Consider the following 54,949-nt stretch of genomic DNA (forward strand, 5'->3'; position numbering starts at 1 on the left):
AAAGTTATATTATACTGTTTAATCTCTGTGTCTTAAGTTTATATACATGAATGTGTTCTGTGGATCTCATCTTTTCTGTTTCTATTCTTTCAGGTTTTGCTTGTTTGTTTTTGAGTCAGGGCCTCAAGATGGCCCCATATGAGCCATTAACAGATGTTGACCATGTTCTGGGTTACAAGGAACCTCAGTAAATTACAAAAAATTTGCCTGACAGAAATTATGGTTTTTCATTATCATAAACATTAAAAATCAATAGCAGGCCAGGCATGGTGGCTCACACCTGTAATTCCAGCACTTTGGGAAGCCGAGGCCGGCAGTTCACTTGAGGTCAGGAGTTCAAGACCAGCCTGGTCAACATGGTAAAACCCCATCTCTACTAAAAAAAGAGAAAAAAAATTAACCAGGCTTGGTGGTGAGTGCCTGTAGTCCCAGCTACTTGGGAGGCTGAGGCAGGAGAATCGCTTGATCCCGGGAGGCAGAGGCTGCAGTGAGCTGAGATGACACGATTGCACTCCAGCCTGGGCAACAAGAACAAAACTCTGTCTCAAAAAAAAAAAAAAAATTAGCCGGGTGTGGTGGTGAGCATCTGTAATCCCGGCTACCGGGGAGGCTGAGGCAGGAGAATCACTTGAACCCGGGAGGCAGAGGTTGCAATGAGCTGAGATCACGCCACTGCACTCCAGCCTGGGTGACAGAGCAGGACTCCATCTCAAACACAAACAAACAAAAATCAATAGCAAAAGACTAACAAACCCATCACAGAGGTGAACTCCCAAAAGGCTCAGACCTAAATGTGAAACAGAAAAGTACAAAACTAACAGCCGAAAATGTAGGAGAATCCCTTTGAGACTTTTGTATAGGGAAAGACTTTTTGAGCTGGATCCCCCAAACACAAACCATATGGAAAAATAAGTTTTCTGTTCAACAAAGAGCACTGCAGAAACAGTTAAGATACGAACATCTCCCTGGGAAAAGACCCGTGCAATGTCTGACATTGACAAGTGATGAATATCCAAGAAACTCCCATAAATCAATAAGAAAATGACAAGCAACCCAGCCGGGCGTGGTGGCTCACGCCTGTAATCCCAGAACTTTGGGAGGCCGAGGTGGGTGGATCACTTGAGGGCAGGAGTTTGAGACCAGCCTGGGCAACACGGCAAGACCCTGTCTCTACAAAAATAAAAACAAACAAACAAACAAAAAGTAGCCAGGTGTGGTGGCATATGCCTGTATTCCCAGCTGCTTAGGAGGCTGAGGTGAGAGAATCACTTGAGCCCAGGAGGTTGAGGTTCAGATCGCACCACCGCATTCCAGCCTAGGTAACAGGGCAAGAACCTGGAAAGAAAGAAAAGAAAAAAAGAAAAGAAAAGAAGAGAGGGGAAGGAAGGAAGGAAGGAAAGGAGGGAAGGAAGGAAGGGGAACAACTCAAAGAAAAATAAGAAAAGATAATTATTTCTTTTTTTTTTTTTTTTACTTTTCTTTTAGATGATATTATTATTCTACTCACTAGACCACCAGGGAAGGCAAAGATTATGAAACCTAAATGGCTAACAAACATGTTAGAAGGTATTCAGTCTCACCGGTAATTGGTAATTTTATACCCATCTGATGGCAGGGCGACTCTGGAGACAGGGGAACTGGCGGGAGCACAGGTGGGCACAGTCATCCGGACAGCATCTGGCTCAGTAGTAAAAACTAAGTTATACGTAAACCAAATGACCCAGCAATGCACCTCCTAGAGAAACTCGCCTGTGGATAGGTCTTAAAAACCTGAAAGAAGACTGCCTGGCAAGGGGGCTCACCACCATAAGCCCAGAGCTTTCTGTGGCCAAGGCAGGAGAATCGTTCAAGCACAGGAGTTTGAGACCAGCCTGGGTAACCTAAAGAGATTCTGTCTCTACAAAAAATCTAAAAATGAACTGGGCATGGCGGCAGGTGCCTGTAGTCCCAGCTACTCAGGAGGCTGGGGTGAGAGGATTGCTTGAGCCTGGGAGGTAGGGGCCTCAGTGAGCCATGATGGTACCACTGCACTCAAACCTGGATAACAGAGCAAGACCCTGTTTCAAAAAATGTATGTATAAATAATTGTCATTAGTTCATGTTTATCAATAGTTTATTCAAATACTCCATTTCTTGGCAGGGTGTGGTGGCTCATGCCTGTAATCCCAGCACTTTGGGAGGCCGAGGCGGGCGGATCACGAGGTCAGGAGATCGAGACCATCCTGGCTAACACAGTGAAACCCCATCTCTACTAAAAAATACAAAAAATTAGCTGGGCATGGTGGCAGGTGCCTGTAGTCCCAGCTACTCGGGAGGCTGAGGCAGGAGAATGGCATGAACCCGGGAGGCGGAGCTTGCAGTGAGCCGAGATCACGCCACTGGACTCCAGCCTGGGTGACAGAGTGAGACTCTATCTCAAAAAAAAAAAAAAATTAAAAATTAGCTGGGCATGGTGCCACACACCTGTAGTCACAGCAACTTGGGAGGCTAAGGAAGGAGGATGGCTTGAGCCAAGGAGGCTGAGGCTGCAGTGAGCTATGATTGCACCACTGCACTCCAGCCTGAGTGACAGAGCGAGACCCTGTCTCAAGAAGAAGAAGAAGAAGAAGAAGAAGAAGAAGAAGAAGAAGAAGAAGAAATAATAGAGAGGAATTAAAAGTTATAAAGTTGATTTAATGATTATATATATTCATTATATACACACACACACACACACACACATATATATATACACACACACAATTCTGGTCCCAGAAATTGAAAGAAGATACATTTTTCTCAAGCACGCATGAGATGTTTATAAGTCCATAATTAGTCCAATAAAATATATCTCAGTAAATATCAAAGGAAAGCAAGAACAAAAACACTCAAAGTCCAATGAGGAGGTTACTGCAGTGGTTCAAGCCAGAGGTGACAGTAGCTCTTCTCTGTGTAAGGTTGGTGGAGGAGGGGAGGAGAGGTTGGATGCTGGATGCATTTTGAAGGCAGAGCTGACAAGTTCGCTAATGGTCTGGGTACACACTGCAATGGAAAAAAGAGCAGTCAAGGATGACAACGAGAGATCTGGCCTGAGTACCTGGAAAGATGGATTTGCATTTCAGAGATGGTGATGTCTGGGAGAGGGGGGAGGGAGCAGGTTGGGGTGGAAGAGACTAGAGATCCATTTGGGGGCATATTAAGAATGGGATGCCTGTTAGACCTACAAGTAGATAAGTCCAGTGGGGCCATCCGTGGGACATGAATCTGGAAGTCGGGGGGAGGTCTGGTCTGGAGATGAAAATTGAGAAATACCATTCTAGGCCAGGCACAGTGGCTCACACCTGTAATCCCAATACTTTGGGAGGCCAAGGCAGGCGGATCACCTGAGGTCAGGAATTCGAGACCAGCCTGGCCAATATGGTGAAACCTCATCTCTACTAAAAATACAAAAATTAGCCAGGTGTGGTGGCATATGCTTGTAATCCCAGCTACTCGGGAGGCTGAGACAGGAGAATCACTTGAACCCAAGAGGCGGAGGTTGCAATATGCCAAGAATTCACTATTGCACTCCAGCCTGGATGACAAGAGCAAGACTCCATCTCAAAAAAAAAAGAAATTGCCATTCTATAAAGGATGGATATAATATCATTGCTATGGTTTGGGTGTTTGACGCCTCCAAACCTCATGTTGAAATTTGCTTTTTTTTTTTTTCTTTTAATAGGGTCTTGCTCTGTTGCCCAGGCTGGTGTGCAGTGGCATGATCATGGCTCAGTGCAGCCTCAAACTCCTGGGCTCGAGTGATCCTCCCACCTCAGCCTCCCAAGTAGCTAGGACTACAGGCATGCACCACCACACTCAGCTAATTTTTGTATTTTTTGTAGAGATGAGGTCTCATTGTGTTGCCTAGGCTGGTGTGCAGTGGCATGATCATGGCTCAGTGCAGCCTCAAACTCCTGGGCTCGAGTGATCCTCCCACCTCAGCCTCCCAAGTAGCTAGGACTACAGGCACGCACCACCACACTCAGCTAATTTTTGTATTTTTTGTAGAGATGAGGTCTCACTGTGTTGCCTAGGCTGGTCTCAAACTCCTAGGCTCAAGCTATCCATCCACCTTGGCCTCCCAAAGTGCTGGGATTACAGGCGTGAGCCACCACATCTGACATCATGTTGAAATTTGATCCTAGTGTTGGAGGTGGGGCCTAATGGGTGGTGTCTGGGTCTTGGGTCAGATCCCTCATGAATAGATTAATGTCTTCCCTGAATGGGAGGTGAGTGAGTTCTTACTCTATTAGCTCCCTCAAGAGCAGGGTTGTTAAACAGAGCCTGGCACCTCTCCCCCGTTGCTCTTGCTTTCTCTCTCATGATGTGATTTCTGCACACGCCAGCTCTCTTTCACCTTCCTCCATAATTGGAAGCAACACTTTGGGAGGCCAAGGTGGATGGATAGTTTGAGCCCAGCAGTCTGAGACCAGCCTAGGCAACACAGTGAGACCTCATCTCTACAAAAGAGGCCCTCAACAGATACAACTGCCCAGTTTTGAACCTCCTAGCCATCGGAATCATGAGCCAAATAAAACTTTTTTCTTTATAAATTACCCGGCCTCTGACCAAGCAAGGTGACTCACGCCTGTAATCCCAGCACTTTGGGAGGCCGAAGGGGGTGGATCACCTGCGGTCAGGAGTTCAAGACTAGCCTGGCCAACATGGTGAAACTCCGTCTCTACTAAAAATACAAAAATTAGCTGGACATGGTGGCACGTGCCTGTAATCCCAGCTACTCAGGAGGCTGAGGCAGGAGAATCACTTGAACCTGGGAGGTGGAGGTTGCAGTGAGCTGAGATCACGCCACTGCACTCCAGCCTGGGCTACAGAGTGAGACTCCATCTCAATCAATCAATCAATCACCCAGCCTCAGGTATTTTTTTTTATAGCAACACAAAATGGACTACGGCAGTCATTTAAAGCCGTAAGACCAGATGGGATCCCTCAAGGAGGGAGTGTGGACAGAGAGGAGGTCTAAACGCATGCTGATGTTTAGGGTCAGGATGGTAGAAGAACCCAGAGAAGGAATAGCCAGGGGGTAGGAAGAGAACCAACGGAGATGAGAGGCCAAGATACCAAGAGAAGAGAGTTTCAAGGAGGAAGCGACTTCCTCTGTCAAATACTACAGTTGAGTAAGAGGAGCACAGACAATGGGGAGGTGATTGATGACCTTGTCCAGAACAGCTTCCCTGGAGTGTTGAAAACAAGAGCCTGTCTGGAGTGGGTCCCAGAGAAAAAGGAGAACAAAGGCAGACATTGTTCACTGGTAGGGGCATGCAAGGTCAAGCAGGGAACTGGCTTTCTTGTGTTGTTGTTGTTGTTTTTTTAATTTTTATTTATTTTTGAGATGGAGTCTCACTCTGTCGCCCAGGCTGGAGTGCAGTGGAGCGATCTCGGCTCACTGCAATCTCTATCTCCCCGGCTCAAGCGATTCTCCTGCCTCAGCCTCCTGAGTAGCTGGGATTACAGGTGCCTGCCACCACGCCCAGCTAATTTTTGTATTTTTAGTAGAGATGGGGTTTCACCATTTTGGCCAGGCTGGTCTCGAACTCCTGACCTTGTGATCCCCTCACCTCGGCCTCCCAAAGTGCTGGGATTACAGGCGTGAGCCACTGCACCCGGCCTCTTGTGTTTTTAAGATGGGAAATAGGCTAGGCACTGTGTCTCTACTGTGACCCCAGCACTTTGAGAGGCCAAGGCGGGAGGATCACTTGAGGCCAGGAGTTTGAGACCAGCCTGGGCAACACAGTGAGACCCCCCCATCTCTACAAAAGATAAAATAGCCGGGCGCAGTGGCTCACTCCTGTAATCCCAGCACTTTGGACTTTGGGAGGCTGAGGCGAGTGGATTGCCTGAGCTCAGGAGTTTGAGATCAGCCTGGGGAACACGGTGAAACCCCGTCTTTACTAAAAATACAAAAAATTAGCTAGCTGTGGCAGCATGTGCCTGTAATCCCAGCTACTCGGGAGGCTGAAGTGAGAAAATCGCTTGAGCCTGGGAGTTCAAGTCTGCAGTGAGCTATGGTCACAGCACTGCACTGCAGCCTGGGTGACAGAGCAAGACCCTGTCTCTAAAAACAAAAACAAAAACAAGAACAAAAGATGGAAAATATGCTAAAAGGATCTAGTGGCAAAAGGAAATCTCAGTAACACTGACTCTGTCTTTACTTAAAATTGTGATATTATGTTTATTATGGATGTTTTGTAATTTTATTTTTTAAATATTGCATTAAAATATTAATTATTAACATATCCACAAAAAATGTATGCTGATTAGTAACATTTTTGGTGCTTCTTTAGATGTTATATCTGAGACCCTGGTGGAAGGAGTAGTAAAAGGAGAAAATGGAATCTTTGAGGGAGTTTTCCTGGTATAAACAGGAACTGGAGGCCGGGCACTGTGGCTCATGCCTGTAATCCCAGCACTTTGGGAGGCTGAGACGGGCAGATCACCTGAGGTCAGGAGTTCAAGACCAGCCTGGCCAACATGGTGAAACCCCATCTCTGCTAAAAAATACAACAATTAGCCAAGTGTGGTGGCGGGTAATCCCAGCTACTCAGGAGGCTGAGGCAGGAGATGCATGAACCCAGGAGGCAGAAGTTGCAGTGAGCCGAGATCACGCCACTGCACTCCAGCCTGGGCGACAGAGCAAGACTCCGTCTCACAAAACAAAACAAACAGGAACTGAGGATGGGCCCCCGGGTCTGGCAGCCTAGAAGGGACACATAGGGCCTATGATGATTGGCAGGAGCAACCACAGGCTGACAGGGACCTCCCCAGGCTCTGCCCGCTGGTCTATGCACCGTCCCTGCCCTTCTCCAGCTGCCTGGCACAGCTGAACATGCAGGGACATGGTATTGTCATGGGGTCTTATAAGAGCTGCTATGGACACTGATGGGGAGAGTGACCACGCAAGAACAGTCATTCTAGAATTAGTCCACAGAATTGGCTAAGGAGGAAAAGACAAGGAAGGCAGTAGTTGCCGTGGCAACATTATGGTTTACTGGATGAAGGAAAGGTGGTTTTTATGGGTGACTGGGTAATTGACTACCGCCCGGAGCCAGCAGCGTTAGCAGGGGACAGAGCTCCCTCTAGTGGGCCTGGATGGCAAAGATGGTTCAGAGTGGATGGTGCTGCGGGCACTGGGAGCACAGGTATGCCTAGCAATTGGGGAACAGGCAGAGGAAGAGAAGCCAGCAGGGCAGAGGGGAGGGGGCAGAGGAGGAGGGGGAAGAGGGGGCGTCGACCTAGAGAGGCGTGCGTTTTGAGAAGGAAGTGATCACAGCTTCAAATGTCAGAGAGGTTTATAGGATAAAAGGTAAAAAGAGGCTACCTGGGCTGCCACACATGTTTCGCTATCACTAGACATCTGATCCTGAGGCCTTGGCACTGGGAGAAGAGGGATGGGCCTAGGATTACAATTTTACTTTTTTTTCTTCTTTTCTTTTTTTTTCTTTTTTCTTTTTCTTTTCTTTTTTTGATGTAGAATCTCACTCTGTCACCCAGGATGGAGTGCAATGGGCGTGATCTTGGCTCACTGCAACCTCTGGCTCCAGGGTTCAAGCAATTCTCGGGCCTCAGCCTCCAGAGTAACAGACTACAGGCAGGCACCACCATGCCCAGCTAATTTTTGTATTTTTATTTATTTTATTTTATTTGTTTTTTGAGGTGGAGTCTCGCTCTGTCGCCCAGGCTAGAGTGCAGTGGCACGATCTCAGCTCACTGCAACCTCCACCTCCCAGGTTCAAGCGATTTTCCTGCCTCAGCCTTCCAAGCAGCTGGATTACAGGCGCCCGCCACCAGGCCTGACTAATTTTTGTATTTTTGTAGAGACAGTGTTTCACCATCTTGGCCAGGCTGGTCTCAAACTCCTGACCTCAAGTAATCCACCTGCCTTGGCCTCTCAAAGTGCAGGATTACAGGCATGAGCCACCACGCCTGGCCTAGTATTTTATATTTTAAAATTTGCTTCATTGGGCTATAATTTATATAAACTAAAAACCATCCATTTAAGTATATAGTTCAATGAGTTTTGACAAGTGTACATAGTCGAGTAATTGCCAACACAATCCTGATACAGTACATTATAAAAATAAAGAAATTGACATTGGTCCAATACCATTAACTAGACTACAGATCTTACTCAGATTGCAGTAGTTTTTACAAGCACTCGTGTGTGTGTGCATGTATGTGTGTGTGTGTGTCTGCATAGTTCTATGCAATTTTTAAAAAATATTTTTTATTTTTTTGGCTGGGTGCAGTGGCTCACGCCTGTAATCCCTGAACTTTGGGAGGCCAAGGCTGAGGTCAGGAGTTCAAGACCAGCCTGGCCAACATGGTGAAACTCCATCTCCACTAAAAATACAAAAATTAGCCAGGTGGGTGCCTGTAGTCCCAGCTACTCAAGAGGCTGAGGAAGGAGAATCTCTTGAACCCGGGAGGTGGAGGTTCCAGTGAGCCTAGATCGTGCCACTGTACTCCTATTTCTTTCTTTCTTTCTTTTTTTTTTTCCTGCTTTCTGGATGATTTCCTTAATTAAAACCTTCCAATTACTATGGCTTCAGGCCAGGTGCAGTGGCTCACACCTGTAATCTCAGCACTTTGGGAGGCCGAGGTGGGCGGATCATGAGGTCAGGAAATCAAGACCAGCCTTGCCAATATGGTGAAACCCCATCTCTACTAAAAATACAAAAATTTGCCAGGCGTGGTGGCACGCGCCTGTATTCCCAGCTACTCGGGAGGCTGGGGCCGAAGAATCGCTTGAACCCAGGACGCAGAGGTTGCAGTGAGCTAAGATCGAGCCACTGCATTCCAGCCTAGGCGACAGAGCGAGACCCTCTCAAACAAACAAAAAACAGTGATGGCAGATTTGAAAGACACAATAGAAGGGTTGGAAGGTTTTAATCAAGGAAGTCATCCAGAAAGCAGAAAAAAAAAAAAAAAAAAAAAGCCGGGCGCGGTGGCTCATGCCTATAATCCCAGCACTTTGGAAGGTCGAGGCGGGCGGGTCACCTGAGGTCGGGAGTTCGAGACCAGCCTGACCAACATGGAGAAACCCCGTCTCTACTAAAAATACAAAATCAGCTGGGCATGGTGGCACATACCTGTAATCCCAGCTACTCGGGAGGCTGAGGCAGGAGAATTGCTTGAACCTGGGAGGCGGAGGTTGCGGTGAGCCGAGATCACGCCATTGCACTCCAGCCTGGGTAACAAGAGCGAAACTCCATCTCAAAAAAAAAAAAAAAAAAAAAAAAAAAGAAACAGGAAAAAGAAAAGAGAAGAGAAAATATAAAATTAGAGGAATCACTCAGGAGGCGCAACTCTGAATGGTGAGAGCTCAGAGGAAGAAGCAGAGAAAATGGAGGGGAGAGAATTTCCACAAAATCCTTGAGAGAATTTCCCACACCTCAAGGCACCTGTTGGCAGATTTTTTTTTTTTTTGAGATGGAGTCTTACTGTGTTGCCCAGGCTAGAGTGCGATGAATGCAATGGCACAATCTCACCTCACAGAAACCTCCGCCTTCCCCACTCAAGGGATTCTCCTGCCTCAGCCTCCAGAGTAGCTGGGATTACAGACCCCACCACCACACCCGGCTAATTTTGTATTTTAATAGAGATGAGGTTTCACCATGTTGGCCAGGCTGGTCTCGAACTCCTGACCTCAGGTGATCCACCTACCTCAGCCTCCCAAAGTGCTGAGATTACAGGCGTGAGCCACTGTGCCCAGCCATGTTGGCAGATTTAAAAGAGCCACTACATGCCCAGCAGGACGTACTCACTGTGAAATTCTGAACACTGGGATCAAAGAACATTCTGAAAGCTTCCAAAGGGTACTGGATCCTTGAGAGTTCATTGCTTAGCACTTTGGGAGGCTGACAGGGGAGGACCACCTGAAGCCAGGAGTTCAAGACCACACTGCCCAACATAGCGAGACCCTGTTTCAATAAGAAATAATAAATAAAAATTATTTAAAAAAGAATTCTATGGGCTGGTTGTTAAATAGTGGTGGTGTGCATGATTTTTGTTTGTTTGTTTTTTGAGACGGAGTCTCGCTCTGTCGCCCAGGCTGGAGTGCAGTGGCGCGATCTCGGCTCACTGCAAGCTCCGCCTCCTGGGTTCATGCCATTCTCCTGCCTCAGCCTCCTGAGTGGCTGTGACTACAGGCATCCGCCACCACGCCCAGCTAATTTTTTCGTCTTTTTTAGTAGAGACGGGGTTTCACTGTGTTAGCCAGGATGGTCTTGATCCCCTGACCTCGTGATCCACCCGCCTTGGCCTCCCAAAGTGCTGGGATTACAGCCGTGAGCCACTGCGCCCGGCCCAGGGTTTTTTTTTTTTTTAAGAGGAGGTGACAGTTTACTAGCATATTACTAAATCGTTAAGTAAATTACGGCAGATAATTTATGAAGCCATTAATTCTAAAAACTACAAAGAATATGTAAAATCCTAGAAAATATCTTGTCAGCTAGGCGTGGTGGCTCATGCCTGTAATCCTAGTACTTTGGGAGGATGAGGCAGGCAGATCACCAGAGCTCAGCAGTTTGAGACCAGCCTGGCCAACACAGTGAAAAAAAAATTTTAATATCTCTACAAAAAAATACAAAAATTAGCTGGGCATGGTGGCATGTGCCTGTAGTCCCAGCTACCCGGGAGGCTGAGGCAGGAGAATTGTTTGAGTCTGGGAGGAGGAGGTTGCAGTGAGCTGAGATCGAGCCACTGCACTCCAGTTTGGGCAACAGGGCAAGACCTTGTCAAAAAAAAAAAAAAAAGAAAGAAAAAGAAAAAGAAAAAAAAGAAAAGAAAATATTTTGTCAAATGACAACATTACAACAATTCTAGTTATAGATCTAGTGGGCTTTTGCCATTCATGAAGGGAGCCACCTGCCATTCTACGAAATATGCTGAGATCTCACACTGTAACTGCAGAACAGTGAGTTTGTAAGGAAGGAACAAGGAAACAGAAGAGTAGAAAAACAAGCTAATTGGTTAACCTTAGGTTACTTCATGTTGCTTTTTTGGAAGGTTAAAGCAGTGGGGACTTCCTTATTATGTTCACTCAAGTAGATTGGAATCCCTTGTTTTCAAGAAAAACTGGTCTGTCTGGGAATCTGTCTGCTTCCTCAAACTCTCGGTTTGATGATGTGGCATTTAGCATGAGTGACTCCATTTTGGTTTGGTCTGGTTGGCAGGAGTCTAATGTAGGAGTTCAGTCCACACAATAGCCTCCCATAATTTTGTTTGTTTGTTGTTGTTGTTGTTGTTATTATTTAAGACAGAGTCTCACTCTGTTGCCCAGGCTGGAGTGCAGTGGTGCGATCTTGACTCACTGCAACCTCTGCCTCCTGGGTTCAAGTGATTCTCCTGTCTCAACCTCCCAAGTAGCTGGGATTACAGGAGCATGCTCCCACGCCTGGCTAATTTTTGTATTTCTAGCAGAGACGAGGTTTTGCCATGTTGGCCAGGGTGGTCTTGAACTCCTGACCTCAGGTGATCTGCCCACCTCGGCCTCCCAAAGTACTGGAATTACAGGTGTGAGCCACTGCCTGGCCTGTTTGTTTTTAGAGATGAGATCTCTGTATGTTGCTGTGGGATGCAGAGGACTAGAGAGACCAGTATGGGTGAATACAGGAGGATATTTATTTTAAGGTGTGTGCTGGCTCAGTGGATTCACATCCAAAAAGCTGAGCCTTAAACAAAGACTGAGCGGGATTATTATAAGCAAACTTATAGAAGCAAAACAAAGACAGTTAATCATATAATAACAGGTCATATAATCTATAGCATAACTGATGGCTTGGCATAACTCATGGCCTTGCATAGCTGGTGGCCGTATAGCTGCATTGAAAGAAAAAACAAGAACTGGCTAAATACAGACATTTGTTCTTCTTTTTTTTCTTTTTTTCCTTCACCTTTGCTCCGGAGGGGGACTGTCTGGAACCTATTCCTTTGGTTTTGACTTCTCGAACAGCGTTATCTTATAACTGTCCTTGAAGTGAGTTTGTTAGGCAGAGGAAAATTCGTTCTTCTTTTCTTTTTAACCCTTATCTTCCCACATTCTGGGCCTTGGCTTTTACTTTTCTTGGAGTGAATGAATGCAGTACTTATTATTACTATTATTTTTAAATTTCTGCCTCAATGTTAACCCAGGCTGGTCTTGAACTCTGGGACTCAAGCGATCCTCCCACCTCAGCCTCCCAAGTAGCTGGAACTATAGGCACATTATTTTTTTTAATGACTTGTGACACAGCCCCGGGAGATCCTGAGAACATGCGCCCTCTTTCTAATTTTTTATTTTTTCCGTAGAGACGGGGGTGGTCTCAGTATGTTGCCCAGGCTGGTCTCAAACTCCTGAACTCAAGCAATCCTCCCACCTTGGCCTCCCAAAGTGCTGGGATTACAAGCATGGGCCACCACACCTGGCCTCATAATTTTGTTTACCAGTTGGTATAGGGCTAAGTTTTATAGACAAAATTATATGTACCCTGTAAATATAATTATGTAAAATACGGACAGAGACCAAAGGACATACACACAGGAAAGAAATAGTTAATTGTGTTACAATGATGATATGAGTGTTTTAAAGTATCCACATTATAATTTAGTATTAAAAACCTCTGCTGGGGGCTGGGCCTGGTAGCTCATGCCTATAATCCCAGGACTAGCCTAGGCAACATAGAAAGACCCCATCTCTGCAAACAAACAAACAAAAAACAAACAAACAAATGTCTGTGCTGGCCACTCCCTCTAATACCTACAGGACAAAGTCCAAACTTCCCTGCTGGAAGCCTTATAATGGCCTTCCTTGACCATTATATTAAGACCTTACGAGATTCACAACAGGGAATTTAATTCTAATTTTAATTTTTTTTTTGTAGAGAGAGTCTTGATCTGTCACCCAGGCTGGAGTGCAGTGGCATAGATCATGGCACATGCAGCCTTGAAGTCCTGGGCTCAAGCGAACCTCCTGCTTCAGCCTTCTGAATAGCTGGGACTTCAGGTGTGAGCCATCAGGTAGCTAATACATATATTTTTTGAGACGGAGTCTCACTCTGTTGCCCAGGCTGGAGTGCAATGGTGCGATCTAGGCTCGCTGCAACCTCTGCCTCCCAGGTTTAAGTAGTTCTCCTGCCTCAGCCTCCCGAGTAGCTAGGAAGGCTAGGTTTTGTTTTGTTTTCTTTTGTTTTTTAGTAGAGACGAGGTTTTGCCATGTTGGCCAGGCTGGTCTCGAACTCCTGGCCTCAAGTGATTCTCCCAAAGTGCTGGGATTACAGGTGTGAGCCACTGCACCCGGCCTATTTTTCTGTCCTCACCTTGGTTGCCCGTCTGGTTGGCAGCATTCAACAGTGCTGACCCCCTCGTCCTTCTAGAAGTGCAGCATTTCCTGCCTTGGCCTCTGTGACCCTCTCTCTTTTGGATTTCCACCTACCTCTCTGGCATCTATGTCTCAGCCCCTCCACCTTTCACCTGGACCCTGAGGTCAGGCTCCCTTCTGTCCTCTCGGCTGCTGCCAGAATGAGCTCTTACAGCTTCAGTTTCCTACTTAAATTCCGCCACGTGGATAAAAAGGTACAAACATGCATAGGTATGTCATGAATTAATTATGGTAAAATGATAATTGTAGAACAGAAGTGGTGGAGATATGGGTGTTCACCGCAATTCTTTCAACTTCTTTGTGCTTTGAATTTTTCATAAAATGGGGCTGGGCACGGTGGCTCACGCCTGTAATCCCAGCACTTTGGGAGGCCAAGGCGGGTGGATCACTTGAGGTCAGAAGTTCGAGACCAGCCTGGCCAACATAGTGAAACCCCATCTCTACTAAAAATACAAAAATTAGCTGGGCATGGCGGTGAGTGCCCGTAATCCCAGCTACTTGGGAGGCTGAGGCAGGAGGATCGCTTGAACCTGGGAAGCGGAGGTTGCTGTGAGCTAAGATCACACTACTGCACTCCAGCCTGGGCGACAGAGCGAGGCTTCGTCTCAAAATAAAAATTATTTTTTCGTGAAATGTTGAGGGAAATCTCCTGCAATGATTCTTTTGTCTTTTTTGATAAAATGCAGGCTTCTCTGCCAACACTCTCGTATCCTCTCCACACACATCATCCTAAATGGGGATGTACCCTTGCTGCTCCCAGTACCTGGAACAGGAACATTCTTCTCAGTGTTCTCCAGCTCTCTATGCCCTCTTATTGTTTTATTTTTTAGACAGGGTCTTGCTCTGTCATCCAGGCTGGAGTGCAGTGTCACCATCATGGCTCACTGCAGCCTCAACCTCCCAGGTTCAAGTGATTCTCCTGCCTCAGTCTCCTGAGTATCTGGGACTACAGGTATGCGCTACCATGCACGGCTAGTGAATTTTTTATGGAGACTGGGTCTCACCATATTGCCCAAGCTGGTCTTGAACTCCTGGGCTGAAGCAATCCTCCCGCCTTCTTTAAACTCATCTCATTGATGCCTTCTCCAGGAAGCCTGTGCTGTTCCCTCAGCAAGAGGCTTCTTACCTGATCCCCCACAGCCTCTCCTACAGCTCAGCAACGGTTTATGGAATGAAAGGCCTCTCTTGAAGCTTTGCAGGCACCTGCCTGCCTGAGGTGTTAGCAAATCTGCAGACCCGGCCTGAGGCCATGTGTCTAGTTACCCTGGTCTCTGAATCACAGATGAGCTCTCATTTCTTCCCACAAATAAACCCCGTGACCCTCCACCCTCTACTCGGAGAACCCGCCCTCAGGTAGTTCCCTGTTTGTGACATACACACACTTAGCCCTGAGGCTGGACTGACAGGCCTACCTGGCTGGTGGACTCCAGCCCAAGCCTGCCATCTGCCTGCCGGGGTGGGGGCCTTGGAGGGAGAGGACGGGGCCGGGTGGGGAGGAAGGCGGGGCCTGAGGCTGTGCGAGTCGAGTCGGTGTGTCCCTGGCTGGGACGGAAGTTGCACCACAAGTACAATTAGTTTCAGTTTTGTTTCTTTTCCAGGCACCCAGCAACGGCGGCCTCCAGGCCCCAGGCCCCCTCACCATCCTAGAGGTCAAGATCAGCTCTGGCTAGGTAAGGGGTGGGGGGCGGCACAGCTATAGGAAGGACCGAGCGGAGGGAGTAGGGGGAGGGGAGTGGAGAGAGAGCGCGGGAGGAGGAGGAAGGGAAGGAAAGGGAGGGCGTGAAGAGGCACCCGGAAGGCAGGAGGAGAGGGCAGGAGGGAAACTGCACTCGCCTCCCTCCCGCTCTGTGGCCACAGGTCCCCGCAAGAAAGACCCCGTCCCACTCTCTGAGGTCTCCTCCCAGCTCCAGAAAAGGGGACATTCCACCTAGTCTGCCCAACAAGTAGGTCTCAGCCACTGTGCCAGGAGCTCAGGACTCCCTCCCTCCAGAGGTTTCTGGAATGCATTCAGCAGGAAAAGCTAAAAGAACAGGACTCCAGGAGATAAGCCAAGGCCAAGTCTATCAGAGGGTGAGCCAGCAGCGGGAAGGGGACCAGCCCTTCCCCTAGCGTTTTTTCTGCCCACTCCAGAATCCGCTTTAGAAACTGTTAAATGCAGAAAGTGGGGCCTCCACCACCCGCGATGCTGCCCCAGGTCTAGCAGAAGACAGGTGTAAGGCCAGGCGGGTGCGGTGGCTCATGCCTGTAATCCTAATGCTTTGGGAAGACCGAGACGGGAGGATAGCCTGAGGCCAGGAGTTGGAGACCAGCCTGGGCAACATAGCAAGACCCCATCTCTACAAAAAGTGATAATTTTTAAAAAATGGGCTGGGCCCCTGGGCATGGTGGCTCACGCCTATAATCCCAGCACTTTGGGAGACCGAGGAGGGCGGATCACCTGAGGTCAGGAGTTCAAGACCAGCCTGGCCAATAGGGCCAAACTCCATTTCTACTAAACATACAAAAATTAGCCGGGTGTGATGGTGCGCACCTGTAATCACAGCTACTCGGGAGGCTGAGGCAGGAGAATCACTTGAACCTGGCAGGTGGAGGTGGCAGTGAGCCAAGATCGCACCACTGCACTCCAGCCTGGGCAACAGAGTGAGACTCTGTCTCAAAAAAAAAAAAAAAAGAAAAAAAGGCTGGGCGTGGTGGCACATGCCTGTACTCCCAACTACTCAAAAGACTTGAGTCTAGGAGTTTGAGGCTGCAGTGAACTACGATCACACCACTGCACTCCAGCCTGGGTGACAGAGGGTGACCCTATTGCTAAAAACTAAAATAAAATAAAAAGAAGGCAGGTGTATGGGGCTTGGAGGATTAAAGCCCCCTAAGCTACTGCAAGATCCTACCCCAACTGGCAGGACCTAGGCATCTCTGCCCACTGGGATCCCCGTCTGTGTCCTTACTGCCTGCTCCTCGCACCCTGGCACCCTATACAGCAGGACCCCAGTACCTGTGCACACAGGAGGGCTTGCACCACATTTGCCAAAAGGCCTGTGGACTGGGGACACTGAGGATTCGATTATTAGCTAAGGCCAGGGACTCCTGGTCTTGTCATTTCTCACAGGTCTGACCCAACAAGTAGCACTGACATTTTTATGTTTGCTGGATGTACACACGGAAGTGGAGGAGGAGGAGGAGAAGGAGGAGGGCAGCTCCTTAGCTCAAGAGCAAGTGGCCCAAGGCCTCAGAAGACTAGAAGGAAGTTCCTGGCCATTCAGGTGAGACCTCAGGTTCCTTCCCGGCCATTTGGGTCAGCCCCTAGCCCTGGGGATCCGTGGGGCTTGAGGACGGGCGGTAGAAGCTAGAGGGTGAGCTGGTGAAGGTGCCTTCTCAACTCTGATCCTGACGCCTCTGCCTGCAGCATGGTTTCCCACGGGTCCTCGCCCTCCCTCCTGGAGGCCCTGAGCAGCGACTTCCTGGCCTGTAAAATCTGCCTGGAGCAGCTGCGGGCACCCAAGACACTGCCCTGCCTGCATACCTACTGCCAAGACTGCCTGGCACAGCTGGCGGATGGCGGCCGTGTCCGCTGCCCCGAGTGCCGCGAGACAGTGCCTGTGCCGCCCGAGGGTGTGGCCTCCTTTAAGACCAACTTCTTCGTCAATGGGCTGCTGGACCTGGTGAAGGCCCGGGCCTGTGGAGACCTGCGTGCCGGGAAGCCAGCCTGTGCCCTGTGTCCCCTGGTGGGTGGCACCAGCGCCGGGGGGCCGGCCACGGCCCGGTGCCTGGACTGTGCCGATGACTTGTGCCAGGCCTGTGCCGACGGGCACCGCTGCACCCGCCAGACCCACACCCACCGCGTGGTGGACCTGGTGGGCTACAGGGCCGGGTGGTATGATGAGGAGGCCCGGGAGCGCCAAGCGGCCCAGTGTCCCCAGCACCCCGGGGAGGCACTGCGCTTCCTGTGCCAGCCCTGCTCGCAGTTGCTGTGCAGAGAGTGCCGCCTAGACCCCCACCTGGACCACCCCTGCCTGCCTCTGGCCGAGGCTGTGCGTGCCCGGAGGCCGGGCCTGGAGGGACTGCTGGCCGGTGTGGACAATAACCTGGTGGAGCTGGAGGCGGCGCGGAGGGTGGAGAAGGAGGCGCTAGCCCGGCTGCGGGAGCAGGCGGCCCGGGTGGGGACTCAGGTGGAGGAGGCGGCTGAGGGCGTCCTCCGGGCCCTGCTGGCCCAGAAGCAGGAGGTGCTGGGGCAGCTACGAGCCCACGTGGAGGCTGCCGAAGAAGCTGCTCGGGAGAGGCTGGCAGAGCTTGAGGGCCGGGAGCAGGTGGCCAGGGCGGCAGCCGCCTTCGCCCGCCGGGTACTCAGCCTGGGGCGAGAGGCCGAGATCCTCTCCCTGGAAGGGGCGATCGCGCAGCGGCTCAGGCAGCTGCAGGGCTGCCCCTGGGCACCGGGCCCGGCCCCCTGCCTGCTCCCACAGCTGGAGCTCCATCCTGGGCTCCTGGACAAGAACTGCCACCTTCTTCGGCTGTCCTTTGAGGAGCAGCAGCCCCAGAAGGATGGTGGGAAAGACAGAGCTGGTACCCAGGGAGGTGAGGAGAGCCAGAGCCGGAGGGAGGATGAGCCGAAGACTGAGAGACAGGGTGGAGTCCAGCCCCAGGCCGGAGATGGAGCCCAGACCCCAAAAGAGGAAAAAGCCCAGACAACCCGAGAAGAGGGAGCCCAGACCTTGGAGGAGGACAGGGCCCAGACACCCCACGAGGATGGAGGACCCCAGCCCCACAGGGGTGGCAGACCCAACAAGAAGAAAAAGTTCAAAGGCAGGCTCAAGTCAATTTCCCGGGAGCCCAGCCCAGCCCTGGGGCCGAATCTGGACGGCTCTGGCCTCCTCCCCAGACCCATCTTTTACTGCAGTTTCCCCACACGGATGCCTGGAGACAAGCGGTCCCCCCGGATCACTGGGCTCTGTCCCTTCGGTCCCCGGGAGATCCTGGTGGCAGATGAGCAGAACCGGGCACTGAAACGCTTCTCCCTCAACGGCGACTACAAGGGCACCGTGCCGGTCCCTGAGGGCTGCTCCCCTTGCAGCGTGGCTGCCCTGCAGAGCGCAGTGGCCTTCTCCGCTGGCGCACGGCTCTATCTCATCAACCCCGACGGCGAGGTGCAGTGGCGCAGGGCCCTGAGCCTCTCCCAGGCCAGCCACGCGGTGGCGGCACTGCCTAGCGGGGACCGCGTGGCTGTCAGCGTGGCGGGCCACGTGGAGGTGTACAATATGGAAGGCAGCCTGGCCACCCGGTTCATTCCTGGGGGCAAGGCCAGCCGGGGCCTGCGGGCGCTGGTGTTTCTGACCACCAGCCCCCAGGGGCATTTCGTGGGGTCGGACTGGCAGCAGAATAGTGTGGTAATCTGTGATGGGCTGGGCCAGGTGGTTGGGGAGTACAAGGGGCCAGGCCTGCATGGCTGCCAGCCGGGCTCCGTGTCTGTGGATAAGAAGGGCTACATCTTTCTGACCCTTCGAGAAGTCAACAAGGTGGTGATCCTGGACCCGAAGGGGTCCCTCCTTGGAGACTTCCTGACAGCCTACCACGGCCTGGAAAAGCCCCGGGTTACCACCATGGTGGATGGCAGGTACCTGGTCGTGTCCCTCAGTAACGGGACCATCCACGTCTTTCGGGTCCGTTCTCCGGACAGTTAAAGGGGCTAGGACTAGGGTGGGAGGGAGGGGGGAGGGAGAGGGCAGGAAGGAGGCAGAGCTGTCCGTGGGAGGTGGAGGCCGAGGACATTTTCCTGAAGGGCAGGGGTTGGCAACTTTTCAACATGGAGTGCCAAACTGCTAACCCGTCTTCTAGTGTGTGAGAATAGGGACCAAGGTGGTGGCGTGACCTTAACTCTCAGAAGCAGAGGAGGCAGGTGGGTGGAGGGGGATGCTGGGAGTTCACCTGCCTCTTGCTTTTTGTGGGTGGCTGCTGCCACCACCGCCGCTGCTATATAGTTTAGGTTTCTGAGGTTTGTGAGCCTGTCCTGCTTTGCATTCTTCAAAACCATTCCTGATAGAGTAGCCGAGGGAGAGTCTTGGGGCCAAGAAGGGCCCAGGGTGGGTCAGGCGTGTGCATTGTGGAACAGAGCTGAGACCCCGGCCCCCCTTGGACTGGCACAGGGTCCTACAGAGTCAGAGGAGGCCTGAGATTTCGAATGGGCAATGAATGGCCTCTTCTGCCAGCCACAGGCAGGATGCTCCTGTGATCACGGCATCCCCTGGCGGTAGTACAGGGTGGGCTTGCGGGAGGGTCTGCAAGTGCAGACAGCAGCTGGGGCCAAAGAGGTGTTAGGTTCAAAGGCTGCGAAGAGAATAGGCTACTGGAAAACCAAACCCAACAGAATTCACGTCCAAAAATCCACGTTCTCCATCGCTTCTCAGCCTTTTGGCTAAGATTAAGTATTAAAAAAAAAACCAGGCTCTGCCAGGCGCAGTGGCTCATGCCTATAATCCCGGCACTTTGGGAGTCTGTGGCAGGAGGATTGCTTGAGGCCAGGAGTTTGAGACCAGCCTGGGCAACATAGAGAGACCCCATCTCTACAAAAGATTAAAAATTAGCTGCGTGTAGTAGCATATGCCTTTCAACGTAGCTACTCAGGAGGCTGAGGTGGGAGGATCCCTTGAGCCGAGGAGTTTGAGTCTGCAGTGAGCTATGATCGCACCACTGCATTCCGGACCCCATCTCGAAAAAAAAAAAAAAAAAAAAAAAAAAAACAGAAACAACAGAAAAAGCAGGTTATCCATCACTTCTCAGCTAAGATCAAGTGTTAAAATAAATAAATAAATAAATAAATAAATAAATAACAAGTTATGAGTGTCAGAGCAGGGGAGTCCTCCACGCAGCCACGGAGCCAGTCTGAGGGAAGAGGTACATAGGATAGAAAAATCTCTAGGCTCCAATGCTTCTGTTTCGGTGTCTTTCCATTTCCCAGGGTCTATGTGTTGCCTTCTCTTCATTTTCCAGCAAAATTCCTTTTGAGATATGTTGGCCTTCACTCGGCTGAACTAGGGGGTGAAGGAAGGTTGTCCTCTGTGGGCCACTATTGCTGGGGAAACAGCTAAACCCTGCAGGCCAAGTGGAACTTGGAGGTGCCAAGAAAACCTAGAAGGTGCAATGGGGCTGCGATGGATAGAGGTGTCAAACCAGAAGGGAGGAACCCGTCGGAGGTGGGCTGTGACCACCGGACCTTTTCATAAGTGGTGGCAGTGGTAGAATTGAGGGGGCAAGTAGGCTTGGAGAATGTTTTTAGCCAGGGGCTGTTGAGAGATGGCAGAAGGGGGTCTTAATGTGGGGACTGTGGACAGTGGGGCATTTGTGGGAACCAGAGGGATTTTGGACAAGTCCAGATGGAATGTGCAGGGCATAGGTAGAGGGAAAAGAAAATCCCTTTCTGGGAAAACCATTTCTTGTTTATTGAAACAATGCGGGACATCATCAAAGTCCGGGTGGACACATTCCATTATCTACAAATTACAAAGGTAGGCACAGCAAAGAATAATGAAGATTATAAGAAAACCAAGCGCCAGGCATGGTGACTCAAGCCTGTAATCCCAGCACTCTGGGAGGCTGGGGTGGGTGGATCACTCAAGGTCAGGAGTTCGAGACCAGCCTGGCCAACATGGAGAAACCCCATCTCTACTAAAAATACAAAAATTAGCTAGTGGGAGCGGGCATCTGTAATCCCAGCTACTTGGGAGGCTGAGGCAGGAGAATCATTTGAACCCAGGAGGTGGAGGTTGCAGTGAGCTGAGATCGCACCATTGCACCCCAGCCTGGGTAACAAGAATGAAACTCCATCTCAAAAAAAAAGAAAAAGAAAAGAAAGAAAGAAAACCAAGGTCCCTCTCCCTCTCCCTCTCCCCACGGTCTCCCTCTCCCCACAGTCTCCCTCTCCCTCTCTTTCCACGGTCACGGTCTCCCTCTGATGCCAAGCCGAAGCTGGACTGTACTGCTGCCATCTCGGCTCACTGCAACCTCCCTGCCTGATTCTCCTGCCTCAGCCTGCCGAGTGCCTGCGATTGCAGGCGCGTGCCGCCACGCCTGACTGGTTTTCGTATTTTTTTGGTGGAGACGGGGTTTCACTGTGTTGGCCGGGCTGGTCTCCAGCTCCTAACCGCGAGTGATCCGCCAGCCTCGGCCTCCGGAGGTGCCGGGATTGCAGACGGAGTCTCGTTCACTCACTGCTCAATGTTGCCCAGGCTGGAGTGCAGTGGCGTGATCTCGGCTAGCTACAACCTCCACCTCCCAGCCGCCTGCCTTGGCCTCCCAAAGTGCCGAGATTACAGCCTCTGCCCGGCCACCACCCCCTCTGGGAAGTGAGGAGCGTCTCTGCCTGGCCGCCCATCGTCTGGGATGTGAGGAGCCCCTCTGCCCGGCTGCCCAGTCTGGGAAGTGAGGAGCGCCTCTTCCTGGCCGCCATCCCATCTAGGAAGTGAGGAGTGTCTCTGCCCGGCCGCCCATCGTCTGAGATGTGGGGAGCACCTCAGCCCCGCCGCCCCGTCTGGGATGTGAGGAGCGCCTCTGCCCGGCTGCGACCCAGTCTGGGAGGTGAGGAGCGTCTCTGCCCAGCCGCCCCGTCTGAGAAGTGAGGAGCCCCTCCGCCCGGCAGCCACCCCGTCTGAGAAGTGAGGAGCCCCTCCGCCTGGCAGCCACCCCGTCTGAGAAGTGAGGAGCCCCTCCGCCCGGCAGCCGCCCCGTCTGGGAGGGAGGTGGGGGGTAAGTCCCCGCCCGGCCAGCCGCCCCGTCCGGGAGCGAGGTGGGGGGCGCCTCCGCCCGGCCGCCGCCCCGTCCGGGAGGTGGGGGGGCGCCTCTGCCCGGCCGCCCCTTCTGGGAGGTGAGGAGCCCCTCTGCCCGGCCACCACCCCGTCTGGGAGGTGTACCCAACAGCTCATTGAGAACGGGCCATGATGACGATGGCGGTTTTGTGGAATAGAAAAGGGGGAAAGGTGGGGAAAAGATAGAGAAATCAGATTGTTGCCGTGTCTGTGTAGAAAGAAGTAGACATGGGAGACTTCATTTTGTTCTGTACTAAGAAAAATTCTTCTGCCTTGGGATGCTGTTGATCTATGACCTTACCCCCAACCCCGTGCTCTCAGAAACATGTGCTGTGTCCACTCAGGGTTAGATGGATTAAGGGCGGTACAAGATGTGCTTTGTTAAACAGATGCTTGAAGGCAGCATGCTCCTTAAGAGTCATCACCACTCCCTAATCTCAAGTACCCTGGGACACAAACACTGTGGAAGGCCACAGGGTCATCTGCCTAGGAAAACCAGAGACCTTTGTTCACTTGTTTATCTGCTGACCTTCCCTCCACTATTGTCCTATGACCCTGCCAAATCCCCCTCTGCGAGAAACACCCAAGAATGATCAATAAAAAATTAAAAAAAAAAAAAAAAAAGAAAACCAGAAGATGGGAAAACCATGCAGAATTGATTTGACGAGGAAAGCCTTGGTCTCTAATACATGCAGTGACTAGAACAGTATTTGGTCAAAGAACCACATAAGCTCTGTACCCTGGAGGAAATGTATGCAGGCAAGGACTAGTAAAATAAAAAATAATAATAATTAAAAAAAAAAAAAGAAAGAAAGGCTGGACGCGGTGGCTCATGCCTGTAATCCCAGCACTTTGGGAGGCTGAGGTGGGTGGATCACCTGAGGTCAGGAGTTCGAGACCAGCCTGGCCACTATGGTGAAACCCCGTCTCTACTAAAAATACAAAAATTACCCGGGTGTGGTGGCGCATGCCTGTAATCCCAGCTACTGGGGAGTCTGAGGCAGGAGACTCGCTTGAACCTGGGAGGCAGAGGTTGCAGTGAGCCGAGTTCACCCCATTGCGCTCCAGCCTGGGTGTCACAGTGAGACTCTGTCTCAAAAAAATAATAAATAAATAATTAAATCCACTTGCAGTGGTCAAAAATAAATGTTAAATAAATGGGTGAGAAATCTTGTGGAGAAATAGACTCCTGGCACTATAAAAATGATGCTTCCTGGAGAATAATTTGGCTAGACTTTGCAAGAATGACAAAAATGATTATAAGAATCAGTTGTCTCACTTTGGGGAATACATTCTGGGAAAATAATGTAAGAGAAAAAATATTTGCATACAGACATTTGAGGCTGCTCTGTATATTACAGGCAAGAACTGGAAACTGTTCAGCTGCAGGGTGACAGCTAACTAGATTGTGGTTTATTAGGGGAATGAGCCTTTCTTTGTGTATGACAACTATGAAAACTATTGAGAAGAAATAGTTATGTGATACAGTCATAATCCTCAAAAACGGAGAATCAGGAATTATGATCAAATAGTGATAGTAACGAGGAAAACATCTGTCTAAATAATTACTGAGTAGAAATAGGTTCGGAATTTGTAAATAGTCATTAATTTGGGAGATTGGGGTTTTTTTTGTTTTTTGTTTGTTTTTCATTATTGTGTGCTATTATTCATACGTGTACATTTCTACTTCAGTTTTTATTATCCATTACATAACATACATGCTTGATTATTTGCTTCAAGGAAATACACCTTTATAAGTAACACTCAATAACTACTGGGTTTGAGAATGAAGGTGTCAGAATGAATGAGATTGTCCTATGAGAGAAGAGGCAGGAGCCAGGGAGGAGGATCCCACCCGGCCGGGGCTCAGCCAGGAGGCAGGGCCATTGGGGCAGGGTGGCAGTCCAAGGAACCGCTCTGGGAAGGTTTGCAAAGGTCGGGGTCCCCCCTGCCAGGTGATCAAATTATCGTGGAGTGTCTGGAAGGCGGGGGAAGTTTTGTTGAGTTCACCAAATAACTCAGACCAACTGGAAACCAAGTGGAGTTTCTACAGGACCAACTAGAATAGGGATCAGCTACATGGGGGCGGGGGGAGGGGGGCAGGGAATGGTGTCTGTCTTCATTGCAGCTCTGTCTGCAGAGCCAGCACTGTGATACCTCATAGTAGGTGCTCAGTGAATGTCTGTGAAGTGAATTACTATCTAGACAGGGATGAGACTGGTATGACTCTCCAAAGCTTTCCCACCTCCAAAACCTCGGCTTGTGGGGAATCTCCAGTAGGGGGCACTGTGGACACGGTTCAGCACCTGCCTCCCAAGGCTGGGCTCCGCGTCAAAAAAAAAAAAAAAAAAAAAAAAAAATGAGACTGAGCCAGGTGCAGTGGTCACTCCTGTTATCTCAGCACTTTGCGTGGCCAAGGCGGGAGGATGTCTTGAGGCCAGGAGTTCAAGACTAGGCTGGGCAACATAGCAAGACCCCATCTCTACAAAAAAATTTTTAAATTAGCCAGAGGTGGTGGCATGCACCCGTAGTCCCAGCTGCTCGGGAGGCTGAGGCAGAAGATTGCTCGAGCCCAGGAGTTCAAGGCTGCAGTGAGCTCTGATTGTGCCACTGCACTCCAGCCTGAGTGACAGAGCAAAACCTGGTTTCCTAAGGGGGGGATAAAAGAGGGAGAGATGAGATCGGGGTGTCCCGCTTCTGTGCATGTGGAGGGGGTAACTGGGAACCGTGTACTGTAGGGGATCGCACACCTTGGGGTGGAAACAGCAGCTCTCCGGAGTTGCATAGGAGCCATGGGCAGTGGTCCTGGCTGGTGAAATGATTCTAGCCATGTGGCCCACCCAGGGGGCAAAACAATAGAGACCTTCAGAAATGAAACATCACCTGGCTGCAAGAAGATAGTCCCACAGGCGCCCTAGAGATGGGGACGCCAAGTGGCTTCTCGGGAAGCTGTAAGAATCCACAGGGCATTGTAAGATGGAGGGAAATATTAAGTTTTCTTCGTAAAGAGGTGAGGGGGTCTAGAGCAGCAAAGGACACTGGAAAAATGAGAAACATGGATGGGAAGTGTTGCATTGAGCATAATTTGGAGGTAAAATCTCCAACACCGTAACTGAGTGGCCTGGGGACCTGATAGAAAGCCCTGCTCAGGACTAAGGCAGAGTTCCCAGTTATATCGCAGATACAAAGAGACCAGGAACACGCTTGTAATCACAGCACTTAGGGAGGCTGAGGTGGGTGGATGACCTGAGGTCAGGAGTTCGAGACCAGCCTAGCCAACATGGTGAAACCCCCATCTCTACTAAAAATACAAAAATTAGCCAGGCGTGGTGGCACATGCCTGTAATCCCAGCTACTCAGGAGGCTGAGGTGGGAGAATCGCTTGAGCCCGGGAGGCAGGGGTTGCAGTGAGCTGAGATCGTACCACTGCACTCCAGCCTGGGCAACAGAGTGAGACCCTGTCTCAAAAAGAAAAAAAAAAAAAAAGAGAGAAATCAGGAAATCATGAAAGATACAGCAAAATGTTTTACCCCAGCCCACTGCACCACACCGGGGATTGTGACAATTAACTTGATAAATTGTTCCTTTTCCTGTTCGGAACTGACTAGGTTGTGCGTGGATGGACCAGTGAAAAGAAAATCCTGTTTGGATAGGGAAGAGGGAAGTAGAAAACCTTTCGTATTCTTGGTGTCAAGAAATGGGAAGAGAATGAGGGAGCAGAGACCTGGGTTGAGTGCTGGCTCTGCACTAAACAGCTGTGTGATCTTGGTCTAGTGCCTTAACCTCTCTGAGCCTCAGTTTGTACATCAGTAACATTGGGATAATGACATCCACATGCCCACTTCACAGAGCTGCTGTGAGGACTGGATGAGAAATGTAGAGAAGTATTTCGGACACCATAAAGCTCAAATACAAGGTGTTGGTTAGGAAAAGTTTCAACTGACTTGTACCCACCTGATACCCCTCCATCAGCATAAGCGTGTATGAGGATGTTAGGTACATGTGTTGTGAGTGAAAGCTCTGGAACACCCGAGTAGAGCTTTCTGCAAATCAGCTTCTCCTTCAGAGGAGACCATTTTGTTTTGCTTTCCAGCAGTTACTTGAAGAAGCCTTATCTGAAGTCACAACAGTGACTTCAGGAATAGAAGGGACCAATGGCCAGCTTGCTGAAATGTAATGCCATTCTTAAAAGCCAGCTAAGAATCAGACCATATTAGTTAAGGACCCATAATGGTAGACATTTAGAAAAAGTGAAAAATGGCAAGAGTTGCCCAATCTTTTGAGAGTTTAGAGAAAATATCATTTGGAAAGGGAGTAGCTCTCCTTCTATTTTAGCCTTATTATTACGGTATCTATAAAGCAATGCCATATTCTAAATCTGCAGAAATAAAATTCTAAGGGGCGAAAGTCCAAGGCAGAAGTCAAAAGTTTTGCAAGGAAACTGATGAGGTTGCTGACCTGAGCTGGGCCGGGTTGAACAGGCGAGTGCCAAGATCAAGGTCTCTGATTGTCTCTCCTTGAAAGGTAAGCAGAGAACTAGGGCTATCCCATAAATTAAGTGGGAGATTGGAAAGGGGTGCGGACTTCTGTACTGGGGAGAAGGTCTTGGATGAACTGGGGCAGAGAACTGCCAGAGAGAGTACCTAGGAATACGTTGTTAGCAGGAGAAAGACCAAGTTCAGATGCAGACTTGGGAAAGTAGGTAACTTGACCAAAGGTAGCAAAATTAGACTACCCAACTGGATTGTGAATGCAGTTTATGAAATGGATCAGGACAGGAGCAAAAATAGATTTTCTAGAAACTGCAGACTCCTGTGATTGGAGCAGTATACAAAGTACAGCAACATCAGACTAGATCTCACCTGAGGTGCTGGGTGAGAAATCTTAGAGACCAGATGGAAGAGGGCCTGTGTATAAAGACATTAGGAAGGAGGTTTGGGAAGGTTTGGGAGGGCAGCCTCACTTGTCTCCAGAGAAAGTTAGAACTGGTTGACTTAGCAACGAAGGGACACTGGGTCAAAGACGAGGAATCAGGACATCGGTGCCTAGTGACTGAGCGCCAGCCCAGCCCATTTCTCTACATTGCCATGGGCTAAACCCAGTGTGCTGTAAACTCTTCAGTTCCTTTGGTTATGGATTTTGTATCTTTTCTGTGTTTCTTAATAAAGTTCTTTTGAAAAATGGGAACCTTTCTCAGATGGGAATTTTGTATCTTTCCTCTGTTTCTTAATAAAGTTCTTTTGAAAAATTGGAACCTTTTCTCAGAAGGGTTTATGGATACGGGGAACCTTTTTTTTTTTTTGAGACGGAGTTTCGCTCTTGTCGTCCAGGCTGGAGTGCAGTGGCACGATCTTGGCTCACTACAACCTCCACCTTCCAGGTTCAAGCAATTCTCCTGCCTCAGCCTCTTGAGTAGCTGGGATTATAGGCACAAGCCAACACGCCCGGCTAATTTTTGTACTTTTGGTAGAGACGGGGTTTCACCATGTTGACCAGGCTGGTCTAGAACTCCTGACCTCAAGTGATCCACCCGCCTCAGCCTCCCAAAGTGCTGGGATTACAGGCGTGAGCCACTGCGCCCGGCTGGATACAGGGAACCTTTAACAACCAGGCCCAGATAGTGAAGGAAATCAGGTCATCAAAGCCACCCAATGGTAGGTAGCTCCCAGGGTGGCCACACAGATTCCTTGGGGACATTGCAGAAGCATGCACCTTCTGGGTGGGAACCAGTAGGTGATCTGGCCCATGCTGGCCCGTGCAGGGCTCCACCTGGGCACACGCAGGTATGATATGCAGGAAGTACATGAGGGACCCAGGTCATGGTGGCTGTGCCCACCACGTGGGGCTTTGTTTTGGGGTTTGTGGAAGCCAAACAAGCACCTGTGGATACCTTCCCTTTTCTATTTTTTCTATTTATTTTTTTGAGACGGAGTCTCTCTCTGTCATCCAGGCTGGAGTGCAGTGGCGTAATCTCGGTTCACTGCAACCTCCACCTCCCGAGTTCAAGTGATTCTCCTGCCTCAGCCTCCCGAGTAGCTGAGATTACAGGCACCCACCAACATCCCCTGCCTCAGCCTCCCGAGTAGCTGAGATTACAGGCACCCACCACCATCCCCTGCTAATTTTTGTATTTTTAGTAGAGACAAGATTTCACCATATTAGCCAGGCTGGTCTCCAGCTCCTGACCTTGTGATCTGCCTGCCTTGTCCTCCCAAAGTGCTGGGATTACAGGCGTGAGCCACCGTACCTTGCCCCCTTTTTTTATTTTTTATTTTGTTTTTTGAGACAGGGTCTCACTTTGTCGCCCAGGCTGGAGGGCAGTGGTGCGATCTCGGCTCACTGCAGCCTCAACCTCCAGGGCTCAAATGATTCTCCTGTCTCAGTCCCTCAAGTAGCTGAGATTACAGGCACTCACGACCATACCTGGCTAATTTTTGTAGAGATGGCATTTTGCCATGTTGGTCAGGCTGCTCTCAAACTCCTGGGCTCAAGCGATCTGTCCGCCTCGGCCTCCCAAAGCACTGGGATTACAGGCGTGAGCCGCCGCATCCAGCTGCATCTGTGGGTACTTTCCAGCCTGTGGCATTTGGGGTCCTCCCTGCAGGGGCGGGGGTTCTAGGAACATCTACCTACTGGCCAAACCCACTCCCCTAACCTGGTATCCAAGAGCCCCCAAAAAAGCTTCCTTTCTCTCCCCTCCAAGTTTTCCCAAAGAGGAAGAGGAATGATCTCAGCCTCTGGCCTCCCCATCAAATACAGGAGAACCGATAGCAGTGGCTGAGATCTTGCCTTCGCCTGCTCCCCATCCATTGACTCCCAGAAGCCTTCACATTCTGTTACATATGAGAAAACCAACCGAGGCTTGGCGAGGCTTGCTCAGAATAAGTCGATTTCAATTTAGACTGAGAACTGTCTGACTCCAAAGCTGCCCTTCCTAGCACCCAATGCCCAGTTCTCTGCCTTCTCAAGCAGCTCAAATCCTGGCGGAGTCACTTGAGCCTATCTGTATCTCTGTTTCCTCATTTATAAGATGAGTGAGTGGATGAAATAAGATCTGAGATGCTAAGCTGGGTACAGTGGCTCACGCCTGTAATCCCGGCACTTTGGGAGGCCAAGGTGGGCAGATCACCTGAGATTGGGAGTTGAAGACCAGCCTGACCAACATGGTGAAACCCCGTCTCTACTAAAAATACAAAATTAGCCAGGTGTGGTGTCGCATGCCTGTAATCTCAGCTACTTGGGAGGCTGAGGCAGGAGAATTGCTTGAACCCGGGAGGCAGAGGTTGCAGTGAGCCAAGATGGCACCTTTGCACTCCAGCCTGGGAAGCAACAGTGAAACTCCGTCTCAAAAAAAAAAAAAAAAAAAAGATCTGAGATGCTGCCCCGTGCTAATAAACCAGGCCCTGGTCCCTATTAGGAGAGGTCTGGAATTTTGACCTAAGGGGGATGCTCAGAGACACACCATGCACCCTGCTGGCATCCTGTTCAAGGCCCCCAAGACGGAGATGGAGAGACACAATGACAAGCGGGGAGGGAATGCTTTGAATGGCTTGGCGGGGGAGAGGGCCCTCGGCTGCCGGTGACAGCCTGAATAAGAATTCTGCAATTCATCCTCTGATGACTCAGCCAGTTGGACCGGCGCCTCTGCCAACCCTGGGGAGCATGAGTCAGCAGCTGAGGGGGCCGATGGCAGGAGAGATCGCTGTGGTCCATGTGAGCGGTGACTGTAGGGAGAACGGCCTGTTCCCAGCTCCTAACCCCAAGGCGGAGCATCTGCCTCTGCGGTCGGACACACACGGGCCTCAGGTTCTTAGCCACGTGGCCAAGCCTCCTCCCTCAGACCCGATCTCTCCTCCTTTGCACTAGTGCAGTCACAGCCCCAGAAATGCAGGGGTCACGTCTGCTCCCCACAGCCTTGGTGAGCATCCGTATCTGCAACAAGAGACTCTGCTCCTCCCTCCTCTTCACTCTTTCCGTGGGGGTTAGATTGGCCTCCCAAGGACAGCAACGAAGCCCATGCTGGAGAAGAGGAGAAGGAGGGACGTGGCGCAGGCTGGGTACATGGCTGGGCAGATGGCCACGGCGTCCTTCCCTGCTCCTGGGGGTTGGGGAATGGGTTTCTCGGGGGTTGATATTTTTGCTCAGGGGCCAACTCAGAAAACCTTTCTTCACACTTGGAAACAGCCGTATCTATGTTGCCTCCCGTGATCGTAGGTTAGGGATGGTCCATCCACTTATTCACTTATTAGAAGAAAACAGCCAAAGCAAGCCAAGGTGCAGCAGACCCCCGAGTCCAGAGAGCGGCTGGCGGCACAAGGCCGCAGAGTGAGGCACACACGCAGACCTCACCCCCTCCAGCAATGCCTGCCTGCCATGCCTGGCAGCTCTGATCATCATCTAACTTTTTTTTTTTTTTTTTGAGACAGAGTCTCTGTCACCCAGGCTGGAATGCAGTGGTGCAATCTCAGCTCACTGCAACCTCTATCTCCCAGGTCCAAGTGATTCTCCTGCCTCAGCCTCCCGAGCAGCTGGAATTACAGGCACCCGCCACCATGCCCAGCTATTTCTTCTATTTTTAGTAGAGACGGGGTTTCACTATGTTGGCCAGGCTGGTCTGGAACTCCTGACCTTTAGTGATCCGCCTGCCTCAGCCTCCCAGAGTACTGGGATCACAGGCATGAGCCACCGCACCCGGCTTCACTGCCTAACTTAGATTGTTCACATGCAGCTCCTTCCCTGCCTACAAAACCCTTCAGGAGGACAAGGGCTTCTAATTCATAGTGGGCACTCCATAATCAGGTATTTTGGAGATATCTATTGGTTGAAATAACGAATGAGTGAATGTATGCTAAAGCCTAGTCACTTTCGTTCAGATCGCATATACACTCCAGGGCAGGTGGCAACTCTATTGAGGGGGTGAGACCCTTCTGCAAAAGAGATTTATTAATTATTCCTTTCCTTGGAAGGGAGGCATGAGTAAGAATGAAGTTATTTAAGCTCAGTGGCTCATGCCTGTCATCCCAGAGCTTTGGGAGGCGAAGGAAGGAGGATTGCTTGAACCCAGGAGCTCGAGACCAACCTGAGCACTATAGCGAGACACCGTCTCTACAAAAAGTTTAAAAATTGGCTGGGTGTGGTTGTGTGCACTTATAATCCCAGCTACTTGGGAGGCTGAGAGCAGGAGGATCGCTTGATCCTGGTAGGTGGAGGTTGCAGTAAACTGAGATTGTACCACTGTACTCCAGCCTGGGTGACAGAGCGAGACCCTGTCTCAAAACAAAACAAACAGAAAGATAATAACCCCTCCCTGCTGGGCTTTTTATTTTTCCATACCTCTCTAACCTTCTAACATACTCTACCCTTTCATTATGTATTCTGCTTATTGTTACCGATTTTCAACTCCTGTAGAATGCAAGCCCCATGAGGACGGGGGACTTTGTTTTGTTCACTGATAGGTCCGGAATAGTGCCTGGGCTATAGTACATGCAGAATGAGTGAATGAGTGAATGTATGCAGGAATGAGAGTGGGATGCAGTGTACATTTCCTCCCAGCCAGGCTCCTTTCTGCCTGCCATGCATACCACATGGATTCTCTTTTGGTCCTCTCAGGAATTCTATGTGGGGGGGTATCACTCCCATCCCCATTTTATTTTTTTAATTTTTTTATTTTTGAGATGGAGTTTTGCTCTTTCGCCCAGGCTGGAGTGCAGTGGTGCGATCTCTGCTCACTGCAACCTCTGCCCCCGCAGGTTCAAGCGATTGTCCTGCCTCAGCCCTCCGAGTAGCTGGGATTACAGGCATGTGCCACCACACCCGGCTAATTTTTGTATTTTTAGTACAGACGGGATTTCACCATGTTGGTCAGGCTGCTCTCAAACTCCTGATCAGCCTCAAGTGATCCACCCGCCTCAGCTTCCCAAAGTGCTGGGATTACAGGCGTGAGCCACCACTCCTGACCATCCTCGTTTTAAAGATGAGGAAGGTAGCCGGGTGTGGTGGCTCATGCCTATAATCCCAGCACTTTGGGAGCCGTAGCCTGTGTATCGCTTGAGCCCAGGAGTTTGAGACCAGCCTGGGGAACATGGTGAAATCCCATCTCTACAAAAAATACAAAAAATTAGCCAGGTGTTGTGGTGTGTACCTGTAGTCTCAGCTACTTGGGAGGCCGAATTGGGAGGATCATCTGAGTCCGGGAGGTTGAGGCTGCGGTGAGCCATGATTACACCACTGCACTCCATCCTGGGCTACAGAGCTAGACCCTGTCTCAAAAACAAACAACCAAAGAAATAGGCAGCGTGCGGTGGTTCATGCCTGTAAACCCAGCACTTTAGGAGGCCAAGGCGGGAGGATCACAAGGTCAGGAGTTCGAGACCAGCCTGGCCAATATGGTGAAACCCCATCTCTACTAAAAATACAAAAAAAAATTAGCTGGACTTGGTGGCAGACGCTTGTAATCCCAACTACTCGGGAGGCTGAGGCAGGAGAATTGCTTGAACCCGGGAGGTGGAGATTGCAGTGAACTGAGATCACGCCACTGCACTCCAGCCTGGTGACAGAGCAGGACTCTGTCTCGAAAACAAACAAACAAAAAAACCATGAGGAAGGTGAGGCTAGAGAGATTATGCAACAAGGTCACCAGTAGTTAGGCAGAGGTGAAAGTCCACATGGCCACTCCTGGGCCAACTTCACCACACCCTGGGGGTCTGCACAAGAGACCTTCCGGGAATGCCACACCCCACTTAATCTGCCCAGGGTATTTCTCTATCTCCCTGCCCACCAATTTCATATGTGATCCCATTCCATCCCACAAAATATATCTGTGCCCTGAGGTACAGTTTCCCCTCAGCTAAGATTTTTTCCTGGTGGGAAAACAGGGAGTTCATGGAGACATAGAGGCAGCCTAGGACTGGGCAGGTGAGGTGTAAGGAGAGTGGGTCTGGGTTCAAGCTGGCCCGAGGCTCCCAGGCCTGGCACCCCCTGCCTTCCACCTGCAGAACGGGTCTTCAGAGGGAGGTATGTCTTGGAGCAGAGGGGTTTTGGGGTGGGCAGAGCTGTCCCTACAAGTTCAGCTCCAGGCAGCAGGAAATCCACAGAAATGTGAACAGGGGTTGGGTGCGGTGGCTCACGCCTATAATCCCAGCACTTTGGGAGGGCCAGGCAGGCAGATCATTTGAGGTCAGGAGTTGAAGACCACCCTGGTCAACATGGTAAAACGTCATCTCTACTAAAAATACAAAAATCAGGCTGGGAGCAGTGGCTAATGCCTGTAATTCCAGCACTTTAGGAGGCCATGGCGGGTGGATCACTTGAGGTCAGGACCAGCCTGGCCAACATGGTGAAACCCCATTTCTACTAAAAACAGAAAAATTAGCCGGGCCTGGTGGCACACGCCTGTAATCCCCGATACTCGGGGGGCTGAGGCTCAAGAATCGCTTGAACCGGGAGGTGAAGTTTGCAGCAAACTGAGATCGCGCCATTGCACTCTAGCCTGGGCGGCAGAGTGAGACTCTATCTCAAGAAAAAACAAAAAACAGAAAAACAAAAACAAACAAACAAAAAATTGGCCAGATTAAGTGGGGTGTGGCTTCCCCGGAAGCCTTCATGCGCAGGCTTTGCCAGGGCTGACAAAGTTGTCCCAGGCTGGCCACGTGGGCTTTGATCTCTCCCCAACTATTTGCTCCCGTGTGATCCCTGGAGAGAGGAATGGAGACACTTGAATATCAGCAACAGGGGGCAGGATGCAGATCCTCCCTGCTCAGGAAGACACGCGTGGGTGTCTCCACCCACGGGAGAGCCTGTTGCAGACGCTGGAGAGAGCTCCTGGTGCCTCCTGTGGGGGCTCCTGCACTAGGCCAGGGAAGGGCCTCCTCTTTGGTGTTTTTTTTTTTTTACGTTTATGTTTATGTTTATTTTTCGAGATAGGGTCTTGCTCTGTTGCCCAGGCTGGAGTGCAGCGGTGCGATCTCAGCTCACTGCAACCTCTGCCTCCCGGGTTCAAGCAATTATCCTGCCTCAGCCTCCAGAGTAGCTGGGACTACAGGCCCCTGCCACCATGCCCGGCTAAGCTTTGTATTTTTAGTAGATTTTAGATTTTACCATGTTGCCCAGGCTGGTCTCAAACTCCTGACCTCAGGTGATCCGCCCACCTCAGTCTCCCAAAGTGTTGGGATTACAGGCTTGAGCCACCACACCCAGCCTCCTTGGTGTTTAGATGGGGAAGGGGGTGTATCTCTGTGATCTGTCAGGGTGTTCCCAGGCAGGGCACTAGGCCAGCTCCTGCCTCATCAAAGGATCAAGACTGGAATTTCCCTCCATTTCCTATCATTTTAGTCCTCATCTGAGGACCACAGCTGCCAAGTCTGTCTCTCACGAGCACATGCTGGGCATAGGTGAGGGGCAGAGCCCTACATAAGCACCCCTATGCCCTGTCCAACCTCCCTCCAGAAGCCCCTGTCCTCAGACAGAAGGTGCATCCTCTCCACTTTGGGTCCTTCTCCCCTTCCAAGAAAGGGGTTCAGGGCAAGGAGAGCTTAACGCAGCTCCACCACTCACTAACTGGGTGACGTCTGCAGAGGTTACTTAGCCTCTCTGAACCTCTGTTCTTCGTCTGTAAAATGATCACAGTAAGATATGCCATGGGATTCCTGGAATAAATGAGATTAATAACATAAACAAACCAGGTGCAGTGACTTGTGCCTGTAATTCCAGCTACTCAGGAGGTCGAGGCAGGAGGATCACTTGAGCCCAGGAGTTCAAGACCAGCCTGGGCAACATAGTGAGACCCTGTCTCTACAAAATACTTTTTTCTTTTTTGAGACAGGATCTCGCTCTGTCAGCCAGGCTGGAGTGCAGTGGTGCAATCTAGGGTCACTGCAACCTCTGCCTCCTGGGTTCAAGCCATTCTCCTGCCTCAGCCTCCTGAGTAGCTGAGATTACAGGTGCCCGCCACCATATCCAGCTAATTTTTGTATTTTTAGTAGAGACGGGGTTTCACCATGTTGGCCAGATTGGTCTCAAACTTCTGACTTTAAGTGATCCACCCTCCTCGGCCTCTCAAAGTGCTGGGATTACAGGCATGAGCCACTGTGCCTGGCCCATCTCTACAAAATATTTAAAAATTAACAAGGCATGGTGGTGCGTGCCTATAATCCCAGCTACTCAGGAGGCTGAGGTGAGAGGACCGTTTGAGTCTGGAAGTTTGAGGCTATAGTGAGCTATGATGGCATCCCTGCACTCCAGCCTGGATGACAGAGCAAGACTGTCTCTTAATAAAACAATAGGCCAGGCGTGGTGGCTTATGCCCATAATCCCAGCACTTTGGGAGGCCAAGGTGGGCGGATCTCCTGAGGTCAGGAGTTCGAGACCAGCCTGGCCAACATGGTGAAACCCTATCTCTACTAAAAATACAAAAATTAGCCTGGCGTGGTGGTGCTCACCTGTAATCCCAGCTATTCAGGAGGTTGAGACAGGAGAATCACTTGAACCTGAGAGGTGGAGGTTGCAGTGAGCCGAGCTTGCGCCACTGCACTCCAGCCTGGGTGACAGAGCAAGTCTCTGTCTCAAATAATAAATAAGTAAATAAATAAATAAATAAATAAATAAATAAATATAACAAGGCCAGGGCGGGGTGTTGGATGATCCTAATCACTGCTGTTGTCTAGCAATGACAATCAGAGACATCCTCACCACTTGGAGACACATCTGTCCCATGGCCTGGACAGTGACATTTTCGGGACAGGACACCAACTCTTCTGAACAATTGGAGACCCCGTGCCAAGCATGATCTCTCTGGAATCCCCCCTTTCTGAAGCCTGCAGAACACCCTCCTAACGCCCGCAGAACGCCCTCCTCGAACTGGCATTTTCCTTCAGACGGACAGTGATGCTGTTGCTTCTCTAAGTTGCAATCACAATTGCGTCAGCTCCTCTGAGGTTCCTCCCAGGTCTCCTTAATTGGATTTGGAACATTTGCAGACAGACAGTCGCCTAAGGTAATTTCTAGAAGGCTAATATCCTCTCCTAAACTGAGTTTCTTCCTAATTAAGTTCTCAGAAGGAAATGTTCACTTTGGAGTACTTCACTGTTGGGCCCAAGCACTGCCCATTGTGCAGTATTCAGTTTATCTGTTGTTGGCTTTTTTTGTTTTTGTTTGTTTGTTTGTTTTAAGACAGGGTCTTGCTCTGTCGCCCAGGCTGAAGTGCAGTGGTGCGATCTCAGCTTACTGCAGCCTCCGCCTCCCAGGTTCAAGCAATTCTCCCACCTCAGCCTCCTAAGTAGCTGGGATTACAGGTACCTGCCACCATGCCCGGCTAATTTTTGTATTTGTAGTAGAGACGGGGTTTCACCATGTTGGCCAGGCTGGTCTCAAACTCCTGACCTCAGGTGATCCACACACCTCGGCCTCCCAAAGTGCTGGGATTACAGATGTGAGTCACCGAGCCCGGCCCGTTTTTGTTTTTTCAGAGATAGGGTCTCACTCTGTCGCCCAGCCTGGAGTGCAGTGGTGTGATCATAGCTCACTGCAGCCTCCAACTCTTAGGCTCAAGCAATCCTCCCACCTCAGCCTTCCAAGTAGCTGGGACCACAGGTGTGCGCCACCATGCCCAGCTAATTATTTTATTTTTTGTAGAGGAGGGATCTCATTGTGTTACCCAGGCTGGTCTTGAACTCCTGGGCTCAATTGATTCTCCCGTCTCAGCCTCCCAAAGTGCTGGGATTACAAGCATGAGCCACTGCACTTGGCCCATATCATGCAGTATTAAGGGGCATAGGAGGAAAGTGTAGACCCAAACAGTTCCTAACCCCTAAATTCTTACCATCCAGTAGGGAAAGCAAAATGAATACATGGCAGTATTTTTAGTAGAGACAGGGTTTCACCATGTTGGCCAGGCTGGTCTCAAACCCCTGACAATGGAAAGCAAGCCAGTGCTGAACTCTGTGTGTGATGCTGTGGGTCCTATTGCAAGAATTTTCAGGTTCAAAGGACAGACAGCAGAGGGTGGTTTGGGGGGAAAGGTGGAAGCCCTAGAAGGCTCTGTGGACCACAGATCTGCAAAGGAGGGGCAACATTCCAGAGAGGAGTGTGTGTGGCCGGAGACTGGCCACAAAAGACCCCCAGAAGTTGAAGTGGGGGCAGCGAGTGGACCTGCCTAATTGCAAGAGATGGGTGGCAAAAACAAAAATCAGATCTTGTGATGGGAGGAGAGGAACAGATGTGGCAAATCTAGATGTGCCCCCAACCCCGTGTTTACAGATAACTTCCCAGTTTCCCCTTTCACCCACACAGCTTCTGCTCATCTTCTGCAGAACAGGCACGGCGGGGTGGGGGCCGGGCGCAGTGGCTGACACCTATAATCCTAGCACTCTGGGAGGCCGAGGCAGGTGGATCACTTGAGGTCAGGAATTCGAGACCAGCCTGGCCAACTTGGTGAAACCTGTCTCTACTAAAAATACAAAAATTAGCCAGGCGTGGTGGCGCATGCCTGTAGTCCCAGCTACTTGGGAGGCTGAGGCAGGAGAATCGCTTGAACCCGGGAGGCGGAGATTGCAGTGAGCAGAAATCCCATCGCTGCACTCCAGCCTGGGCGACAGGGCAAGACTCTGTCTCAAAAAAAAAAAAAAAAAAAAAGAGGCACTGGGTTTGTTGGGAAACGTGGGGAGCCCTGGGGAGGCCCTGCAATTACCACAGCCCTGGCAGACGCCCATTACAAAAGCACAAACACACACACACACACGCACGCACGCACGCACGCTCATTCATCCAGCCAGCTGAACTAACGGTCTACTGGCCAGGAAAGCCCTGTTGGAGAGAGAGGGTGGGGAATCCCGCCCAGGCCAAGGGGGACAGCCCTGCTGCCTTCCACCTGCTGCAGAGCTGCTGACCGGCTCTGATTCAACCCGGAAAACCAGCCCGGTGTTTTGGACACAACATGACCTTTTACCTGTGGGCCTCTCGGGATTCTCAGAAACAGCAACAGGTGGGGGGTTGGGGGGTTCCCGAGCCTGGGGCTTTCCTTCTGGGCTCAGCCCCCGCCTCCGCCCCCACTTCCCTGATGAGCTGCTACCAAAGATAGACAAGAGCAAATGGAGTTTGGCATGTCATTTCCTGAAAGGATGGGGACTTGAAGACAAGGTCCCCTGGGCCCAGTTCCCGGAGTTTAGGTTCAAGAACGAGATGCTTGATCCACCCAAAGCAGAACGGCTTCTGCTAGCTCTAAATCGGTGGCTCAGAAAGAGAAGGGGGCTCCCAAACCTCCTAGATCCTAAAGCTCCTCTGTTGGTCTCTCTAATTTCCCTGGTGTCCCCTGTCCAGGAGCAAGGCCGTGGACACACAACAACTGCCTCTGCTTCCTGAGATGCTGATCCTTGGACCAAGCTGGCCAGTCCAGGGCTGAAGGGCTCAGGAGGAGGGAGAGGTCTCTGCCTGCAGGGCCCCAAGCATCTGCTGTCCCTGGCACGACCCGGGTTGTCTGGGTCTGGGGCCAGTCTCCTAGGGGAATGAGCTGGCAGGCTGGGTTGCAACCCAGGGAGTGTGCCTGGAGGGAGACAGCCGTCGTGGTTCAGGCTGTGAATAACGGGAGCTTCATCTCTGCCCCAGAGCTTCAGGGAAGGGAGCACCTGGCACAGAAGTGACTAAGAGAGCAGGTCTGGGCGGGTAGCTGACGTGCAGCAAACAAGGGAATAGGAGGTTCCCCCAGGTTCCCACACACGGAGCAAATCCCACGGCCTGCCCTTTGGGGTCCTCCATGTCCAGACCCTCCAACCTGGTTTCTGCACACAACTGCTTCTCCAGGCTGAGAAGTCCTCCCGACCAGCCCCCAACCATACCCCTCTGCTCTATGCCAAGGTCACTGGACCCTTCCTTGTCTGCTCCAGGCCTCACACATCCCCTCTCTAGGGGCCTAATCTGATCTCATGTGTCACTCAAGAGCCTCTTGGTGTAAATCTCCTTAGAACATTTTTTTTTGAAACAGGGTCTCACGACCAGGCACAGTGGCTCACGCTTGTAATCCCAACACTTTGGGAGGCCAAGGTGGGTGGATCACAAGGTCAGGAGTTCGAGACTAGCCTGGACAGCTTAGTGAAACCCCGTCTCTACTAAAAATACAAAATTAACTGGGCATGGCGGCAGGTGCCTGTAATCCCAGCTACTCAGGAGGCTGAGGCAGGAAAATCACTTGAACCCGGGAGGTGGAGGCTACAGTGAGCCGAGATGATGCCACTGCACTCCAGCCTGGGCTACAGAGTGAGAGTCTGTCTCTTTAAAAAAAGTTGTGAAGGAAGGGGCCAATGAAGGAACTCATAGGGAGCAGTGGGACACACGGTGAGGGGCTTGAAGTATCCTGGGTTGGGGATAGGGGACAGGCATGCAAGGGTCACGTCGGGGGAACAGCTGAGATACGGAGAAACAGGATGAAGTCTGGTTAAGAGCTGGGGCTGCTGGAGCCAGTCTCTCTCTTAGCTGAGTGACTTTGAGCAGGATAGCAAATCCTCTATCTGTCAGTTTCCTCATCTTTCAGATGAGAATAGGACCAACACCTTATTTTGTTATTTTAAGAGAGTCTCTCTCTGTCATCCAGGCTGGAGTGCAGTGGCATGATCATAGCTCACTGCAGCCTTGAACTCCTGTCCTTAAGCTACCCTCCCTCCTCAGCCTCCGGAGTAGCTGGGACTACAGGTGCATGCCACCACACCCAACTTTGGCAGACAGAGTCTTGCTATGTTTGCAAGACAGAGTCTTGCTGTGTTGCCCAGGCTGGTCTCCAATCCCTGGCCTCCAGTTCCTGGCCTCAAGTGATACTCCAGTCTCAGCCTCCCAAATTACTGGGATTACAGGAGTGAGCCCCCACATCTGGTCCCCAATACCCATTTTTAATTAATTATTTATTTATTTTATTTTTTTTTTTTTCTTGAGATGGAGTCTCCCTCTGTCACCCAGGTTGGAGTACAGTGGTGTAATCTCGGCTCACTGCAACCTCCACCTCCCGGGTTCAAGCATTTCTCCTGCCTGAGTCTCCCTAGTAGCTGGGATTACAGGCACCCACGACCATGCCCTGCTAATTTTTATATTTTTAGTAGAGACGGGGTTTCACCATGTTGGCCAGGCTGGGCTTGAACTCCTGACCTTAAGCAATCTGCCTGCCTCAGCCTCCCAAAGTGCTGGGATTACAGGCGTGAGCCACCGTGCCTGGCTGTCAATAACCATTTCTTAGTTGTATGAAAATGAAATAGAATAATGAGCATGAAACAGGGCCTAGCAAACAGCAACTGCTATATGTATCTTAGCCCTGTTATTGCTGCAGTTTGGGGATGGGAACTTCAAAAACTCTAAAGAAAAGGCAAGCAGGGCCGGGTGTGATGGGTCATGCCTGTAATCCCAGCACTTTGGGAGGCCGAGGCTGGCAGATCACCTGAGGTCGAGAGTTCGAGACCAGCCTGACCAACATGGTGAAACCCCATCTCTACTAAAAATACAAAAATTAGCTGGGCATGGTATGGGAGGCTGAGGCAAGAGAATTGCTTGAACCCGGGAGGCAGAGGTTGCGGTGAGCCGAGATCACGCCATTGCACTCCAGCCTGGGCAACAAGAGCGAAACTCCATCTCAAAAAAAAAAAAAAAGACAAGTAGACCCTGAGAGCTGAAAAACAAATGGATTCGCTGATCAAAGCCACCTAAACAAATTACAGAAGCAACCACAAATCCAGACTAAGGCGGGCAGGAATTTTTAGACTCTTTGCCTCAATCTTCCCTCCAGCCCTGCCAGCATGGAAGACTGGCCTGGGGAATCCCAGGGGCACTGTGTCATTTCTTCTGTCCCTTCCAGATGGAAGCTTCTTTTCTAGCCCTGGGAGAAGGCTCATTCCTGCTCTGCTCAAGGCTAGCCTGGTCTGGGCCCTGAAAGAAAAGGAAATTGTCCCCTGTAGTACCACAGAGGGTGGCCCTAGACTGGCCTGTTTCACCCCTAATGGAGCTTTCCACAAGCTCTGGCTCCTGAAAATCCTGCCCTAAAACCTGGAGCCCACTGGGCATGGTGGCTCATGCTTGTAATCCCAGCACTTTGGGAGGCCGAAACAGGAGGATTTCTTAAGCCCAGGAGTTTGAGGCCAGCTTGAGCAACATAGCGAGACCCCATTTCTACAAAAATTTTTAAAAATTTTTTGAGTGTGCTGGGCGTGCTGGCGTGCGCCTATGGTCCCAGCTACTAGGGAGGCTGAGGTGGGAGGATCACTTGAGCCCGAGAGCTTGAGGCTGCAGTGAGCCATGATCATACCTCTGAACTCCAACCTGGGTGACAGAGAGAGACCCTGTCTCAAAACAAAATCGAAAACAAATGAACAAAAAAAAACAAGGGCTGTCTTATTTGGTGGCCAGCAGCTGACTGGCCATTGAGGGCTATGGCCATTATGGCCTCAGCCACAGTGGAACCTCCTTAGCTGGATCCTCCTCCAGTTCTTCCCTTGATCCCCTGACTTTGGCAGTGGAATCCTGTTCCTCCCCATAGGAGCATATCAGCCTTGAAAGGCCAGAAAACAGTGCAGGTACCCATTTCTTCCAGCTGGTCAAACGCGGTGCCCCACCCAGCACTCCAGCCCTGCCTGGAAGACGCTAGATGCTGTGAGCTTCCCCAGGCCTGGGTTGTTTACCCCACTTGGGGCAGGAAGGCCCTGTCCCTTCCCTTGCCCCTGTGGGGATGACTCTATCCCCTACGCATTGTTTCCCTTCCGCTGGAATTTCTGTTCTTGAGGACTTCATGTTCTACTCCTCGCATAACGGTTTCCTCCTGTCCAGACAGGGCTGGCCACCAGCCAGGACCTTGACCATTCGTGCAGAGGATGGGGGCCGAACACAGCAAAGGGTTGAAGCAGGAAGAGGGAAGCTGGAATTCCTCCTTGGTCAGGGCCTTGGGGCCCCTTCTGCAGGGGCCTGCGGTGCATCCACTGTGGATGGGACTTCAGGCCCAGGCCACCACGCCAGAATACATATGTATATATATTTGTATTTTCTGTGGAGACGGTGTCTCACTATTTTGCCCAGGCCAGTCTCGAACTCCCAGGCTCAAGGGATCCTCCTGCCTTGGCCTCCCAAAGTGCTGGGATTACAAGCATGAGCCAATGCACCTGGTCCCCAATACCCATTTTTTTTAGTTTAGTTGTATGAAAATGAAATAAAATAATGCTATGAAACAGGGCCTAGCAAACAAACAGCAAGTGCTCTGTGTATACTAGCCCTGTTATTGCTGAAGTTAGGGGAAGGGAACTTCTAAAACTCTAAAGAAGGCCGGGCGCGGTGGCTCACGCGTGGAATCCCAGCACTTTGGGAGGCCAATGCAGGCAGATCAGTTGAGGCCAGGAGTTTGAGACCACCCTGGCCAATATGGCAAAACCCTGTCTCTACTAAAGATACCGAAAACAGCCGGGCGTGGTGGCGCATGCCTGTAACTCCAGCTATTCAGGAGGCTGAGGCAGGAGAATCGCTTAAACCTGGGAGACGGAGGTTGCCGTGAGCTGAGGTTATACCACTGCACTCCATAGCAAGACTTTGTCAAAAGAGAAAGAGAGAGAGAGAGAAAGAGCGAAAGCGAGAAAGAAAGAAAGAAAGAAAGAGAGAGAGAGAAAGAAAGAAAGGAAGAGAAAGAAAGAGAGAGAAAGAAAGAAAGAAAGAGAAAGAGAGAGAGAGAGAGAAAGAAAGAAAAGAAAGAAAGGAAGAAAGAAAGAACTGTAAAGAAAAAGCAAGCCAGCTGGACGCAGTGGCTCATGCCTGTAATCCTAGAACCTTGGGAGGCCGAGGCGGGTGGATCACCTGAGGTCAGGAGTTCAAGAGCAGCCTGACCAATATGGTGACACCCCATCTCTACTAGAAATAAAAAAATTAGCTGGACGTGGTGGCATGTGCCTGTAGTTCCAGCTACTTGGGAAGCTGAGACAGAAGAATTGCTTGAACCTGGGAGATAGAGCTTGTAGTGAGCCAAGATTGTGCCACTGCATTCCAGCCTGGGCAACAGAGGGAGACTCCATCTCAAAAATAAAATAATAATAATAATAATAAAATAAAAAGTAAGCTGGCCGGGCGCAGTATCTCACGCCTGTAATCCCAGCACTTTTAAAGGCCGAGGCAGGTGGATCACTTGAGGTCAAGAGTTCGAGACCAGCCTGACCAACAAGGTAAAACCCCGTCAACTCCACCTCTACTAAAAATACAAAATTAGCCGAGCATTATGGTGCACGCCTGTAATCCCAGCTACTTAGGAGGCTGAGGCAGGAGAATCACTTGAACCCGGGAGGCAGAGTTTGTGGTGAGTTGAGATTGTGCCATTGCACTCCAGCCTGGGCGACAGAGGGAAACTCCATCTCAAAAAAAGAAACAAAAAGAAAAAGAAAAAGCAAGTGGTCCTTCCCCTCTGCAGTGGAGCAGTGTGAGTCCATGGAGCAAACCCAGACTGGACAGATGAGGAAGTTCCACGCAGGTGGGGACACACCTTACCACCTTGAATTTCATACTCCCAAATCGGGTTCTCCCACCATTTGCTGCAAGACTCTCCCAGCTAATGAGGAAGGCAAGGAGCTCAGATGGACAGGTAACAGTTGAGGCTAACCTCCAATGTCATCACAGGGCGGGGGTGGTTCTGCCCAATACCTGTGCCAACTCTCCCGCCCATGGCACTCCCTGTAGGGTTTTGTGAGGTGGGGAGAAGGGGGAGATGCGGTGGGGATGGCGATGGCCTCCTCTCCCCTGTCTTAGCCCATAGCCTGAGTGCTGATTGCAGGAAAGAGCCCAAGTCTGATCCCGGGGGTGCTCAATGCGCCCAGATCATCCTGCCCTCCCAGACAGAGCAGAAGGGGCCCCGGAGCCCTCTGTCAAGTCTTAGCTGCCTCATATCTGCCACCTCAGCCCCCCCTCACCCCAACAGCCCCGGCTCCCTCCCCCAGGCACCCGGGAAGGCAGTGCTGTTGTGTGAATAACAGTTACTCGTCCTGCCTGCATCAGCCGTTACTCACACAGTCCCGGGAGTTCCTGACACAGATGGGGGTGGGGGCACAGAGGGGACTCATCAGAGCCCCCCAGGAAGGGGACTCAGGGGGGAGAACATGTCATAACTCTCAGATGGGGCTTCGGGCCCTGGGAGTAGTGGGGGCATCAGGATTGCAGCCTGGAGGGGTCAGCTTTGGATCCGAGTTCTTTGTTTGCTTCTTGTCTTTTTAATTTGTTTTTATTTTTAAATTTTTATTTATTTTGAGACCGCTCTGTCACCTAGGCTGGAGTACGGTGGCGCGATCTTGGCTCACTGCCACCTCTGCCTCCTGGGTTCAAGCAATTCCCAAGCCTCAGCCTCCCAAGTAGCTAGGATTACAGGCGTGTGCCACCACACCCAGCTAATTTTAGGATTTTTAGTAGAGACGGGGTTTCACCATGTTGGTCAGGCTGGTCTTGAACTCCTGGCCTCAGGAGATCCACCTGCCTTGGTCTCCCAAAGTGCTGGGATTACAGGCATGAGCCACCACACCTGGCCTTTTTTGTCTTTTTTAGAGACAGGGTCTTGCTCTGCAGCCCAGGCTGGACTAGAGTGCAGTGGTATGATCACGGCTCACTGCAACCTTGACTTCCTGGACTCAAGAGATCCTCCCGCCTCAGCCTCCCCAGTAGCTGGGACCACAGGTGTGCACCACTGCACCTAGCTAATTTTTTAATACATATATTGTAGCGACAGGGTCTGGCTATATTGCCCAGGCTGATCTCAAACTCCTTGCCTCTAATGATCCTCCAGTCTTAGCCTCCTGAAGTGCTGGGATTACAGGCATCAGCCACCTCACCCAGCCTAGATCCAAGTTCTTACTGTGGTATTAATGACCTAGTTGGGCCTCCTTTTCCACAGTTCTTACAGGCCAGTGCCAGACACAGGCCAGAGCCCTTGGTGGCCTTCCCTGCCCCAGCAGGGCCTGGCCCAGCACGACCTGCTGACTGTCTGGAGTTTCATCACCTTAGAGCCTCATTGGTGAATCCCCTTCTAGCACAGGAGACCCTCAGGAAACCAGTGGGCTCAAGAAAAGATATATTTTTTAAAATAATTACTTTTCTTTTTTTGGAGACAGAATTCCACCCTGTCACCCAGGCTGGAGTGCAGTGGGGCGATCTCACCTCACTGCAACCTCCACCTCCCAGGCTCAAGCAATTCTCCTGTCTCAGCCTCCCGAGTAACTGGGACTACAGGCGCGCACCACCACACCTGGCTAATTTTTGTATTTTTAGTAGAGATGGGGTTTTGCCACGTTGGCTAGGCTGGTCTCGAACTCCTGACCTCATGTAGTCCGCCCATGTGAGCTGTACGCCACCAGCCACGATGCCCAGCCAAATAATTACTTTTTTTTTTTTTTTTAATGAGATAGAGTCTTGCTCTATCACCAGGCTGGAGTGCAGTGGTGCGATCTCAGCTCACTGCAAGCTCTGCCTCCCAGGTTCAAGCGATTCCCCTGCCTCAGCCTCCCGAGTATCTGGGACTACAGGTGGCCGCCACCACGCCTGGCTAATTTTTTTTTTTTTTTGTATTCTAGTAGAGATGGGGTTTCACCATGTTGGCCAGGATGGTCTCCGTCTCCTGACCTCGTGATCTGCCCGCCTTGGCCTCTGAAAATGCTGGGACTACAGGCAAGAGCCACTGCCCCCGGCCACCATTTTTGCAACCTACTAACGACTTTCTATGGATGGATGCAGTTGGTCATTTCATTCATACCATCCGTTGAAATCCTAATGCCACTGTTATGGAATTGGCATCATTATCTCTACTTTACAGGAAAGAAAATTAAGACTCAGGGGAGAAATGGGAGTTGCCCAGAATTTCCTGCTTGTACATGTGCCCTGTTGGCTTCTTTCTCCAGAGACTGGGGCTCTAGAAGGTAAAGGACCTGTTCACGATCGCCCAGCTCACTGGAGCCAGAGCTGTCTGGTTATAGCAATGGCCATGGGAGAAGTCTGCGTCCAGAGCAAACACAAAGGGCTCAGTAGCAGGTTGGATTTGAATCCTTTTTTTTTTTTCTTTTTTTTTGGAGATGGAGTCTCGCTCTGTCCAAGCAGGAAGAGGCCAGGCGAGGTGGCTCACCCCTGTAATCCCAGCACTTTGTGAAACTAAGGCGGGCAGATCACTTGAGATCAGGAGTTCGAGACCAGCCTGGCCAACATGGCAAAACCCCATCTCTACTAAAAATATAAAAATTAGCCAGGCGTGTTAGCATGGGCCTGTAATCCCAGCTACTCGAGAGGCTGAGGCAGGAAAATCGCTTGAACCCGGGAGGGGATTGCGCCATTGCACTCCAACCTGGGTGATAGAGCAAGACTGTCTCAAAAAAAAGGAAGAGGAAGCCAAGTGTGGGCAGCCTCGGGAAAGTCCTCCTACGTGGCATTCGGTCTGCACTGGAGTAGAGGGCGTTGCTCAGGACAGAGACTACCTCACAAGCTCCTGAGACAAGGACAGTGTTGGTCCTATGCATCTGCGAAGGTCCCATAACAACCACCCCAGAAAAGACCCTAAGATGCCACTCCATGCTCTCACTGGCTGTGTTGGAGGAAAGCAGGAGGCAGCCATCCCATGTCCCACACCCCCGGCCAGGTCAGGGTCCCTGCTCCCCTCCTCTCCTACACCTCACTGCTCTCCAGCCCTCCAGCCACAAACCTACACAAGGGGGTCTGGGATGGGCTCTGGGCCCAGACAGATCCAAGCAAGCCAGCAGCCCAGCTGCATGACAGTGGTGAGGAGAGCTGAGGGGGCCCAGGGTGACTCAGATGAAGAGACATGCAAGAAGCCTGCTCCCATATGGAGGGGAAGCTGGGCAGATAAGAATGGCCAGTGACTCTGGGCATGCTGGCATCCCATGGTGAATTCCATCTGCACTGTATCACCCAGACGGCTTCATCCCTGGGACCTCCACCCCCACCCATCCCCCACTGACCTTGGGTCACCGTCTCTCTGGACACCTGCCCAGCTCAGTGGGAGCTCAGTCTTTATAGTCACATCCAGAGCCAGAATGGAGACTAGCAAAAGAACGTCTGTGTCCAAGCCAGGCGTGGTGTTGCGAGCCTATAGTTCCAGCGACTCAGGAGGCAGAGGTGAGAGGATCACTTGAGCCCAGGAGTTCAAGACCAGCCTGGGCAATATAGTGAGACCCAATTTCTTTGTTTTCTTTCTTTTTTTTTTTTGAGATGGAGTCTTGCTATATTGCCCAGGCTGGAGTGCAGTGGCATGATCTCGGCTCACTACAACCTCCACCTCCCAGGTTCAAGCAATTCTCCTGCCTCAGCCCTCCTGAGTAGCTGGGACTACAGGTGCGCATCACCACACCCGGCTAATTTTTGTATTTTTAGTAGAGACGGGGTTTCATCATATTGGCCAGGCTGGTCTTGAACTCCTGACCTCGTGATCCGCCCGCCTCAGCCTCCCGAAGTGCTGGGATTACAGGCTTGAGCCACTGTTCCCAGCCGAGTGAGACCCCATTTCTACAAAAATGTTTTAAATTAGCCAGGCCTGGTGGTGTGCGCCTGCAGTCCCAGCTACTCAGGAGGCTGAGGCAGGAGGATGGCTTGAGCCCAGGAGGTAGTGGCTGCAGTGAGCCATGATCGTGCCACTGCACTCCAGCCTGGGCAACAGAGCAAGACCCTTTCTCAAAACAAACAGGAACAACAACAAAGAACAGAATGTGTCCAGAGAAAGGCGTAAAGAGAGACACAAGAATGTAGAGAATGAGGAACGAGTTCTGGTAAAGATGAACGAAAGTGAATCAGAGTCAGATAAGCCACATATGTGGGTAAAGAGAAGTGGATGGAGGGATGGAATCTGGCCAGTGGCCTGGAGGCACCCTGCAGGCCTGCACTACCTCATCAGCCTGACGTAATCAGCTCCATGTTCACATCTACCCCAGGAGCCCGGTGCTCCACCATTCCCTGCCATTGAAATTTCCCTTGGTGACCACACTGGGGGCACATTCCTTTTCTCTTTTTTTTTTTTTTTTTTTTTTTGAGACAGAGTCTCACTCTGTTGCCCAGGCTGGAGTGCAGCAATGCAATTACGGCTCACTGCAGCCTCAAACTCCTGGACTCAAGTGACTCTCCTGTCTTAGCCTCCCAAGAAGCTGGGACTACAGGCACATGCCACCATGTTTGACTCATTTATTTATTTTTTGTAGAGGTTGGGGGGGTCTCCCTGTGTTGCCCAGGCTGGTCTCGAACTCCTGGCCTCAAGCAATCCTGCCACCTTGGCTTCCTAAAGTGTTGGGATTACAGGCGTGAGCCACTGTGCCCGGCCAGGAAGGCTCATTCTTGCCTGATGGTGAAAGGACATTTGGAATACCCACATTACAAAAGACCCAGCACTAAGTGCCCTCAGGAAATAAGACACTTTGATGGCCACATAAGTTTAAATACAGAAATAACTGTAAGACAAGGGAGAATGCAAATATATAAAAGTGATAAAAGCTAAAAATTAGCTGGGTGTGGTCGTGCATGCCTGTGGTCCCAGCTACTCAGGAGGCTGAGGTGAGAGGATTGTTTGAGCCCAGGAGTTGGAGGCTGCAGTGAGTCATGATCACACAACTGCACTCCAGCCTGGGCAACAAAGTGAGACCCTATCTTAAAAAAAAAAAAAAAAAAAATCGACTGGGCGCGGTGGCTCATGCCTGTAAACCCAGCACTTCGGGAGGCTGAGGTGGGGAGATCAGTTGAGCTCAGGAGTTTGAGACCAGCCTGGCCTACATGGTGAAACCCTGTCTCTACTAAAAATCCAAAAATTAGTTGGGCATGTTTGTGCAGGCCTGTAGTCCCTGCTACTCAGGAGGCTGAGGCACGAGAATTGCTTGAACCCGTGAGGTGGAGGTTGCAGTGAGCTGAGATCGCGTCACTGCATTCTAGCTTGGGTGACTGAGTGAGACTCTGTCTCAAAAAAAAAAAGATAAAATTGGCTATGGTAGAGCATACATTTTTTTTTTAAGTGATTAAAGCATTATAGGTGCCATAGAGGAATCGATGAGAGATGGGAGATGGAGGCTGCAGGGGCCTAGCCTGGAAGAGTGGGTCGAGCTCAACTCCATTTTGGTAAATCAAGTCTCCTTCCTCCCTGGTATGCTCGGAAGATAAGGATACACTTGGGACAAAAGCGGGGTACATCCATGACCTGCAGCCCAGAGGGGAATATCTTCCTGGGATCTGGAACCTGCAAAGTCAGCCAGTGGGAGCGTGTCAGGAACAGGGAGACAGCAGAAGGATCTGGTATGAAACAGATGAGAGGGGCTGCCAGGCATCCCCTCGGGTAAGCAGCCAGCCCACTTCCGAGGCATTTAACGCCCACGTTTCGCTAAATGCTGAGAGACGTAAAAACAAACACCTCAAACATCCATCCCTCAAGGAGCTTGCATTATATCAAAATGAACAGCTCAGACTGTCTGGGTTCCTGTCCTGGCTCTGCTGCCCACCAAGAGCGGCTGCCACAAAGGAGAACCTAGAATGTGTTGGACATTTGGCAGACGACGTTTTATGTAATTCTCATTGCAACTTTGAAAGATGGGAATCGTTATCTGTCTTTTACAAATAAGAATACTGAGGCTGTGATCCCTCAATCATAGGGAAGGAAGGAAGGGAGGGAGGGGGAGGGGGAGGAAGAGGAGGAGGAAGAGAAGGAGAAGGAGAAGGGATTAAGTTTTACCTAGTCACATAGCCAGTGTCAGATTCCTAACTAGTGGCCGGGTCCGTCTGATCCAATGATCACTATTCTCTCATTTATGGTGTAGTCACTGTGTGGCTTCAAGCACAGTGGACCTCTCTGGACCTAAGTGCCCTCACTTGTAAATTAAAAGAACTGGGTTAGGGCCAGGCATGGTGGCTCATGCCTGTAACCACAGCACTTTGGGAGGCTGAGGCAGGTCGGTCACTTGAGCTCAGGAGTTCAAGAACAGCCTGGGCAACGTGGCAAAACCCTGTCTCTACCAAAAATACAAAAAATTAGCCAGGTGTCATGGTGTACATCTGTGGTCCCAGCTACTGGGAGGCTGAGGTGGGAGGATCACTTAATCCCGGGAGGTAGAGGCTGCAGTAAGCTGAAATGGCACCACTGCACTCCAACCTTGAGCCCAGGAGTTTGAGACTAGCCTGGGCAACATAAAGAGACCCTCATCTCTGAAAAAAAAAAAATTAGGCGGGGCACAGTGGCTCACATCTGTAATCCCAGCACTTTGAGAGGCTGAGGAAGGCGGATCACTTGAGGTCAGGAGTTCAAGACCAGCCTGGCCAACATGGTGAAACCCCGTCTCTACTAAAAATACAAAAATCAGCTGGGCGTGATGGCAGATGCCTGTAATCCCAGCTACTTGGGAGGCTGAAGCACGATAATTGCTTGAGCCTGGGAGGTAGAGGTTGCAGTGAACCGAGACCACACCATTGCACTCCAGCCTGGGCAAGAAGAGCGAAACTTTGTCTCAAAAAAAAAAAAAAAAAAAAAAATTGGCGGGGCATGGTGGTGCACACCTGTAGTCCCAACTAGCAACTCCTCAGGAGGCTGAGATGGGAGGATCTCTTGAGCCTGGGAGGTCGAAATGCAGTGAGTCATGACTGTGCCAAGGCTGGGAGCCATGATTGTGCCACTGCACTCCCACCTGGGCAACAGAACGTGGCCCCCACTCAAAAAAAAAATGCAATTGTGGACAAGCAAGGGCTACATTGGGTAAGGCAGCACCAGTTAGAGTGTTAGGGAGTTTAAAGAGAAATGACCGGCCAGGGGCTGGCAGGGGAGAGGGGATACAGCAGGAGAGGAGGGGGAAGTCAGTCACAGAGCCAGGGTAAGGAAGGGCCCCTGGACAGGCTGTCCCAGAGCCACGATCTTAAATAAAAGGCAGTGGAGGGCCAGGCGCAGTGGCTCACGCCTATAATCCCCGCACTTTGGAAGGCCGAGGTGGGTGGATCATGAGGTCAGGAGATCGAGACCAGCCTGGACAACATGGGGAAACTAGTCTCTACTAAAAATACAAAAATTAGCCAGGCATGGTGGCACATGACTATAATCCCAGCTACTCGGGAGGCTGGGGCAGGAGAATCGCTTGAACCTGGGAGGCGGAGGATGCAGTGAGCCAAGATCACACCTCTGCACTCCAGCCTGGGCAACAGAGCAAGACTCCATCTCAAAAAAAAAAAAAAGGCGGTGGAGACACCCAGCACTGGTTCCCTCCTAGAGAGGGGGAGAGAGCCGAGCCCAAACACAGGCTATTTTTGGAGTTGTGTTGTTTGGAGAGCAACCAAGCCAGAAATAGTGCTGTTAGCAAGACCCTGCCTTCTCCAACCCCCGGCTCTCCCAGTGAAATCACCAGGAATCAGGGAGGCTGGGCCCCACATTCCAGGGAGCCTGTGTAACAGGCAGTGCTCTCTTCCCCACCGGAAGGGCTTGGGAGCTGAGCATTTGACTGTAAAAGGGATTCTGGGATTCCAGAGGGACAGAGGGACTGAGTCAGAGAGAGCAGAAAAGAGAGAGAGAGAGAGTGGAAATGGGGGGCAACCTCCTGCAGCGGAGGAGAGGGGACAGGAGGGAAGGCTCGGGGAAGAAAGGGTGGGCAGGAGGTCAGAGAGAAGGGAGCAGGAAGCGGGAGGCTCAGAGAGAGAAAGGGAAAGTGAAAAAGAAAGCGGGGAAGACAGAAGCAAAGAGGAAGAGCAGAGATCGGGCCAGAAGGCGGGAGGTCAGGGGGCGATGGGTGGTGGGAAGGCCAGTGTCCACCCAGGGCCCACCAGTGGGTGGGGGACAGAGGGACAGTCATGGAAAATCTGAGTGTGATCTACAGTCACGAACCACCTGCTCAGGGACAGATGGAGACATCTTTCCCAGTAGCTGGAATCAGAACTTTCCCCTGAAATCCACAGCCCGGTAACTCACTCTCTTATCTCTGACCCTCCGGAAGCCAGAGATCTAGCTATTTCATCAGCATGGACTTTTCTTTCTGTGCCCGTGTGACCCCTTACAAAAGAGCTCAAGCTGGAAAGAGAGGATTGGATCAAGAAAGAGAGAACTTAGGATTCAGGGGAAAAGGGGAAAGTGATAACCCCTTGAGTCAGATTCTGAGAAGAGGGTTTCTCTGAGAGGTCGGTGGGGAGCAGCCCGCAGGCAGCTGGACCCTGGTATGGAAGGGCTCGGCTCCTAAGGCAGGTAAGAGAAGGCAGGGCCACGTGCATGAAGTAGAGGCAGGGGTCATGGCCAAGTCTGGGTTCTTTTTATTTATTTATTTTTTTTGAGACAATCTTGCTCTTTCGCTCAAGCTGGAGTGCAGTGGTGCAATCTCAGCTCTCTGCAACCTCCACCTCTTGGGTTCAAGAGATTCTCCCACCTCAGGCTCCCGAGTAGCTGGGACTACAGGTATGTGCCGCCATGCCTGGCTAATTTCTGTACTTTTTTTTTTTTTTTTAGTAGAGACGGGGTTTCACTCCAAGTCCGGGTTCTAGAGTAGCTAGGCAGCCCCAGCTCATCAGAGTCAATGGAGAAATCGGAAACTTCACATGAACCCGATAACACAGGTTTTGCCTCAGTTTCTAATACACATCTTCCCTATGCCTACAAGTTTCCACCGATTTGGGAAAAGACCCCTTAGTAAGTCAGCCACTTCTGAGTCCAAAGTAAAACGCTCCCCACCCTCCACCCCAATCAGGACTAGAGCTGCTCCCCAGCTCTCCCGTGCCCAAGGATGGAATGTCCTTTTTGCTCTTTGCTTTGTCCTTTGAGACAGGGTCTCTCTTTGTCACCCAGGCTGGAGTGCAGTGTTGCAATCATAGCTCACTCCAGCCTTGAGCTCCTAGGCTCAAGCGATCCTCCTACCTCAGCTTCCCATGTAGCTGGGACCATAGGCACACGCCACCACACCGGGCTAATTTTTTTTTTTTTTTGGTAGAGATGGGATCTCACTGTGTTGCCCAGGCTGGCTCAAATTCCTGGGCTCAAGTGATCTTCCTGCCTCAGCCTCCCCAAAGACTGGGATTACAGGTGTGAGCCACCACACCCAGCAGGGGTGTCTATTTTGGATTGGCATCAGGATCATCCACCCAATCTATGAGTGGGGACTAAATTGGTGACTGCTCTTGCAGAGCTCTGGCTGTCCACAGAAAACAGCAGAGACCTGGCAAGGTATGGGACAATGGCTCCTGGTATGACAGGCAGAGGAAGGGATGGAGGCTAAGCTGCAGCCTGGAGAGGCTGGTGTCAGACACCTGAGGAGGCCACATCTAGCTATGTCTAGACCCATTGAACTTTCAAGTCTTCGAGGCTTGGTACTGCCTGATCCCTGTTCCCCTCTGATCCTTAAGGTCAGAGAGCAAAGCCTTGGGGGGTACTTTTTTTTTTTTTTTTTTTTGAGACAGATTCTTGCTCTGTCACCCAGGCTGGAGTGCAATAGCATGATCTCGGCTCACTGCAACCTCCACCTCCCAGGTTCAAGCGATTCTCCTGCCTCAGCCTCCCAAGCAGCTAGGATTACAGGCACGCACCACCATGCCTAGCTGATTTTTATATTTTTAGTAGAGATGGGGTTTCATCATATTGGCCGGGCTGGTCTTGAACTCCTGGCCTCAAGTGGTCCACCTGCCTTGGCCTCCCGAAGTGCTAGGATTACAGGTGTGAGCCACCATGCCCTGTCTTGGGGTACTTTTGAGGACAAGAGATAAGTTCGGGACTGGGCATGTTGGCTTATACACTTTGGGAGGCAAAGGTGAGAGGATTGTTCCAGCCCAGGAATTCGAGACCAGCCTGGTCAACATAGCAAGACTCTGTCTCTATAAGAAAAAATAATAATTAGCTGGGCGTGGTGGTGCTTGCCTGTAGTCCCCGATACTTGCTTGAGCCCAGGAGTTCAAGTCTGCAGTGAGCTATGATCACATGACCGCACTCCAGCCTTGGTGACAGAGTGAGACCCTGTCTCCAAAAAAAAAAACAAGAGATGGGTTTGGGGCTGGACTTGTCTTCTTCCAAGAGGTCAGGGCAGTTGCTTCTTCCTCACCACTAACCACACTCTCAGGGACTCCAAACCACAACTAAGAAAAGGAAAAAGACATAAACAAGAGGCAGTTTCACAGGAAGAGTTCTCCTAATGTGTCTGTGAGCCTAACTTTCCGACTGTGGTTCTCCTCTCTTTCCCTGCCAGCTGTGAGAAAACAAAGCCTAAGGCAGATTAAAAAGCAGGAGGGCTGCTCAGTGTGGTTGCCCTTGGTATCTGTTTACTGAAAAAATCCAAAACAAACATCCGATGCTTCCACCCACTGAAACTTCCTGTGACTCTGCTATCAGCTGTTGCCATGGATTCTCCCAACTGAACCCCACCACATACACTAAACCCAACAGTCCGTGGACCCCAAGTATGCCATCTCTCCAATACAGGACCCCCTGGGCAGCACCCTGGCCACCCTTCCATCCACAACATCCAGACCACATGGCCAAGGGCACCTGACCCTGTCAAAACCCCAAATCCAGCTGGGCGCGGTGGCTCACGCCTGTAATCCCAGCATTTGGGAGGCCGAGGCAGCCGGATCACGAGGTCAGGAGTTCGAGACCAGCCTGACCAACATGGTGAAACCCCGTCTCTACTAAAATACAAAAATTAGCCGGGCGTGGTGGTGCACACCTGTAATCCCAGCTACTCGGGAGGCTGAGGCAGGAGAACCGCTTGAACCTGGGAGGCGGAGATTGCAGTGAGCCAAGATAGTGCTACTGCACTCAGCCTGGGCAACAAAATAAGACTCCGTCTCAAAACAGAAAAACAAAAAAAAC

At 50.9% G+C, this 54,949-nt stretch overlaps 1 protein-coding gene across 2 annotated transcripts; it reads left to right on the top strand.

Moving 5' to 3' along the window:
* Positions 1-14,894: 14,894 nt before the first annotated feature.
* Positions 14,895-20,296, top strand: TRIM56 (tripartite motif containing 56). 2 transcript variants are annotated; one of them, XM_034964638.3, is made up of 3 exons: positions 14,895-15,063; positions 16,503-16,656; positions 16,800-20,296. In XM_034964638.3, exon 3 carries the CDS (start codon positions 16,801-16,803, stop codon positions 19,066-19,068), a length of 2,268 nt encoding a protein of 755 aa, XP_034820529.1. In that variant the 5' UTR covers positions 14,895-15,063; positions 16,503-16,656; position 16,800; the 3' UTR covers positions 19,069-20,296. The 2 variants fall into 2 exon arrangements, with proteins under 2 accessions (XP_034820529.1, XP_063462145.1); XM_063606075.1 differs by having other exon boundaries at positions 14,929-15,463.
* Positions 20,297-54,949: the final 34,653 nt, after the last annotated feature.

The sequence above is a fragment of the Pan paniscus genome, chromosome 6, assembly GCF_029289425.2.
Source record: "Pan paniscus chromosome 6, NHGRI_mPanPan1-v2.0_pri, whole genome shotgun sequence".
NCBI classification, from domain to species: domain Eukaryota; kingdom Metazoa; phylum Chordata; class Mammalia; order Primates; family Hominidae; genus Pan; species Pan paniscus.

Excerpts from the sequence above, each read along its gene's own strand:
- TRIM56 (XM_034964638.3), top strand. The coding sequence starts at position 16,801 with ATGGTTTCCCACGGGTCCTCGCCCTCCCTCCTGGAGGCCCTGAGCAGC.